At 47.6% G+C, this 72,089-nt stretch overlaps 2 protein-coding genes across 3 annotated transcripts; both read right to left on the minus strand.

Moving 5' to 3' along the window:
* Nucleotides 1-17,068: 17,068 nt before the first annotated feature.
* LOC133347802 (mucin-2-like) lies at nt 17,069-21,608 on the minus strand. Its single transcript, XM_061560424.1, has one exon. It carries the CDS (start codon nt 21,472-21,474, stop codon nt 18,793-18,795), a length of 2,682 nt encoding a protein of 893 aa, XP_061416408.1. The 5' UTR covers nt 21,475-21,608; the 3' UTR covers nt 17,069-18,792.
* Nucleotides 21,609-21,617: 9 nt separating this feature from the next.
* LOC133347803 (rho GTPase-activating protein gacN-like) lies at nt 21,618-55,818 on the minus strand. 2 transcript variants are annotated; one of them, XM_061560425.1, is made up of 13 exons: nt 55,571-55,818; nt 44,203-44,300; nt 43,177-43,279; nt 40,486-40,630; nt 39,125-39,207; nt 33,385-33,492; nt 29,357-29,502; nt 26,722-26,759; nt 25,778-26,130; nt 23,966-24,075; nt 23,540-23,614; nt 23,232-23,301; nt 21,618-22,364 (listed from the first exon to the last, which is right to left on the minus strand). In XM_061560425.1, the coding sequence occupies exons 2-13, from the start codon at nt 44,288-44,290 to the stop codon at nt 21,632-21,634; spliced, it is 2,052 nt and encodes a 683-aa protein (XP_061416409.1). In that variant the 5' UTR covers nt 44,291-44,300; nt 55,571-55,818; the 3' UTR covers nt 21,618-21,631. The 2 variants fall into 2 exon arrangements, with proteins under 2 accessions (XP_061416409.1, XP_061416410.1); XM_061560426.1 differs by lacking the exon at nt 55,571-55,818 and having other exon boundaries at nt 44,203-44,479.
* Nucleotides 55,819-72,089: the final 16,271 nt, after the last annotated feature.

A 72,089-nucleotide genomic window follows, 5' to 3' on the forward strand; every position in this document is an offset into this window, starting at 1 on the left:
GTTCTAAAATTAAAACATGTAAGTGACCTGCCATGTGCATCATCTCGCCAGTTCGTGTACGTAGACGACAAAGCACTTGCCGCACGCGGCACATACCTCGAGAACATTACGAATACTGCCAAAAGCCGACTTCATTGGAGGCCTATTTCTCTCGCTGGTGACTCCAACCAAATCCTTCCAAAATCACCACAAGTGCTTCCCATCCGAACAATCAAGCAGTAGATGCCACCTTTCATGTGTCCTTTTGAGGCAGCCCAATGCGTTATGACCCCACCCTAAGATATCTAAGGGGCTATAATGGACCGAATTCCGACCTTCAAGCCTCACATTAAAGAGATGTGTGAAAAGACCAAATGAGGGATCGCCCTGCTACAGAAACTTGCAGGAACGACCTGGGGTGCCTCAGCCGATGTGCTGCGAACTGCCACCCTCTCACTGCGTTCCAGCCTGGTCCGGGAGCTCGTACACAAAGCGGCTATATGCACAATTAAATAAACATAACTGCAACACTGAAGCTAACACCAATCCTGGCTCCCTGTTTTTGGCGAAAATTCTGCCACCAAATATCTGCTGAGTCATGCAAACTGCAAGGTAGTTTACACGTTTTCTTGCCAACGACAACCTACCCATCACCCAAGACTTCAACAATGTACCTCAATGCTGACACAAGTCCCGATCCTCCTTCTGGGTACCACACTGACACCATCCTACAATCTCACCCACATCCGGAAGAACGCTGCAAACGGAGAGGAACAACGCGGATATCCGGAATAAACACCTCACTCGAGGCCCAAACATCAGATCGCCTGGCTTTGGCATTAATCAAAGACATTTGTGTACCATCAAATTGTCGTCACGGATTTTGGCAGCGCAACTTGATGTCCTTGCTCTCGATGAGATCGATAAAAGCGCGAGGATCGTGATTTCTCTCTCAGCCACAACGCGTTCACATCCACTCACTCAGAATAAAGACAAAGGTCCCACGTGTATCCTTAACAGACGGTAGGGGCAAGTGCTGATAACGAGCCCCAATGAAGGACGGCACAGCGCACGCGGGGTGTGGGTGGAGAGGCCCAGGCCAGGTTCAAATATTTGCCACTGTTTTTGGTCGTGAGCGGGAATAGAAATCGGGTCGCCGGGTTCGTAGTGCAGTGGGCTAACCGCGAAACCACCTACCTATTTCTACCCACACACATTGATGTTTTTGTTTTGTTTGGTTTGTTGTGAAAATTGAATAATCTCGAAAATGTGTGCGGTGGAGAGAAAAGGTCTGAGAATCGCTGGGTGGGAGCATTGAGCCGGCACTGCTGAATTCCTGCATGTCACCTCGATTGACAGCCATCCGTGATGAAAGCAAGTTTTTAAGTGTAGCGAGTTGATGTTATTTGCCTGTTTTACAATGAAGAAGCAATCTGTCTTGATTTGAAGCTTTCGTGACTGCAGGAATACATACTCTTTGTTTTTTTTGGTAAAGTCACGTAGGTATAAAATAAAATAAATCACGACGTTTCGGGCGCAACACAAGCGTCCATCATTAGGTGGGAAAGCTGTGACGGTTCCACCTGAAGACGGAAGCTTGTGTTGCCTCCGAAACGTCGTGATTTTTATTTTATTTTTATTTTCCTTTTATTAATTAAAATTTTTTACCTACGTGACTTTACCGAAAAAACCTAAGAATCTGAGGCAAACAGTCTGCCTCAGCAGCAGACCAAGCTTTCCCACCTGATGATGGACGCTTGTGTTGCGCCCGAAACGTCGTGCTTTTTTAGTTATTTTATACCTACGCGACTTTACCGAAAAAACCAAAGAGTAAGTAATCTGTCCTTCATAACATGAAAAGGGAGAGCTCCCAGACCAATTGGAATAACCGTGGACATCAAGAAAGCAACGGGACCAGCTGTTGGCTCAAAATGAACTCTAACCCATAACGCCACGGGTGCACAGCACGGGATACTGAGCCTCATCGTGGAATGATGCTTCATTCGTTGTTTTATTCAAAAAGATCACGGGGAACTGAATAATGGACCTTTTTAGAAGTCGATCAACCACATGCGCAAGCTGTATATAGACAAGGTTTTTTTATTTGATTTTGTACATACCATTACGCACATCGTATCCAATACCTGGTCTTCATGGACGATGAAAAGGCATTTGATTCATCCGTCAAAACGGACGCCGTCATTTAAGCTGTCACAGATCAAGGTTGACATTTTTTTTATCATATGAAATAAATTCAGCCATTTTCAATAGACAAATGGAGTTTTGTTTAACTACACTTATCCACGCGGTTGTTAGCCTCGGCCGTGAATCGAACTCGGGTCACTGGTTTCAAACCATACCTCGATAAATTTCGATTTAAAGCTTTCGTGACTGCAGGGATTCATCTTCTTGGTTCTTTCGGTAAAGTCACGTAGAAGGGAAATAATAAAATAATAAAAATAACGTCGTGAGAATAATTTTATTATGTTTTATTTTTATTATTTTATTACTTCCCTTCTCCGTGATTTTACCGAAAGAACCAAGAAGACATACCTCGATAGCCACTGTACTAGCGCTCTACCCCAGGTAGAAATATGACCGAATATAATTATTAATAAGAAGAGTAATTAGAGAATGAGTCTCACCAAGGGCCTGTTCACAGCGACGGAAGATAAATAAATGAGTGAAAACATGTTTTGTGCATTTCCGATGTTTTTGTTTCATGGAGTCATTCTGACAGTCCAATGCAAATTAAGCACAGGGAATGCTACGTGAATGTGGATTTAACTTTAAGATTGGGACATTGCAATGCCCCAATAAGATTACCCCAATAAGATTGGGGGCATTACACCATGAGGGGTGGCAATAGCATGTGGAGGCCATCGTCAAACAATGGGTCGACCGTGGCTACTGATGATTAGTTTAAAGATAAGAGTAGAACAAATAATATTGACGCTATAAAGGAGACAAAAAACGAGACAAATGTGAACGAATTTTGAATAGAATCGTGATCGATATCGTGCCGTCTTAGAATCTTGAGCTGTGGTGGAGAGGGGGGGGCGTGAATCGTTCCAAGCGAACGCAGCGTCTTGCTTCGGTGACCTTCCACAACGACAACACACGTTCCCCAACCCGAATACTTCACGCCCAACACCGCCACCAGGTTATTCTGAATAGCGTATTTATTTCAAGACGGATCCAGTGATTGACGTCACGCACGCACACGCACACACGTGTATTTGAGGTGCTACAAACAAAAAAAAAGATTCGAAGCGTGCACGAAGCATTGCTGGAGCCCCCCCCCAACAGAGCAACCAGTGCGAGCTGGACACACCTGGGTGTGTGCGTGCGCGCGTGCGTCAACAACAGATCCGTTTCACCAGAGTGAGCACCTCCTGCCGCACGGCGCTGATGACATTGGGGTTGAGAGGACTGCTGGCTCTCGGCGCTATCGATACCCTTGTAACCCAAAACCCTGGGAACGTGCACGGGGGCCTTGCGTTATCATCATGGCCGTGAAATGTTGTGCCAGAAGAGCGAAATTAAGATTGGAGTCGGTGGCTTTTAAACTCAGTTTCATCGACAGGGAATGGAGGTAATGGGCACGTGGCTGAGGGCGATACTAATGAAGGCTTGATTACAGGTTCCAGGTTCTCAAGTGTTTAGAGCGATGGTCTTAGTGCGCTCACGAGTAACAACGACGCAAAAAGGACTAGTCTTGTAAAATTAGGTATTTTACTTAGTTTGGAATATTGTCATTTGACAAGTTGTGGCCCCATTGGTAAATGTTGAGTTGAGCGTATTACTGCAGGAGGGTCCTAGTGAGCTCGAAGGTTCTAAATGGGGCGAGTCCTGCGTTGACAGCAGATGTCACGTCAAGCAAACATAGTTTAAAATCTAAAAACACCCCAATGATTTGAGGCTCAGTATCAGGAGCCTGAGATTGGGATACAAGATCAATTAAAACAAGATGGCCAGATCTTCTCGAACCCAAAGAAGCTAAGCATAGTTGAACCTGGTTCGTTGGCATGCGACACAACATCCGTTGATGAAATGTCATTATGTAGGGTCACGATTCAATTTTGGAATGTTTATTTTTTATTTTTAGCGTCTTATCAGTATCGTTTCTAATTCGTTCTGTCTCGTTCGTACAGTTTTGCCGGCTCGTGAATTTATTATTCACAATTTATGCAAATTATCTGCGCATTTAAGGTGAGTTATTTTTGCTACACAATTGCCGAGCACAGGGCACAATGGCGCAAATACGTGAAGCGGCCAGCAACAAACGGTACTGCCAACGTTGTCATCGATAAGAGTTGACACATTCATGGGATTCAGCAGGGTAATGAGGGATTAGGAAAATAGACGATGGGAAGGAATTCCAAAGTTAAGCAGTGCGAAGAAAGAATCAGAAAGAAGTGGTTTGACCTGCAGCGTGGTGGATGAACACGGCGTGGTGGTGAAACACTGCATAGTGGGTGAACACGGCGTGGTGAACACTGTGTGGTGGATGAACACGGCGTGGTGGTGAAACACTGTGTGGTGGATGAACACGGCGTGGTGGTGAAACACTGTGTGGTGGGTGAACACGGCGTGGTGGTGAAACACTGTGTGGTGGATGAACACGGCGTGGTGGTGAAACACTGTGTAGTGGATGAACACGGCGTGGTGGTGAAACACTGTGTGGTGGGTGAACACGGCGTGGTGGTGAAACACTGTGTGGTGGATGAACACGGCGTGGTGGTGAAACACTGTGTGGTGGATGAACACGGCGTGGTGGTGAAACACTGTGTGGTGGATGAACACTGCGTGGTGGTGAAACACTGTGTGGTGGGTGAACACGGCGTGGTGGATGAACAAGGCGTGGTGGTGAAACACTGTGTGGTAGGTGAACACGGCGTGGTGGATAAACACGGCGTAGTGGGTGAACACGGCGTGGTGGTGAAACACTGTGTGGTGGGTGAACACGGCGTGGTGGTGAAACACTGCGTGGTGGGTGAACACGGCGTGGTGGTGAAACACTGCGTGGTGGATGAACACAACGTAGGTGCTCGAGACGAAATAGTCAGCTCATTAAACCCATTTCACAACGTGGTTGGAGGAATGAATGAGTGAATTTAACGGGGACTGTCGCCATTGTAGTAGCGATAGAAGAATGACGAGGGGTTGACCGACTGCTGGTGAGCGAGTTTAGGATCCTCGTTCACCTGGACTGCTTTACTCTGAAGTCGATCAGGCGCAGAGAGGTGGGAACTGCGTGTTCCACCCTAATTATGGCAGCAATGTGCCAACTTCGGTCGAATTTGTGCTTTACATAGTGGTAGTAATTAATGTGCGTTCCGAGTTAAAGAGCAATTGAGGATTAGTCGGTCGTAGCAAGATAAGAGTGAGTTATGTGTTTGTAATTAGTCCACAATTGGTGTTGTGACGTCAAACCTCGCTTGAAAACGTCATCAGGCAACACGATTGCGGTATTATTTACGACGATTGTAAAGGAAACAACCTGCGCAAATAGTCAACAAGCAGAGTGCACGTTTTAGGAAACTATGTCAAAAATGCGTCTCGTAATATATCCATCCGTTCACTTAAGCCGCACCTTGAATGTAAAATGCATGGAGGCACCGGAGACGGCCATGTGGGTCTGACATTTTACTTTAAACAAGGATCAGTGCTTTGAAGACCCTTCAAATACCAGAAACAACTACAGGAGGATTAGGTGTGCGCCTGTGCACGCGCGTGTGTCAGAATACCTGTGTGTGAGTGTGCGCGTGTGCGTCGTTATGGGGAGCGGTGGTGTAGCGGTTAGCGCACTGCGCTATGGCCAACACCGGTGACGATTATTTGAACCGGTCCTGGGCATCCCCTAGGTCGACTCGGCCTCAAATGAGTACCTGGTGCGGTGTGCAGTAAACATGGCCACTGAAGAGACAAAGGCGGCCGGGCGTGAATGATGCTGGCCATCATTCATGCCCGGCCTTCATAGGCGCTCGCTAACAGTCCTGCAACTTTAACAACACACAAACAGCATGAATTAGGCACAATTCCCATTGTCATGTCTAGCGTGCAAGGGACGTGATCACCACATTATTATGTACAATTCACTCGGCTTTGTCCGGATCACCAGAACGTGTGGCCACATTGTTTCGATGATATTTGAACCGAAAACGTCGGGGTTTTAGGTTAGATCGCGTAAATATAAATGCGTCGTTAAACCTGACACCACCCGACACAGGCACTTGGTAAGGTTTGTCATGTAAACAGAACATGCCAATTACGATGCTAGTTGTAATTATTGGCGAAACGTCGTACTCAGATTGTAAATGTTGTGGATTTGCCCTCCAACACACCGGTGTGTTGCTGTACTCGTAACGAATTGGCCACGTTCTGTTTACGTGAGAAACCTTACTAATTGGCTGTGTCGGGTGGTGGTGGGGTTAACTACACTTTATATATTTACGCGATCTAACCCAAAAAAAAAAACCTATATTATTGGTCGTGAAAGCCTGCGTGTTAAATTGACAATGAAAATGTAACAAGGGTTAAAAGAAAGTGTACAAAGAAGGGTGTTGGGATATCCATCTTGTCCAAGGTAAGGAATTGGACTAAACGACCAAATCCCTGACCCCCCTCCTGGCCCACTTCTTATCCACATATTTTAGAAACCAGATTAGCCCAAAACGCTTCTGGGGCAACTGTTGGGGCAAGTGCCGTTGTGATGAATATATTTTACTGTCGCTGAGGGAAAATGAATGTCATTGTTTTTGACAGATTGGTTTTCTTTGTGAAGCTCTGTGGCTTATAGATGGTCACAATGTTACTATTGAGGATTCGTGAATTTTGGTGGTGAGTCTTGTCAGATAGGGTGGAAATGTGGTATGGATACCACATTTTAATAATTCTGAATGCACTCCATGCAGGATAGCAGACACGAAAAATAAAATGGCAATCACATATACCAAATTAAATAAAAACATTCGAGCTAATTAGTCTTACGTCTCGACTTGAACAAGATCCAAGTCTCAACGGCACAAAGTTAAAGTGCACGAGAATTCGAGACACCATGAGCGGAAGCCGAGAAAGGAGCGAGCTCCCATCGAACGAACGTCCAGTCATTGGCTACCACATTCTGAAAAGCTCCCTCCCTCTCCTCCCCCTTAACTTGTATTTAAGAACTTGCATCTTGGAATCCCTGCCTCACTTGATGCAGCAAATCTGGCTGTGACGGTCCCACCTGATGATGTAGACTTGTGTTGCCTCCGAAACGTCGTGATTTTTTAAAATTAATTTTCATTTCATTTTTTTACCTACGTGACTTTACCGAAAAAAACTAAGAGTATGAAGGTCCAAGTGTGTGTGTGTGCCTCAGTGCGAAGGAGACGTGGCATTGCTGGAGAGGGGACATTGCACTGGGGAGTACAGCGAGAGGAGAAACGAGAGGCGGGCAAGGGGCAGAACGCGACGAATCTTTGTAACAATCACTGCAGTCTTGAAAAGAAGCCGAGGCTTGAAGTGAAGCATGTCTCGAGGGTGCAGTATAGAGGCGATGTTAATACATGTGTAGTGACTGACTCAGAGACACTAAGAGTAGGAGACACTCTGTTTGTTAACAGCCTTAACAGTTCACACAGAGTAACTACAGCTCCCAGTCAGGACAGCTGGCAGACTGCCTGACTCACGACGCCGAGATGGTGAAGACGGAGACGGCGCCGAAGACTCCAGCAGCAGCAAGACGGGATCCCACTCCACACGACAGCCCCGAGGTCCCCTCCCAGGGCTCCTCTTAAACTGCCAGCGTGGCCTGGCTCCGCCCCGGCCACGCCCCGTTTCTGGAACCTACCAGCGGGTTCTCGATGTGACCCTTCAGTCACCTTTCCCCATACATCCCTCTCTGGTCTATCACGTGACCTGCTGTCAGTCGGGGCTGCTGTGAGCTGCAGATCTCCTTCCCTGCCAGCAGCCAGCGCTGTGCTGCTAAGTGACCAATTCTATGTCACTACACGCCACCTCATGCCCCCTCCCAGTGTTTCATTAGTCACGATGCTTCGTCTCGTGTTTAACATCTCCTTCGTATATTTTATCTCGTTTTGCTGTCTCGTTTGTATGCACACATTTATCCATTCATTCGTTTAAAAGCAGCATTAGTATATACTTGGCATTCTCACAACACACACGCTTGGATACAACTCGCTGTGAATGTAGGAGTCAACTGCGATCGAGGGTTAACCTGAGATTACCAGAAGCTACATGGGAACGCGCATGTCACGAAGTTTACACAGATCACTCAGCACTCACATTCACTCAATCCGCACACACGGTGGCTCGCAGATGTTACCTACCTCGCCTGGTGTACAGGAGGTCGTGCGTTCGATCCCGACCCTGATGCCTGCTCTATATGTGGCGTTTGCATGTCTCTCCCTGTGGTTACGTGGAATTTTTCTCAGGGTCCTCCCCTCCACATTTAAAAACACGCGTTTAGAGTATTTGGATGCTATACATTTCCACACCAGAAGCCACTTCGTTGAGCTATCATTTGTGGACAGACCGCTTCTGAAAAAAGAGCAAACTAGCTTAGTGGGTCTTACCTGGTAAAATAAGCATTATAAATAGACTACACACACACACGCATACCTGTATATATGTAGTGACATCGCGGGAGGTCACTCTGAAGTGCTGGCCCTAGAGAGGCACGGCGTGCGGTGTAATGACATCGCGGACACCACGTGGTGTGCGGTGTAGTACCGGGAGGGGCTCGTGAGCGCTGGTTGATAGCGCTGGATGGCACCACGCTTGGCGTGCAGTCCCAGCCCTACAGGACAGGGTGGGGGATTGTCGGCCGTAGGAAAGGGGTTACTAAAGGCCATGGCACTCTAGTTAACCCGAGAGGACACGTGACCAGTTAAGTTTACAAAGGGGCCCCAAGTGGGGGCTAGGGGTGGTCACGTGGTCGGGGTCGAGATTTTGCTCGAGGGTTCTGGAAGGTGGGTGTGGCCAAGGGCGGGGCCAGCCACGCTGCAGAGGATATAAGCCGGGTCCCCTTGAGGGGCCGGCGTTGTTGTTCATCCTGAAGAAGCCTTCGTCTACGTCCTACCGAGTCTCCAACACGTGGACCTGGACCCGAGCTGTGGTCCCGGTCTGTAGTAGCAGTTACGTTGTATTAGTGTAGTTAGCCTGGTGGTCACCACCATAGGTTGTTATTCTGTTAAGGGGAAGTTTACCCCGTGTGTTGGAGTTAAATAAATGTGTGGCCTCCAAGTGTACGTCTGCGACTCAGTTGAACTCACTACATATATGAAAATATATATGCACACATACCTACGAATGTACTAACACAGGAAGATAACCATTCCCTGTAAAAGATAGAAATTTTAATAGACTCTTGGGGCAAATGATGTTAACGAGCAAACCTTGGAAGGCCGGCATGGTGCACGAGGGTGGCCAGCAACAACGCCCGGCCGCCTTTGTCTCTCGAGTGCCGACGTTGACACACCGCACTACTCATTTAAGGCTGAGCCAACCTATAGGGGAAACACAGGACCGGTTGAAGTATCAAAATATTCGCCACTCTTATTTGTCATGAGCGGGAACCGGACTCGGGTTCGTTGGGTTCGGAGCGCTAACCACTATGCTACCGCTGCTGCTCACACCCATACACATACGAAGACAAATATCCACCGTATAGCCTTAACAGACTGTAGGGGCAAGTGCTGTTAGCGAGCACCTATGAAGGCCGAAACGGTACACGAGGGGGTGGGTGGCCAGCACCACGCCCGACCACCTTTGTCTCCCCAGTGGAGATGTTTACTACACACCGTACCAGGTACTCATTTGAGGCTGAGTCGACCTAGGGGCGCCCCGGGACCGGTTCAGATAATTGTCACCGGTGTTGGCCGTGAGCGGGAATCGAACCCCGGTCGCCGGGTTCATTGCGCAGCGTGGCGCTAACCGCTACACCACCGCTCCCCACACACAGAGACACGCATTCACCCTCACACCCTTCAGTGCACGCACGCAATGTCCTCACACAGACCGCGTTGTATCTCCCGTGTTACGTCTGCATGGGTTTCGCCACATGACGTTGAAGTTGCACAAGCGGGGCACGTATCCGTCACCAGTCGTCACCTACCGCGTTAGCGGATACAGATCTCGCGCTGAGATGTCATGCGGTGCAGTCTTCCCTCGTCGATACGTGTGTTACATGAAACAAATGCAGTGTCCTCGTTTCTCAATATCGCTGGCGCTGCAACACACGCGAGCGGCAGATCTGCGACGTGCCGCTGCGTCTGAAACCACATTGAGATGTGTGCGGCACCCACTCGTCATGGGAGCACCAACGCCACTGTGGGTGACATCGTTTGACAGAAGCAGATGGTTGATGACAGATATAGAAAGGTGGCGTTGTATGCGAATGAGAATTATTCACCCGTTTGCAATAACACAGCGTGCAGAGGCAGGTTAAATCTAGGTTGAAAACTCCATACCTGTCCATCCGTCACGGTTTACCCCGTATTCTTGTACGGGGGAATTGATTTTTCGGGTCCATACGGCGTAGAGCTGTTTCAGTACGGGCAAAACAAGTATATATGTTTGTGTTTCTCCCCTGTGATGAGACTTTATAGGATGAACGTTGAGATTTATAAGGGCACGGGGTGACCAATAAGGTCTGAATTTGTCTGTAGTAAGGTAGAGCACTGATAAGGGGTTGACAGGTATGAAACTCATGTTGCTCGGTCAACGGCGGCGTGGTGTATTCCGCAAATATGCCCGACTGTGAGGGCGGGCACAAGCCGGCGTGAGTAGGTGAAACGTTGAGTTTTATAAGGGCACCACGGGGTGACCAGCCCCTCCCCACCCAACCCCACCGCTCCCACCCCCCACCCAGCCCCTCCCCACCCTCCCCACCCAGCCCCTCCCTGCACGACGGACACAATAACCCCCTGTGGGCTGGTGTAACCAGGAGATTCCTACCAGTATAACGCGTTGCCGTTTCACAAAGCTCTGCTCCTCGCCTGTCGCGGCGTCGCGCGCTTCTCCGGAGGACGTGACACAACGCAGTGCCTCGTCTACTCGTCGCCTCCGAACTTGAATCGTTTGAAATTGTTACGATGAACGGGAGGAGATGGACACGGCCGAGCGGACTGCGTGTACCATCAGTGCTCATGCCTGGAGCTGGCATCCGCTGGGGAAGCAGAGGGGTGCGCTCACGAGCTCTCGTCCAGACCCACGTCGTGCTGATGATGATGATGTTCGATGGCTAAACCTCACTTGTCATCAAGGTTTGCCGCGTAACAGTCCGTAGCTTCGTACAACTAAACTGCTGCTAAGGGGCATACGCAAGTGGGCCATTCCTGCCCCCACCCTCAACCATTATATATACGGAGTGGTATCTCTTGTAATCTCTCATTTACTTGATACAGCTGTCGGGCTGTGACGGTTCCACCTGAAGACGGAAGCTTGTGTTGCCTCCGAGACGTCGTGATTTTTATTTTATTTTACTTTTATTAATTTTATTTTTTTACCTACGTGACTTTACCGAAAAAACCTAAGAATATGAATAGGCATACACAAGCGCAGCAGTTGTAATTAGGCACGGTTCTTATCGTGCAACGGCTTCTGCGAAGGAACGCGCTGTGAGTCACATCGCCTGCCGTTGCCTCGCGGCAGGCGACGACGATTGCCACGCGTGATCCCATATTGCGTGTAATGTTTGCGCGTGGAACGTTCGCGAATTCGGCTCAAATGTGGACCACGAAGCCGGCACGCAATGCCTGCCCTACTCGCTTGGCGTGACGTCAGCGGGTCTGTATCGTCCACTGTGAAGCAGACGAGGCGTAATCCTGGATTTTAGAGCCGCAGCGATAACGAGGGCGGCCTGCCGGATTCAAACCACTGGGCCACGCCACCGAAGCGTTGCCGTTAGGCGCACACTTTCAAGGGCAAGCCCCTTGTACAATTGGCTTGTATTTGTCTGGTCACTTGCTGAAGCCGCGCTTAACAACTTTTGTAATATAAACGTAACAAACACTGCTGGTTCAGCAGTTCCACTGCTGGATTATATTTTTTTATTACTTTTATTTTCTACCTACGTGACTTTACCGAAAGAGCCGAAGAGAATAAATTCCTGCAGTAACGAAAGCTTCAAATCAAGATATTTTTTTTCCTACCTACGTGACTTTACCGAAAGAACCAAAGAGTAGACATACACTCAGTTATTGAGACTTTATTTGTCCCATCAGGCAGTGTTTATCAACACGAGTGGTGCGCCACCTGGCGGACGAGACCCAATATTACCACACACAATGCTAATACAGCACCACGGGCGCGTGGAGAGAGCGAAGCCTCGATGCGATGATGAGCTCAAACCAGCTGTCGGATCATTGTTGTTGGCAATCATCACCGGCTGGGCATGCGGCCTACATGACCCAGCCAATGCAACCCTGCCTACTGGAGGAGCTCATCGATGAGACCATGTCCAGATCTTTCAAGGATTTGTGAGCTCCTCACGCAATCCAGCCTGGTTAAACCCAGGGAAGATCATAAGCAGGCTAGCCTGAATGTTTATAACCGGCGAAGATGTTCCATTAGGGGGTGGGGGGCAATTTTCGTAGGCATAGAGAAATTGGGGCATGATTGTGGCCGAGGAGACCTGAAACTTCGTGTGGAGCTTCAGACCAGGTAGCTTCCACACAGTGTTACGCAGCCGATGAAAAGATAATACCGCTCGACTGGTTCGGAGCGAGACCTCTGCTGTCAAATTTGAGCTAGTCGTAAGCACATCGCCGAGGTATGGAAACCTCTCTCCACAACTGCTCATCACCAATGGGGAGCAGAGGGCGGTGAAGTGTCTGATGACACAACATACCCAGGCAGGTGCTTAGTTTTGGTGGGGCTGATGGTAAGGCCCCTCCTCTGAGTAGCACGCTCCATGTCCTGCAGCAGTGCCTCCAAATCGTTCTCTGAGTGAGCAGCAATGTAGATTTCATTTTATTATTCTCACAAAAAATAAAAGTGAAAGGCAAAGAGTGCAAATAATAAACAAACAAGGTAACAAGGTGTGCAGGTGAGATTGGAAACCCAAGAGGGCTTACATAAAATGACACCAAAATACAGAGCAAAACAGATTGTTCAATCAATAACACAAAGCATACATAACAGGGTTGATGCAGGGGAGCAGTGACACTTTGAATGCTGGAGTTGTCCTCCTAGCGAATGGATACCAGTGGTTACACGTCATGTTACAGATGCACAGTGACCCAGAATTTGTCAGTGCTGCCATCGGCAATGCTGTGCCGATAAATCCGACTTACCAACTTCACGTGTTTAGCTTGGTTATTTGTGAAAGTATTGCAATCTCAGCTCGTTACGATAACGAAATTTTATTATTTATTTCCAAATCTTACCGTTAAATTTCCATGTTTGACAGTATTTTAGAGTCCCAATCATATATAATGTACTACGAATTTATAATGATATATCGTATATACAAGTATACTGCCAGAAAACTACTCTTAACCACGCCGAAAAATGGGGCATGAACTTTGCGTATCAGAGTCGCAGGCTATCCACGTTTCTTGTTACTCCGCGTCTTCGTTAGAAAAATGTGGATGAAGAATGAAATTGCCACTCAACTGCAACTTGTCCACAAAAAATAAATCTCAACTAGGAGTAGAGTACTGACGTACGTTCTGGCACAGAATGTCAGGAAAAGAAAACACAATTCGGGTAAATGTTCTGCCACAACTCCTCGTATTCGTGAGCAAAATCTGGAAATTATTGAGACCACTCGATTTTGATGGAAAACTCGATTGAATCTCAACAGGCTTCACACGCGTTTTGAACAATGCGAGAGAGCGTGTCTTTATTGATCAACATTCCAGTAAAGTCCATACATTTCTGTGTAAAATATCCACGATCTATAGAGAAACATATATACTATAAATATGGCAAAAAAATGAAAAAAATTGAACACTTTCCATGCCCGTAGCGCATGGTTTATATCAGCCCCATGTCTTGAGTCCAGAATGGTGGCATCCACACGCCTCCAAGGGCATCTCGAGACAATGACGACATATAACTAGTTCAAGAGTCGTCAACACGAGACAGACCTAACTCACGCTCGGTGCAGAATATTCGGCCGCACGTCATGTCCACGATATGTTGCGTATATACGATATTTATCCATCATGATTGGGCCAGCTGATTCAAGTGCAAAAAGAAACGTATACATTCAAATGCTCGTGCAATATTCAGTCCTAGTCTTCAAACGCGTGCCAACTCGGTCTAAGCGTGGTCGCATGCCCGGTTTGGGACCGAGGATCTCAGCAATGCTGTCTCGGTGGCTCTGAAATGGACATCATGAACGCCTGGGCAAGCCCTACCGTATCGACTGCCTTGTAATCCGAATAAGCCGTATTCCTCTATCCCGTGTATCACAATGTCACTTTAAACTGCGCAACCTGCAATGCCATCATATACAGTATATCTTCATAATAATGTGTTTTTTTTTAACAAAGGAAATGTAACAACTGTGTTTATTTCTTCTTGGTTCTTTCGGTAAAGTCACGTAGAAGGGAAGTAATAAAATTATAAAAATAAAACATAATAAAATAATTCTCACGACGTTTCGGCTACAACGCAAGCAGCCGTCTTCAGGTGAAGAATGAGACACTGCCAAGCTTGGAGCTTATATATAAGCTGGGTTGGAGGTGGAAGAAGAGCGCCTTAACAAAATAATGTGCATATCAAGAGGAATTTAGCATATTCATGGGAAATGCGTAGGAGGTGGGCGGGGGGGTTTCAAAGTCATATTATGCGCATGCATTATGCAGGATTAGCAGCATCAAACGTCGTGAGAATTATTTTATTATGTTTTATTTTAATATTTCATTTCTTCCCTTCTACGTGACTTTACCGAAAGAACCAAGAAGATGAATCCCTGCAGTCACGAAAGCTTTAAATCGAAATTTAACTGTGTTTTTATATATAATATTGGTTCGAAGGCACTTAATTTGTACTCATCAGCTGTAACAAAGCCACTGTAAATAGAATGTGTATAAGATGAATGTTTGTACACTGTGTTTAATTACAACCGAGTGTGTATACTAATGTCAACAATCCACTGCTGAATGAAGATATTTCCAAGCCAAGACGGCCATGGGAGTTATTTGACCATACTTCACCACCAGTGGCGGCTCCTGCAAAATCTCTCAGGGGGGGCAAATGTCTGGATGATTGATAAGGATAAGGTCCACCCATGCAATGGATAAATTAACAGCTTAAGCATGTAAAGGCAACTTCACTTCTTTAATATTAATGAAAAATAAAGTGACTCTTACAATACATCTTGTTTGTTTCTCTACTCACTATTATTACAATCCACTCAGTTTATTTTATTAAAGATTCCACTAGGTGGCGACAAATAATATTGTTGACTGAAACGTGCTTACGTATGATGACGTAAGCACGTTAGTGCGAGCCCTCCCGGAAGCCATAGAGAATGCATTGCAGCGCCCGCCGTTCGAAAAAAATCATCTTTGAATGTGAGTCTATGGGAACACTCTGGGCGATTCTCAGCCAGAGTGAAATCGCCCAAAAAGAGGCGGTACTCCACAGAACGTGACATGACGCTGATTGGACTATATCCAGAGGCACAGTAACGGCTAGCGTAACTCTGTGGTTGAGATTGGTGGTGCGTCGCCCAATCGCCCTAATGAAGAAACCGCCCCTGTTCACCACCTTTGACAAATTCGGATTGGTGAAGGTTGGGGGGAAGGGAGGGGGCAGTTAACATACAAGTCACTTGCTACTGATGTTAGCCGCGGCCAGGAATCAAACTCTGTGCTACTTTTCCCCGTTATAAACAATCGGGAATAATATAATCATCCCACATGGTTCTAGATTTGAAGCTTTCGTGACTGCAAGGATTCATACTCTTAGGTTTTTTCGGTAAAGTCACGTAGGTAATAAATAAATAAACAACAAAAATAAATAATACAAATAATAGTAGAAATAGAAATAAAAAATAAAGACTTTACTTGATACAGCTATCGTGCTGTGACGGTTCCACCTGAAGATGGAAGCTTGTGTTGCCTCCGAAACGTCGTGATTTTTTAAAAATATTTATTTATTTTTTACCTACGTGACTTCACCGAAAAAACCTAAGAGTATGAATCCCACATGGTGTTGGGAGGCCTTCAACCAGCAGGGGATTAGAATTAACAATCGTCATCATTGTATAATATTCTAATAATAATCGTCAATTGCCACGCAGTATTTGCTCACTCTCGAGAAAAAGAACGACACAGGTGCGAGGAACTCGAGGCAAGCGGGAAGTCGGCAGCTGCCAGGCGGTGAGCCAATGCCAACAACGAGCCAATGCCAACAATGAGCAGTTATACATCTGGGAGGAAACTGGAGCACCCGGAGATAACCCACGTGGCGTGAGGAAGCAACACTCTACCCTGTAGAGATGTGACCATATGGAGATTAGTGCACACGTGCTGCCCTGCATTCTCCTGGAAAGCCAGGGTATGGCACCTCGATGCCAACGGAAGTTTCACAACATTTGTGCGGTGATCCCCCCAACCCTCGCCTTCACCGCCGTGCTGGAGGCAGCCCACCCCGAAACGAGGGTCTCTGTGTCAGTTGAGACAAGGGTTCTGTGTCAAACGAGGCCACGTGGTTGACAACAGCCGTTATGACGTTCTCAAGCCACAGAAAGCAATGCCGAATCAACGCATGTCTTGTGTGACGTTAACCAATCACGAATCGGGGCATGACTTCAACTCGCATTTATTGGTCAAATAGGAATGCATTACGTTGTTATATACTGCGCGGATTTATAATTATTTGCATTGATAATGCCGGCCTTGTTGTGGCACGTAACAATCAGATTGTGCAGTTTGAATCTGTTGAATCGAGGCGTTACGTCATCAAGCGCTGTGTGTCCGTGCACATGTTGAAACGAGTGTGTGTGTGCAACGTATTCTTAGGTTTTATCGGTAAAGTCACGTAGGTAAAAAATTAAAATTAATAAAAGTAAAATAAAAATATTTTTTTATTTTACTTTAATATTTTATTTTACTTCAATAAAAGTAAAATAAAATATTTTAAAATATTTTATTTTATTTTACTTTTATTAATTTAATTTTTTTACCTACGTGACTTTACCGAAAAAAAACCTAAGAATATGAATCCTTGCAGTCACGAAAGCTTCAAATCTAGAATGTGTGCAACGTGGCGTGGGTGTCTTGTGTGTGCGAGTGTGCAATATGGAAGTGATCATTTAACTGGGCGTATGTGGAAGGAAGTAGCAGCGTGCGTGCAGATGCGAGCAAATGAAAGTGTGTCATGCGTGCACAGAGCGTATGTGACTGCACGTGGATTTGTCTGTGGTATTCAGCAGCATTATTTCCTACACTGTAATTTAAATTGGTGTTAGAAAATGATTAACAATTTTGTCTTTTGTGTTATTCTGCCAAATTCAACACCAGTTTAGATTCTACAGTAGGAAATGATGCTTTGACTCAAAATGAACTGCTCTACTATTCACCCCACTAAGTTTATGAACCATGTAACTATTGTTTACCGAGAGTGGCCAGGCGGTGGTGGCTATGTACGCGAGGCAGCATCGAGGGTTGGGGTTGCACGGATGTTGTGAATCACCCCTTTTCCGTAGGCGTCGAGGTGGCATAACCCTGGCTTGCCAGGAGAGGGCTGTACAGCCAACGTGGGCATATCATCTGAGACTATCTGAATGAGAAAGAGTTTTGTCCCCTCGCACGCTTGAGTTCTCTGGCTTTTCCTCCAACATGGTTAACACTGATCGCTAACTGGATGGACACATCTCAACCGATGCGCCTCCGGGTTTGAGAATAGCGCAGCATTCTGTGAGATGCAATTGCATAAATGACTGCCGCTGCTATATAACAACGCAATGATATGACAACTCAATGGTAAAGCCAGCACTTCGGAAAAGGCACTTTTTTGGCTGCCTGAAAATGAACGAGTGTAAAATGAGCATATTTATATAAAAACAAAAAGCTAAAAAATTCTCAATCAAAAAACATTTCCTTCAGTACCGCAAGTATTGCAAACGACATGTAATATATAACGGACCGCCCTCTATACAAACAAACGCATGGGAATAACAGTCCCCGATTATCCAGCACAACTCTTCACCACTATAAAGAAAGTGCTGTTAGCAAGTGCTTACGATTTGAGCCGACGTGGTACACGTGCCGTGTACAAGCACTCGGTGTGCATTGTAACTGCGTGTCCGTGCATGTACATAATACATACACGCAGACATGGCGCTTGGTATATAATGCGCATCGCCACGCGACTACTGCATCTGGGTTGCGAGGCGATATTGCGAACCGCTGGACGTTGTTTGCGCTTGTGTTATATCTTGAATCCATAATCATGGATGTCACAAATTCACTTGAATGCAATTAGATGAAATGTCACAATCATGGTCGCAATTGGGTTTGATTATTAACACAATTTTTTTTACGGTTAATGTAGCGACCTATAGCGGCTCCAGGGGTCACGTGACCCCGTTGCATATGACATGTGTGTGAAAATCGTTGATTCCTACACGGGCGATCAACGTGCTACATGAGCTTAAGTACCACTGTTCACGAATCGATAAAATGTTCAGCGCTACTAATAATCCGACGAGTCACTCAATGCCCGAGAAACGTCACCCGCATGCAGGGGAAATCGCCCTCGCCCTGTGACCAAACACTCAATACCACAGCAGGCTCACGTGGTCTCCCATCATCCACACTTTCGTGAACGACACATTAAGCAAACTTATCTGCTGCCCAGTTGGCTGGTGAACTGTGGCTTCGAGCGGACCACTGGGAAAGCTTTACTGAGCCGAATCTCGACCCAGGTGCGAACCAGTTCTGTGTCTGCTGGCTGCAGGGCCACACCGTCCATCCCCAACGGCTCGGCGGATTCACAAGACACCTCCTCAAGGGGCCCTCCACTCTCCGGGCTGAATTGCCCATTACCCTTCAGTCCAGGAGTTCTGGGTTCCCCTGCGCACTTGTTCTTTGAGTCCATCGCCGAGCATTTTCTTCTCTGCTCCATTCCTCGTGCGCCCTCTTCCTGCAGAGCCAAATGCTTCAGAGCACAAGGTGGATCTGCGTCCACGCTGGACTCTGTGCGGTTGCTATCGAGATCCAGCGCTTGGCTATATTTGTGATAAAAAAATCCTTGTTGGATGGTTTTAGAAGGAGATCTTGGACTCACTTTGATCCCGTATCTGGGCAGTGGCCTTTGTCCACGGGATGCCATGTCTTCTGCTATCTTGACATCAATGGGAATGTCCAGTAAGATGTTTGTGGTTGTGGTTAAAAGTGCTTTATCAGTTTCGGAGAGTTCCAGATCTACTGCGGGATATCCAAAGTTCAATATTCTGGCCTCCTCAATATGTGAAGTGTCCGCATTTGCTACATTGGCCTCAACCTCATCTGCTGATGTTGGTAATTGATCTGCACACTGCTCATCTGCTGGCTTAAAGTGGTGTGCATTACGTTGTCGTGGGAACACTTTGGAGATGGTCATGGTCTCCGTTGACATGAACACATTTTGAACACTTTCACCAGCGACTGAGGTGTCTACAGTAGCTTCACTTGATGTGGACAAGTGCATGTCTGTGACAAAAGATGCGTGTTGAGGTGCTTCAGTAGGCATGTCAGAAGGTAATTCAGCAGATGCGTCTGAAGGTGCTTCAGTAGATGTATCTGAAGGTTTTCCAGCAGACGTGCCAGAAGGTGATTCAGCAGATGTGTTTGAAGGTACTTCAGATGTGTCAAAAGGTGCTTTAGCAGATGTGCCTGAAGCTTTTTGAGCAGATGTGTCTGTAGATGTTTCAGTAGATGTGTCTGTAGGAGCTTCAGTAGATGTGTCTCTAGGTGTTTCAGTAGATGTGTCTGTAGGCGTTTCAGCAGTTGTGCCTGTAGGTGTTTCAGCAGATGTGTCTGTAGATGCTTCAGCAGATGTGTCTGTAGATGTTTCAGCAGATGTTTCTGAAGATGCTGCAGGAGATTTGACTGTGTCTGTAGGTATTTCAGTAGATGTGTCTTTAGGTGTTTCAGCAGATGTGTTTGTAGAAGCCTCAGTAGATGTGTCTGTAGATGCTTCAGTAGATGTGTCTGTAGGTGTTTCAGTAGATGTGTCTGTAGGTGCTGCAGAAGATGTGTCTGTAGAAGTTTCAGCAGATGTGTCTGTAGAAGCTTCAGTAGATGTGTCTGAAGGTGCTGCAGAAGATTTGACTGTGTCTGTAGGTGTTTCAGTAGATGTGTCTGTAGATGCTTCAGTAGATGTCTCTGTAGGTGCTTCAGCAGATGTGTCTGTAGGTGCTGCAGAAGATGTGTCTGTAGATATTTCAGTAGATGTGCCTGTAGGTGTTTCAGTAGATGTGTCTGTAGATGCTTCAGTAGATGTGTCTGTAGGTGCTTCAGCAGATGTGTCTGTAGATGCTTCAGTAGATGTGTCTGTAGATGCTTCAGTAGATGTGTCTGTAGGTGCTTCAGCAGATGTGTCTGTAGGTGCTGCAGAAGATGTGTCTGTAGGTGTTTCAGTAGAAGCTTCAGTAGATGTGTCTGTAGAAGCCTCAGGAGATTTGACTGTAGGAGCTTGAGCAGATCTGTTTGTAGGAGCTTCAGTAGATGTGTCTGTAGCAGCTTCAGTAAATGTGTTTGTAGATGTTTCAGTAGATGTGTCTGTAGCAGCTTCAGTAGATGTGTCTGTAGCAGCTTCAGCAGATCTGTTTGTAGGAGCTTCAGTAGATGTGTCAGTAGATGTTTCAGTAGATGTGTCTGTAGCAGCTTCAGTAGATGTGTTTGAAGGTGCTGCAGAAGATGTTTCTCTAGGTGCCTCAGGATTTGTGTCTGTATATGCACCTGTAGATGTGCTGTTACATAACTCAGTAGGTACAGTTATGAGTGTGGACGCATCAAAAGGTAATGTGTCTATAATCACTTCAGAATAAGGTGACGGGTGTATGTCTGACTCGCAACATGCCACTGTCTCAATAGTTGTTTCAGCAGATGACATGTCTGCTCCATGAGGTGGTGACATACTTCTGCTTACTTCTTGAGATGGCAATGTGTCTACGGACATATCTGTGTTTGTTTCAGGAGAACCACGTGTGTCCTTTGTTTCTTTAGCCGACGCAGTAGCTGCAGATGCATCTCTAGATGACTCACGAGCTCTGGAAGCATTTGATAACTCTTCTGACGCAGACGAGTCTACGTTTACTATCCCAGTCTCAGGTTCATCGCAACGTGCTTCGGCGGAGATGCACGTTGTTGTTTCAGGTGTTGCCAACGCACCTGTAATCGTTTTAGGAGCCTGCGCCAGGTCTACGTCGTTTCGCGCCGTTAGAGATTCAGGCACACCACTATCTGTCTCCAAGTCACGGCTTTCATCCCCGCTGTCGTTCGTCGGTTCCTCATCGCTCGCCTCGGTACCGCTTGCGCTCATGCATCCCAGGGTGGCCGCTGGACTGCCGAGAGGTGCGGTGGAGCCTCCCTCTCGACTTCCTTGCGTGGCGGCGTCACCTTCCTCATGTGCGGTGTCACTGGATGCGGAGACGAGAGGCTCTTGTGACGAAAGTGCCGAGATTTCCGACGCGGTTGTGTCAGTGGAGGGCAGAATCTGAACCGAGGTTTTGGACCGTGGCCACGCACGTCACTTCACTGCTGCCCCTCTCAGGAGAGTCTGCTGACGTCGACGCGCGCATCACGTGATCACCTGTCCCTATCTGAACTGAGACCAACTCACAATGATCATCATCATCATCGTCACAAGCAGATGGATTCCTGGAAATGATGTTGCACCCATTTGGTTGATCAAACTCTGTTTTATTACCATCTGCATACACCCGTTGTTTTGAATCATTACTATTGGTTGTCCCTTTTATTGCAGCCTCTCCCACAATTTCCACATTGGCTACGGCTGTCTCTGTGGCGGCGCTGGCCAATAAGCTCGTGCCAGTTGCTGGTCTCTGCTCCCCGTTTACTACTGAGTTGTCCACGCAGGGCTCATCTTTGGGAACCTCCAACACCAGTGGTTCAGAGTCGCCCAAACTGAGGTCCTGCTCGGTAGGTTGAGTTGAAGTAATCGATGTTTTCATGCTCACGTCTTCACAGCAGGGGGCATCAGTGACGGCCTCGAGGGGAGGCTCTGACGGAGTTGCCTGTGTCTCGCTGGACTTCTCAGATGTCTGGCCTGGACCAGCGTCTCGGAGTGAAGAATGCAGGTTGGTGGACTCATCTTTGGGTCCATCCTTGACATTCTGTCGAGTAAAATTTGACTCTTTGACCTCTTCCAATTCTGCATCAACTTCTTTCAGGCTCTCAGTGACCGTGGACCTGTTGAACGAGAAGAATCGCCAGTGAGGAATGGATTCTCCTCTTCTTACCGCACAGGCACCTCCAGTGAGATCCATTTGCTCTTTTGTGAAGGAGAACTGGGAGACCGTAGCTGTACAATACAGTTGGAATGTATCAAGCATGTGAATGCGAGAGCGCCTCAAGACACTGTGCAACTCGGAATTGCGTGCCAATCTAGAGAGCATATTTACTGCATGGGATGATGGCTACGATTCATCAGTGCAGAGAGGGAATTAAGATGTAATCTACGGTAGAAGCATGCACGGTGAGATTTCATGAAGATCGCCATTGGGCAGAAGGGAAAGTAGAGTTGTTTTGGGTTAGATCGCGTAAACATAAATGTGTCGTTGAACTATCCACCACCCGACACAGCCAATTAATAAGGTTTGTCATGTAATAAGCTGTGTACTAATTGGCTGTGTCGGGTGGTGGCGGGTTTAATGACACATTGAGATTTACGCAATCTAACCCAAAAAACCTCTATCATGGATAATATTGATCGTGAAAGCCTACGTGTCACACAGAAGGGAAAGGGTTGAGTGCGGGCCATGAACAGAGAGGCTCTCAGCAGCGTGAATGGTTTGAAGAAGGAAATCTTAGACTATCGACGCAGCAGCAGAAGGCAGTGACCCCATTCCCAGTGAGCGAATGTTGATGAAAAGTTTTGACAAAAGGTCTTGCTCGCTTGAGTGAATATCACAGAATGGAGGCAATTATTTTGTTTACATTTCCACAACCAGCAGACAATGGCCTGAAGTAGCAAAGTAAACTTTGTTCAGCATTTCCTGCTTCTGGTGCTGTTGCGTTAATGCTGATGATGACAAATAACGAAGTGTCTGTGCTTACCCTGAATTGCTGAGGGTGCCAATGCTGTTGGATCTGGTCAGCCTGTGGCCAGCGTGATGCTGTGTTAGATCTGAGAGGACGAAACAAGTGGAAAGACGTCATGAAAACCGCACACTGCCATTGTTAATACCAGTCGTGAAGGTCAAGTATTGAGTCAGTCTTGGTGGATAGGGGTTCAGTAAGAGATGAGGAATTCAGTTCATTCATTCAGTTAGCCACTGTGAGTTTAGTCAGTGAATGAAGATTGAGTATAGCGATGGTTGTGACTCACTCTGGGCCTTTAGGAGGATGGCTCAGGGGTGACTCACCATGTGCCTCTAGGAGGTTAGCTGTGCTCTGTGATAGTCGATGCTGCTGCTTCGCCTCGCGTTCCCCGTGGTAGCCTGCCCACACCGATGCACACGAGCGTATGCGTCACGTTCACATGTGAGTGAATGTTTATTGTGTGTGTACATGTAGATATATGCATGCCATTTTTCAACTTTGGGTCTATGTAGGCTATACATGGGAACTCTGTGTTTGTGCGTGCGTGACAAGTTTGTGCGTGCTCGCGATGTGTGTAATCATGAAATGTGTGTTCCAGCGTGTCGTATGTGATGTATGTGAAAGCATGTTGAGGCTATACGGGAAATCTTTGTCTGTGTACGTGATTGTGATATATTTGTATGCGCGTGTGCGTGTCACATACACGTGGGTGTGCGTGCGTGCGTGATGTACACGTGCGCCGGTCGCACCTCGTAGCTGCACGGAGTCCGAGGCGTTGGAGTTCTTGCGTCTTCTTCGGCTACTCTGCGTGTAGCGGTTGAAGAAGGAGAGAAGCCCTCCCTTCTTACGCTTTGTCTCCCTGCCACGCAACACCACGTCGTACAAAGATGCACGGGGGAGACACGGTGACACGGGAGACACGGGAGAGACACAGGGATGGGAGACACGGTGACACGGGAGACACGGGAAAGACACAGGGATGGGAGACACGGTGACACGGGAGACACGGGAGAGACACAGGGATGGGAGACACGGTGACACGGTAGAGACAGGAGAGACACAGGGATATCGCATGGGAGACACGGTGACACGGGAGACACGGGAAAGACACAGGGATGGGAGACACGGTGACACGGGAGACACGGGAGAGACACAGGGATGGGAGACACGGTGACACGGGAGACACGGGAGAGACACAGGGATGGGAGACACGGTGACACGGTAGACACAGGAGAGACACAGGGATATCGATGGGAGACACGTGACACGGGAGACACGGGAAAGACAGGGATGGGAGACACGGTGACACGGGAGACACGGAGAGACACAGGGATGGGAGACACGGTGACACGGGAGACACGGGAGAGACACAGGGATGGGAGACACGGTGACACGGGAGACACGGGAGAGACACAGGGATATCGACATGGGAGACACAGTGACACGGGAGACACGGGAGAGACCCAGGGATGGGAGACACGGTGACACGGGAGACACGGGAAAGACACAGGGATGGGAGACACGGTGACACGGGAGACACGGGAGAGACACAGGGATATCGACATGAGAGATGCAGTGAAATGGGAGATATGGGAAAGACAGAGGGATACTGACATGGGAGACATGGTTATATGGGAGACAAAAATGCCATTGAAACAGGGAGACACGGGTACATGGGAGACACCTAACTCTATAACTGCCAGAGGTGCTGGTTGAGTAATAATATTGTGATTATTTAACACGTAAGTTATTGCCACTGATGTTACGATGCAGGATGGGATTTGGGTTAGATCTTGCAAGTATGAAGCCAAATGGCGTCCCATACCCTCCTTAATTCGCATAGCGCCTTGACTAAGGTGCTGAACAGTTAATTAACTATTTGTACGGCAGAATAGTGTGATGAGATACGTTGAGAAGGATGGTAGTACATATGGTGATGCGTGAAATAAACGATGATGAAAGTGATGAGTGGTGAATGTTGAGTGAGCGTGATGGATGGGTATGGAAGTTGGGAAGAGGGATGGAGTTAATGATGGGGAAGGGAGGGGGAAGGGGATTTTGGGTAAGCAAGGGGAAATAAGCGAGTTTTAAGGAACGTTTATTCCAGCCAATCAAACCAAGTTGTCACACGAACAAAACATGCCAACTCACGTTGTCTTCAGCAGACCGGTCTGTTGAAAGACAATTCTCAGAGCTGGAATACAGTCGAATTGTGTAAAATTCAACTATATACGATACTGATAATTGTTTTTTTACCCTTTTATCTGGCAACAAAACTGACACCTTTTTTACGAGGAGTATGTTTACATAGACCACAATACTTGCAGTCATAATACAAACAAAAAACATAACTCTGTCCTTGAAGTTGAAAAGGGTAAAAAACCAATTATCATATTTTTCTACTGGCAAATGAGGTTCCAATGGTATATACGATACGATTCTGTGCAGTCATTGGTAACCGGCCTCAGACCATAATAAACTCGTTAACTGGAACCCCAGTTCATTCCCAGGCCACCTCTGCCGCCACCGTGAGGCCCTTCCTGAAGCTCAGACTCGCTTACTTGTCGAGCTGGTAGTCATCACCGACACACACCATTCTCGAGCCCACCGAGTCCGCCCGCGGATGGATATTAAGGCGATGGAGATGGTGGTGGTCATTCTCTGCTTGGTCCTGCTGCGGACGATGATCCTGATGCTGCTGTTCCTGCTCTTGGCTTTCCTGGTGGTGGTGCTGGTGGTGCTGGTGGTGCTGCTGGTGGTGGTGGAGCTTGCGCCTGAGTGTTGGCGGAGTCCGCAGGTCCTCGGGGAGGGCTCCGTGGGAGCGTGACGCCGCTCGCTGCGCTTCCTCCAGCGACACGAGGCGCAGGGCGGAACGCGACGCCACCTCTCCCTCCAACGGAGGAGGCAGCGCGGTCTGGAGCGACGTTACCCACACAAATAGGACGCCATTCGCATCGGCGCTCATGATGACCATGCCGGGGCACTGGGACATGACCTCGAAGGCCCTGAGATGAACTCCCAAAACTGTCTCCACCATCCCCAGGGTTCATTGTGGCCATCTGGGGAAGCGTGGCGCTGAACAGGTGGGTGTGACTTGGGATCATCATTCTCTCGACCCACATTTTCTCCAGCCAGTGGTCCATGTAGCCGATGTAGGTGACACACAAAGAACCCCCTTACAGCTTAAACAGACTCTTCGTGCAAGTGCTGCTAGCAAGCACCTTTGAAGCCTGGCACAGCACACGAAGGGGTGGGTGGCCTACACCATGCCTGGACGCATTTGTCTCCCTAGTGGCGATGTTTGGACATGGCACCAGGTACTCATTTGAGGCTGAGTCGACCTAGAGGACGCCCAGGACCAGTTCAGATAATCGTCACTATTATTGGTCGTGAGTGGGAATCGAACTCAGGTTCCTGGGTTCATAGCGCATCCCGTTAACCGCTTGCACCACCGCTCTCCACACACACACAAACACACCAACTCTCCACACACATTAACAAATACCTCTTCAGCTGCAGAGCTGTTCTGGGTGGAAAGTCCATCTGGAAAACAATGGCGGACACTCTTCTCATTATTGTCATCATCGTGGGAATGCGGCTACACAGATGTGGCATGGTGCTTGGTAGTTGGTGCCAGGAGTACTAAGTTATTCACGATTTTATTTCTCCCCTCCCCCCTCCGGCCCCACCAGATTCAATGGAATTGTCAGGATTTTGGGGCCATGATTCAAAACTGGAATAGATTATTCACTTTTATTTTGTCGTACTATACAGTTGATGGATATATTTTTTAATATCTTGCATACATCCTTGCTTTCATACCGCTTTGTTCCATTAGCCGGACTATAACAACCAAAGTCTAAGTGATTTCCTGCTCTCATGAGCCTTGTGACCCCCACCCCCACGCGGGGGAATTGTGTCTCCCACCACCCCCCACCACCCCCCACCACCCCCCACCACCCCCACCACCCCCACCACCCCCCACCACCCCCCACCACCCCCCACCACCCCCCACCACCCCCCACCACGTGGCCGGCTCTTTATCTTATATAGATTTAAAAAGCACCTTGTTCCAAGGCGCTTTACACCAATTGTACATCCGACGATAGTAGTTGAAATAAAGAGTGGGGTTATTAAGAGTGGTGGTGTAGTTATGGTGGCACGAGGAGAGGTGGGAGTGGTTGAGGATGGATTGGGGTAGTGATAGGGGTTGCGGTAGACTTGGTCGTAGCTGGGGGCGGGGAGCTATCGGTAGCAGGATGGAGCGAGGGAGACGAGATGGAGGTTGTTTTAAGGGAGGAACGTAAGCAAGTTGGTGAAGGTGATTGTTTCATGTGCAGCAGTGGAGGGGAGCAAGAAGGGAAAATGAATGCAAGCGAGACTGGGCGCTAGGGCAAGGGGATTACAGAGAGGGACAGAATAGATTGGGAGCGTAGAGGATGCACTGGGAGAGAGGAGCACAATATGAGAGATGCAAGATATGGTGGGGCAAGACCGTGGAGGGATTTATAGACTGGAGTGTGAAATTTAAACAGACAGCGATAGGAGACTGGGAGCCAGTGGAGTTGGGAAAGTAGAGAAGAAGTGTGGGAATTGTGGGGGAGGTTAAGAATGATCTGGGTTGAGGCATTTTGTATATGTTGGAGAGGAGCAAAGGGGTAAGTAGGAAGGCTGAGACAAAGAATCAAGGGGAGGGAAAATGAGGGAGTGAATCAGCAGCAGATAGTCAGATGAGGGGATGGATTGTACGAGGGAGGAGCTGAAGATGACTCAAAGGTTGCGAGCAGAGGAGACAGGAGTGAGGGAGAAGAGAGGGAATGAGAGGACAGGGTGGAGGGGAATGGGGAGAAGGGAAGGAAATCAATTCAGTTGTGGAAGGGTTGATGGAAAGGTAGTGGCGTGACATCGAGGATTGGACAGTGAGTCTGAAATGCGAGAGGCAAGGTCAGGGTCAAAGGAGGAAAAGGAAAAGAAAATCTGGGTGTCGTCGGCAAAGAAATGATGGGGAAAGTGAGGTGAGATAAAAATGGTTCTAGGACAGACCATGGAGTGGCTGAAAGAAAGCAAGGAAGTGCATGAAGAGAGATAAGACTGGAGCCAGGAAAGGGGTGTGCTGGAGATACTGAAACTGGAGAGGGTGCAAAGAAGTGTAGGGAAGACTGAGGAAAGATCCAGAAGAATGAGGATTGAGGAGAGGTCAGAACAAGAATTGGCAGAGTTTGTTTTGATGATTCCATACAGCGAGGAGGGCAGTGTCAGTGGAATGGAAGGGGCGGAATCCAGATTGGAACTGAGGGTAAATGATAATATAATTAGATGAGATATAGCGAGCAAGGCGGGAGTGGACAAGACGTTCAAGAACCTTCGAGAAGTAATGGAGGACAGAGATTGGCCGGTAATTTGCAGGACTAAAAATGTCAATGGGGTGTCTTTTTAAATCCTTTATATTAAGTTCGCATGCTTGCTTGCTTGCTTGCGTGCTTGCTTGCTTACGACCGTGCAAATCTTTCGGTCGTTTTTTAACCCACTTCCTGTGATCCAATCGAGCTGACATTTTCCACACAGACTCGTTGTGCCAGACAATTAATGTTCGTGAAAAAAAATTCCCAAAATTTTACACTTTTTAGGCAAAAAATTAATATTTTACATATATTCAAAAGAACTCATTCTTGGCTTTGGCTGAACATCACAGTATAAGAGCCCAGAGCGTAACTCCTCCACAGGCCGTGGCGGAGTAGCGCAGTTGGTAGCGCCCTCGCTTCCCATGCCAAAGGTCGCGGGATCGATCCCCGCGTCCTCCACAGGCGAATATATTTTTAAATCCTTTATATTAAGTTTGCTGCCACGCATATTAAGGATTTATAGTGAAAAACTTTGTTTTTACGTGACACTTTTATTTACAAGGTGGATTATGACAGCCGACTTGGAGGTGAGAGGAAAAACACCAGAAGTGAGGGAGGAGTTTAAGAGGGAGACTAGGTATGGGAGGGTAAGAGTGAAAATCGGAGGTAAAAGGGATGGTGGAGGGATTGTATCTCTTGTGTCTTCACAACCCCCTCCCCCACCCCCATGTTTGTCTCTCACCCCCCCTCCCACCCCCATGTTTGTCTCCCCCCCCCACCCCCATGTTTGTCTCCCACCACTGTGCGGCCGAGAGGCGCTGGGCTGGAAGACGCTGCAGAAGAGGCGTTGCCGGTGGCTGAGCAGCGTCTCCACGACCACGGACTGAACCCGCACCTCCAGGAAAGCGGCACCCCCAACCGGTGCCCCCTCCGTGCCACGTGAGCTGTCCAAGCAACCACAATCATCGCCACCACGACCACCGAGCATCATCACCCAACTTCACGGTCCATCACCATCACCCATACATTAGATCCGCAGTCCAACATCATTACCCAGCATTACCCAACAACGCCAACTAGCTCCGTCACCTATTATCATCATTATCATGAAAAAGCATCATCATCCAGCATTATCACTCACCACCACCACCACCGATCCAAGACCCACCACCACCCATTGCCCACCATTGGTGTCCTTATAGCAATGGTGGTGATTTTAATGGTGGTGTTGATTTTGCGGTGATGTTGATGGTTGTGATGCTGATTGGTAGTGATGGGGGCGATGTTGATGGTGGTGTTGGCGTTGATGGCATCAGTGGCGTTGTTGGTGGTGGTGTCGATGGCGCGACGTTGGTGGCATCAGTGGCGTTGGTGGTGGTGTCGATGGCGCGACATTGGTGGCATCAGTGGCGTTGGTGGTGGTGTCGATGGAGCGACGTTGGTGGCATCAGTGGCGTTGGTGGTGGTGTCGATGGCGCGACGTTGGTGGCATCAGTAGCGTTGGTGGTGTTGTCGATGGAGCGACGTTGGTGGCATCAGTGGCGTTGTTGGTGTTGTCGATGGAGCGACGTTGGTGGCATCAGTGACGTTGTTGGTGGTGTCGATGGCGCGACGTTGGTGGCATCAGTGGCGTTGTTGGTGGTGGTGTCGATGGCGCGACGTTGGTGGCATCAGTGGCGTTAGTGGTGGTGTTGATGGCGCGACGTTGGTGGCATCAGTGGCGTTGGTGGTGGTGTCGATGGAGTGACGTTGGTGGCATCATTGGCGTTGGTGGTGGTGTCGATGGAGCGATGTTGGTGGCATCAGTGGCGTTGGTGGTGGTGTTGATGGCGCGACGTTAGTGGCATCAGTGGCGTTGTTGGTGTTGTCGATGGAGCGACGTTGGTGGCATCAGTGGCGTTGTTGGTGTTGTCGATGGAGCGACGTTGGTGGCATCAGTGACGTTGTTGGTGGTGTCGATGGCGCGACGTTGGTGGCATCAGTGGCGTTGGTAGTGGTGTCGATGGAGCGACGTTGGTGGCATCAGTGGCGTTGTTGGTGGTGTTGATGGAGCGATGTTGGTGGCATCAGTGGCGTTGGTGGTGGTGTCGATGGAGCGACGTTGGTGGCATCAGTGGCGTTGGTGGTGGTGTCGATGGAGCGACGTTGGTGGCATCAGTGGCGTTGGTGGTGGTGTCGATGGAGCGACGTTGGTGGCATCAGTGGCGTTGGTGGTGGTGTCGATGGAGCGACGTTGGTGGCATCAGTGGCGTTGTTGGTGGTGTTGATGGAGCGATGTTGGTGGGATCAGTGGCGTTGGTAGTGGTGTCGATGGAGCGACGTTGGTGGCATCAGTGGCGTTGTTGGTGGTGTCGATGGAGCGATGTTGGTGGCATCAGTGGCGTTGTTGGTGGTGTCGATGGAGCGATGTTGGTGGGATCAGTGGCGTTGGTGGTGTTGTCGATGGAGCGATGTTGGTGGGATCAGTGGCGTTGGTGGTGGTGTCGATGGCGCGATGTTGGTGGCATCAGTGGCGTTGTTGGTGGTGTCGATGGAGCGATGTTGGTGGGATCAGTGGCGTTGGTGGTGTTGTCGATGGAGCGATGTTGGTGGGATCAGTGGCGTTGGTGGTGGTGTTGATGGAGCGATGTTGGTGGCATCAGTGGCGTTGGTGGTGTTGTCGATGGAGCGACGTTGGTGGCATCAGTGGCGTTGGTGGTGGTGTCGATGGAGCGACGTTGGTGGCATCAGTGGCGTTGGTGGTGGTGTCGATGGAGCGACGTTGGTGGCATCAGTGGCATTGGTGGTGGTTTTGATGGAGCGACGTTGGTGGCATCAGTGGCGTTGGTGGTGGTGTTGATGGCGCGACGTTGGTGGCATCAGTGGCGTTGGTGGTGGTGTCGATGGAGCGATGTTGGTGGGATCAGTGGCGTTGTTGGTGTTGTCGATGGAGCGACGTTGGTGGCATCAGTGGCGTTGGTGGTGGTGTCGATGGAGCGACGTTGGTGGCATCAGTGGCGTTGGTGGTGGTGTTGATGGCGCGACGTTGGTGGCATCAGTGGCGTTGGTGGTGGTGTCGATGGAGCGACGTTGGTGGGATCAGTGGCGTTGGTGGTGGTGTTGATGGCGCGACGTTGGTGGCATCAGTGACGTTGGTGGTGGTGTTGATGGCGCGACGTTGGTGGCATCAGTGGCGTTGGTGGTGGTGTTGATGGAGCGACGTTGGTGGCATCAGTGGCGTTGGTGGTGGTGTCGATGGAGCGACGTTGGTGGCATCAGTGGCGTTGGTGGTGGTGTTGATGGCGCGACGTTGGTGGCATCAGTGGCGTTGGTGGTGGTGTCGATGGAGCGACGTTGGTGGCATCAGTGGCGTTGGTGGTGGTGTTGATGGCGCGACGTTGGTGGCATCAGTGGCGTTGGTGGTGGTGTTGATGGCGCGACGTTGGTGGCATCAGTGACGTTGGTGGTGGTGTTGATGGCGCGACGTTGGTGGCATCAGTGGCGTTGTTGGTGGTGTTGATGGAGCGATGTTGGTGGGATCAGTGGCGTTGGTGGTGGTGTTGATGGCGCGACGTTGGTGGCATCAGTGACGTTGTGGTGGTGTTGATGGCGCGACGTTGGTGGCATCAGTGGCGTTGGTGGTGGTGTTGATGGCGCGACGTTGGTGGCATCAGTGACGTTGGTGGTGGTGTTGATGGCGCGATGTTGGTGGCATCAGTGGCGTTGGTGGTGGTGTCGATGGAGCGACGTTGGTGGCATCAGTGGCGTTGGTGGTGGTGGTGTCGATGGCGCGACGTTGGTGACATCAGTGGCGTTGGTGGTGGTGTCGATGGCACGACGTTGGTGGCATCAGTGGCGTTGGTGGTGGTGTTGATGGAGCGACGTTGGTGGCATCAGTGACGTTGTTGGTGGTGTTGATGGCGCGACATTGGTGGCATCAGTGACGTTGGTGGTGGTGTTGATGGCGCGACGTTGGTGGCATCAGTGGCGTTGTTGGTGGTGTTGATGGCGCGACGTTGGTGGCATCAGTGGCGTTGGTGGTGGTGTTGATGGCGCGACGTTGGTGGCATCAGTGGCGTTGGTGGTGGTGTTGATGGCGCGACGTTGGTGGCATCAGTGACGTTGGTGGTGGTGTTGATGGCGCGACGTTGGTGGCATCAGTGGCGTTGGTGGTGGTGGTGTCGATGGAGCGACGTTGGTGGCATCAGTGGCGTTCGTGGTGGTGTTGATGGAGCGACGTTGGTGGCATCAGTGGCGTTGGTGGTGGTGTTGATGGCGCGACGTTGGTGGCATCAGTGGCGTTGGTGGTGGTGTCGATGGCGCGACTTTGGTGGCATCAGTGACGTTGGTGGTGGTGTCGATGGAGCGACGTTGGTGGCATCAGTGACGTTGGTGGTGGTGTCGATGGCGCGACTTTGGTGGCATCAGTGGCGTTGGTGGTGGTGTCGATGGAGCGACGTTGGTGGCATCAGTGACGTTGGTGGTGGTGTCGATGGCGCGACTTTGGTGGCATCAGTGGCGTTGGTGGTGGTGTCGATGGAGCGACGTTGGTGGCATCAGTGGCGTTGGTGGTGGTGTCGATGGCGCGACGTTGGTGGCATCAGTGGCGTTGGTGGTGGTGTCGATGGAGCGACGTTGGTGGCATCAGTGGCGTTGGTGGTGGTGTCGATGGAGCGACGATGGTGGGATCAGTGACGTTGGTGGTGGTGTCGATGGTGCGACGTTAGTGGCATCAGTGGCGTTGGTGGTGGTGTCGATGGAGCGACGTTGGTGGCATCAGTGGCGTTGGTGGTGGTGTCGATGGAGCGATGTTGGTGGTGGTGTCGATGGCGTGACGTTGTGCTCACCGCAGGAGGTTGGGGGCCCACACGATGGCAAGGTTCTGCGCGTGCATGTTGGTCTGTGCGCTGTGAGACGCCATGTGACTCAGGTGGCTGATGAGGAACTCCAGCGTGCTATCACAGCAACAGCAGCAACAACAGCAGCAGCAACAGCATAAAATCGATCAATGTTTATGTAGAGGCCTGTATCAATCCACTGTTGGATGAGCCCCCCCCCTCCCCCCGCCCATTGCCGGATGACACACCGCCCCCCCCGCCACCCACCATCACGCCGTGAGGGTCATGAGAATTGGTTGATCATACTCCACCGCGTTCGTCAGAGTGGCTTAGATTTTGGAGCACAGTACATCTACACCATTGGAACCTCATTTTCCAGAAGAAAAAATATGATAATTGTTTTTTTTACCCTTTTATCTGGCAACAAAACTGACACAGTTTTTACAAGGAGTCATGTTTGCATAGAACACAATACCTGCAGTCGTAATGCAAACAAAAAACATAACTCTGATAATGACGGTGGTGTTGGCGTTGATGGCATCAGTGGCGTTGTTGGTGGTGGTGTCGATGGCGCGACGTTGGTGGGATCAGTGGCGTTGGTGGTGGTGTTGATGGCGCGACGTTGGTGGCATCAGTGGCGTTGGTGGTGGTGTCGATGGAGCGATGTTGGTGGGATCAGTGGCGTTGGTGGTGGTGTTGATGGCGCGACGTTAGTGGCATCAGTGGCGTTGTTGGTGGTGTCGATGGAGCGACGTTGGTGGCATCAGTGGCGTTGGTGGTGGTCCTTGAAGTTGATTGGTCCACACCCGAGACAACTTTCCTTAGAGCCTAGTCTCACGTGGTGTTGGACCAGATGACGCCAAAAAGGCGCACGTAAAAAAGGGTAAAAATAAAAGGGTAAAAAAACCAATTATCACAGTACATCTGTCTATCTGGTTTCATCTCCCCCTCACTCCGTTTGCCCCCCTCTCACCCCCATCATTTAATAACACAGCATGGCCATCGTAACTAGTGCATGATTGTGCTGATGGCGATGGTGATGATTGTGCTGATGGCGATGGTGATGATGGTGATGATTGTGCTGATGGCGATGGTGACGATGGTGATGATTGTGCTGATGGCGATGGTGACGATGGTGATGATTGTGCTGATGGCGATGGTGATGATGGTGATGATTGTGCTGATGGTGATGGTGATGATGGTGATGATTGTGCTGATGGTGATGGTGATGATGGTGATGATTGTGCTGATGGCGATGGTGACGATGGTGATGGTTGTGCTGATGGCGATGGTGATGATTGTGCTGATGGCGATGGTGTTTACTTGTAGTGAGGTAGTGATAGCTGGTGGATGGCGTGATGATGGTGATGATTGTGCTGATGGCGATGGTGATGATGGTGATGATTGTGCTGATGGCGATGGTGACAATGGTGATGATTGTGCTGATGGCGATGGTGACGATGGTGATGATTGTGCTGATGGCGATGGTGATGATGGTGATGATTGTGCTGATGGCGATGGTGATGATGGTGATGATTGTGCTGATGGTGATGGTGATGATGGTGATGATTGTGCTGATGGCGATGGTGACGATGGTGATGGTTGTGCTGATGGCGATGGTGATGATGGTGATGATTGTGCTGATGGCGATGGTGATGATGGTTGTGCTGATAGCGATGGTGACGATGGTGATGGTTGTGCTGATGGCGATGATGATGATGGTGATGATTGTGCTGATGGCGATGGTGACGATGGTGATGATTGTGCTGATGGCGATGGTGACGATGGTGATGGTTGTGCTGATGGCGATGGTGATGATGGTGATGATTGTGCTGATGGTGATGGTGATGATGGTGATGGTTGTGCTGATGGTGATGGTGATGATGGTGATGATTGTGCTGATGGTGATGGTGACGATGGTGATGGTTGTGCTGATGGCGATGGTGATGATGGTGATGATTGTGCTGATGGCGATGGTGATGATGGTTGTGCTGATGGCGATGGTGACGATGGTGATGGTTGTGCTGATGGCGATGATGATGATGGTGATGATTGTGCTGATGGCGATGGTGACGATGGTGATGATTGTGCTGATGGCGATGGTGACGATGGTGATGGTTGTGCTGATGGCGATGGTGATGATGGTGATGATTGTGCTGATGGTGATGATGGTGATGGTTGTGCTGATGGTGATGGTGATGATGGTGATGATTGTGCTGATGGTGATGGTGACGATGGTGATGATTGTGCTGATGGTGATGGTGACGATGGTGATGGTTGTGCTGATGGCGATGGTGATGATGGTGATGATTGTGCTGATGGCGATGGTGATGATGGTGATTATTGTGCTGATGGTGATGGTGATGATGGTGATGGTTGTGCTGATGGCGATGGTGATGATGGTGATGATTGTGCTGATGGCGATGGTGACGATGGTGATGATTGTGCTGATGGTGATGGTGACGATGGTGATGGTTGTGCTGATGGCGATGGTGATGATGGTGATGATTGTGCTGATGGTGATGGTGACGATGGTGATGGTTGTGCTGATGGCGATGGTGATGATGGTGATGATTGTGCTGATGGTGATGGTGATGATGGTGATGGTTGTGCTGATGGCGATGGTGATGATGGTGATGATTGTGCTGATGGCGATGGTGACGATGGTGATGATTGTGCTGATGGTGATGGTGACGATGGTGATGGTTGTGCTGATGGCGATGGTGATGATGGTGATGATTGTGCTGATGGTGATGGTGATGATGGTGATGGTTGTGCTGATGGTGATGGTGATGATGGTGATGATTGTGCTGATGGTGATGGTGATGATGGTGATGGTTGTGCTGATGGCGATGGTGATGATGGTGATGGTTGTGCTGATGGCGATGGTGACGATGGTGATGATTGTGCTGATGGTGATGGTGATGATGGTGATGGTTGTGCTGATGGCGATGGTGATGATGGTGATGGTTGTGCTGATGGCGATGGTGACGATGGTGATGATTGTGCTGATGGCGATGGTGATGATGGTGATGATTGTGCTGATGGCGATGGTGATGATGGTGATGATTGTGCTGATGGCGATGGTGACGATGGTGATGATTGTGCTGATGGCGATGGTGATGATGGTGCTGATTGTGCTGATGGCGATGGTGATGATGGTGATGATTGTGCTGATGGCGATGGTGACGATGGTGATGATTGTGCTGATGGCGATGGTGACGATGGTGATGATGATGGTGACGATGGTGACGATGGTGATGATGGTGATGATTGTGCTGATGGCGATGGTGACGATGGTGATGATTGTGCTGATGGCGATGGTGATGATTGTGATGATTGTGCTGATGGTGATGGTGATGATGGTAATGATTGTGCTGATGGCGATGGTGATGATGGTGATGGTTGTGCTGATGGCGATGGTGATGATGGTGATGATTGTGCTGATGGCGATGATGGTGATGATGGTGATGATTGTGCTGATGGTGATGATGGTGATGATGGTGATGATTGTGCTGATGGCGATGGTGATGATGGTGATGATTGTGCTGATGGCGATGGTGATGATGGTGATGATTGTGCTGATGGCGATGGTGATGATGGTGATGATTGTGCTGATGGCGATGGTGATGATGGTGATGATTGTGCTGATGGTGATGGTGATGATGGTGATGATTGTGCTGATGGTGATGGTGATGATGGTGATGATTGTGCTGATGGCGATGGTGATGATGGTGATGGTTGTGCTGATGGCGATGGTGATGATGGTGATGATTGTGCTGATGGTGATGATGGTGATGATTGTGCTGATGGCGATGGTGATGATGGTGATGATTGTGCTGATGGTGATGATGGTGATGATTGTGCTGATGGTGATGATGGTGATGATTGTGCTGATGGCGATGGTGATGATGGTGATGATTGTGCTGATGGCGATGGTGATGATGGTGATGATTGTGCTGATGGTGATGGTGATGATGGTGATGATTGTGCTGATGGTGATGGTGACGATGGTGATGATGGTGATGATTGTGCTGATGGTGACGATGGTGATGATGATGATGGTTGTGCTGATGGTGATGATGGTGATGATTGTGCTGATGGCGATGGTGATGATGGTGATGATTGTGCTGATGGTGATGGTGACGATGATAATGATTGTGCTGATGGTGATGATGGTGATGATTGTGCTGATGACGATGGTGATGATGGTGATGGTTGTGCTGATGGTGATGGTGACGATGGTGATGATGGTGATGATTGTGCTGATGGCGATGGTGACGATGGTGATGATTGTGCTGATGGTGATGATGGTGATGATTGTGCTGATGGTGATGGTGACGATGGTGATGATGGTGATGATTGTGCTGATGGCGATGGTGACGATGGTGATGATTGTGATGATTGTGATGATGGCGATGGTGACGATGGTGATGATTGTGCTGATGGTGATGGTGACGATGGTGATGATGGTGATGATTGTGCTGATGGCGATGGTGATGATGGTGATGATTGTGCTGATGGCGATGGTGATGATGGTGATGGTTGTGCTGATGGCGATGGTGATGATGGTGATGATTATGCTGATGGTGATGGTGACGATGGTGATGATTGTGCTGATGGCGATGGTGATGATGGTGATGATTATGCTGATGGTGATGGTGACGATGGTGATGATTGTGCTGATGGCGATGGTGATGATGGTGATGATTATGCTGATGGCGATGGTGATGATGGTGATGATTATGCTGATGGTGATGGTGACGATGGTGATGATTGTGCTGATGGCGATGGTGATGATGGTGATGATTGTGCTGATGGCGATGGTGATGATGGTGATGATTGTGATGATGGCTATGGTGACGATGGTGATGATTGTGCTGATGGTGATGATGGTGATGATGGTGATGATTATGCTGATGGCGATGGTGACGATGGTGATGATGGTGATGATGGTGATGATTGTGCTGATGGCGATGGTGACGATGGTGATGATTGTGCTGATGGCGATGGTGACGATGGTGATGATTGTGCTGATGGTGATGGTGATCATGGTGATGATTGTGCTGATGGCGATGGTGACGATGGTGATGATTGTGCTGATGGCGATGGTGATGATGGTGATGATTGTGCTGATGGCGATGGTGATGATGGTGATGATTGTGCTGATGGCGATGGTGACGATGATGATGATTGTGCTGATGGCGATGGTGACGATGATGATGGTGATGGTGACGATGGTGATGATGGTGATGGTGACGATGGTGATGATGGTGATGATTGTGCTGATGGCGATGGTGATGATGGTGATGATTGTGCTGATGGCGATGGTGACGATGGTGATGATTGTGCTGATGGCGATGTTGACGATGGTGATGATTGTGCTGATGGCGATGGTGATGATGGTGATGATTGTGCTGATGGCGATGGTGATGATGGTGATGATTATGCTGATGGCGATGGTGACGATGGTGATGATTGTGCTGATGGCGATGGTGATGATGGTGATGATTGTGCTGATGGCGATGGTGATGATGGTGATGATTGTGCTGATGGCGATGGTGATGATGGTGATGATTGTGCTGATGGCGATGGTGATGATGGTGATGATTGTGCTGATGGCGATGGTGACGATGGTGATGATTGTGCTGATGGCGATGGTGATGATGGTGATGATTGTGCTGATGGCGATGGTGATGATGGTGATGATTGTGCTGATGGCGATGGTGATGATGGTGATGGTGATTACTTGTAGTGAGGTAGCGGTAGCTGGTGGATGGCGTGATGGATCTTCTGGAGCCTCTCCTCAACTGAGGGAGCACGAACAGCCTCCTGGGACCAGGGCACACACAGTCGGTTATTACATCGTTCATCTATTTTGACCAAATAAATACATCGGTTCGTCTGAAGTCACCCAAGGCAGTATTGATTGCTGCTGATGATCATGTACCCGTGTGGGTGATTGGCAAAGATGAGGACATACGAAAGTGAGAGGACACTGGATTTTTGGCACTTAGAGTTTGGTTTTTCAAACTCCATTGATTGCAGTCACATTTATTTTAAATAGAGTCACATGGAACTAAAAACAAAAGTGTTGAGCTTGGACAAGTGCAGGAAGTTTATAGCATGGATGGCTGCTGGAAAGGAGTTTGCAACCTATGAAATTGAACGTTTCACTTAAATAATCCCTTGAGATGGAACATCTCATTTTCAATTATGACAATGGGGGCAGAGATTCTGCAGGGGTGATGAACATGACAACGAAAGCCCAGGATCGATTTCAACTCCGAGGATTCACACACTCGGTGCGATGCCAGAATTTAGGACGGGCACCTAACAGTGGACTCCTTTACCGACGGGGAGCACTTCTGCTTTCGCAACACGTTTCTGGAGGAAGTTACAACGAATCCGGCATGAGACGCGAAGGTGGACAGGGAGATTGCGTTCCTGGAGGCAATGGCGATGTTCAGCTGGGTCTCCTGCCGCAGCACAGATATTAACAATGGAAAAGATTTTTCCAGGAGATGCATTACGAAGATCAGGGGGCGAGAGTGGAGCCTTGTGGGGGGCACCATAGCTAGCACAGGGGCTTCTGGGAAGAAGATGGTCCTTGTGCAAAATCGTAGAACAAGCAGTTTGAAAAATGAAGGCAGAAGTTGGAGAGAAGTGTACTGGAGATGCCCACATGGTTATACGGGATGGAAAGGTCTTTGGTGTCAAAATCAGCAGAGAGATCTCGGACGACGAGGAGTGAGAGGGATCCACGATCTGGAGGGAGAGGAAGGTCACTCACAGGAGGTAGGGTCGGTACAATTGTCCTCGGAGAACCCAAATTGTGCTGGATCCCCGAGACCAAGGGGAAGAGGTGATGGAGAGGGGAAGAGGTGATGGAGAGGGGAAGAGGTGATCGAGAGGTAAACCTCGGGCCTTTTTCAAGAAAATGAAGATTTGAGATCGGATGGAAGTTGGCAGGGGTCTTCTAGAAACTGCAGAGGTCACGTGACCCAGATAACAAGCAATACATCTGAAGACGCGTGATGCGATGAAGACATGCGCTGTTGCATACCAGACGTTTACTACTACTATGGGCACACACGCGCACATACGTACATCGAAGAGGTGGAAGAGGTGGTAGGTGAGCAGGGGCTCGGGGAGGTCGCGGAAGAACTGCTTACAGAGGGAGCTCACGCAGTGCACATCGCGCATGTACACGCTCCGGGTCAGGTCGGGCACGCGGCCCGCATCAAACTCCTCCCTGCATCACCACCGCCGCCATGATCAACATAAACACACTGCTCAACCACACGTGAGACAAGGACAATTAAGCAGGCTTTCTCTGTCGTAGGCCAACTCAGTGTCAATGACAATGCATACATGATCAAAACATGTTTTACCACATGCAATAGGTGTATATTTGGCGTGGAAACATCTTAACACTTGCTGTATCCTATGTGAACCTCATTTGCCAGTAAAAATATGATAATTGGTTTTTTTACCCTTCTATCTGCCAACAAAACTGACACCTTTTTTTTTACAAGGAGTCATGTTTGCAGAGACCGCAATACCTGCAGTCATAATACAAACAAAAGACATAACTCTGATAATGTGCATTGTCCTTGAAGTTGATTGGTCCACACCCGAGACAGCTTTCCTTAGAGCCTAGTCTCACATGGGTTGGACCAGATGACGCCAAAAGGCGTTATGTCTTTTGTTTGTATTATGACTGCAGGTATTGCGGTCTATGCAAACATGACTCCTTGTAAAAAAAGTTGTCAGTTTTGTTGCCAGATAGAAGGGTAAAAAAACCAATTAACACTTGCTGTATCGTTGCCAGGAAAGGGTAAGACCTTTTATTTTTTCATCATCTTGATACCGGCAAAACGGGTCCTCGTTCACCATTCTGCTGCTAGCCGAGCTTGCTGTAGCCTCGCAGCTCCATCCCCTAGCTGAGCGCACTGCTATTCTGTCATCCCACCATTTTCTCAACTCACTCAAACGAGTCCTGAGGTCTCACTCGCCCCAAAAGCTTTCATTCCTCAAGGACCACCGCTCCTCTTTGTGTGCAGGTTCTTCACGGACTTCGATCCTTCCCAGCCCAGCCAATCACCTGCTGTTGCTACCCAGCCTCGACCCTGATGCGATGGGGGCTTCCTCTCAGCGCTGTTCTGTCTGCCCAGAGCCCCCTCCTTAAATAAAGTCATGGAACGTTCATTCCACATGCTCTCCGTTATTATTTAAAGCCATTCCTCTCTGTGGGGCCATTACAATGCTTACTCATTCCTGGTATAAAATTTAAATCATACGCTCAGTTCTGCAAGGCGCGCGGTGGGCCAATTACAGTAATGCATTGCTACAAGCGTTCGCTCTGCAGAACTGGTTTAGCTGCAGGTGTTACACTTTCAATTTTATTGCTCACGCACTCTGATAATAAGCAGCATCACCATGTCCTCCAGTGTCCTTCCCTTTATTAGAAATACATATATCTAAAAGTTCCCTTACACTTGATCATATGAGTAGATTTTCCAGCTTACCCCAAATTCCAGCTTACTCGAGTCCAACTGCAAGGGGGTTGAATATTTATAAATGACATAAACTATTCAGAAAGGTGATTAAGAAATAAATGTTGAACATTTTAGAGGTCGACTAACAACCATGTGAGTGAGAAAAACGGTTAACATAAATGTTTGTTTCATCATGGGACCTCCTTTGCCAGTACCAAAATATACTAATAGGGTTTTCCCCTTTTGTTTCAGGCCATCTGGTCGAACATCATATGAGACTAGGCTCTAAAGAAAGCTGTCTCTGGTGTGGACCAATCCGTTTCAAGGACAATGCACACATTATCAGAGTATTGTTTTTGTTTGCATTTGACTGCAAGTATTGTGGTTAATGTAAGCAGGATTCCTTGCAAAAGGTGTCAGTTTTGTTGCCAGAAAAAAAGGGGGAAAACCCTATTAGTATAAATGTTTGTTTTTACTTCTACCATTGACCACATAGCCACCGCACATACTATCAACCGTATTCCATAAAAATTAACCCGTAAAAACAAAGTTTTTCACTATAAATCCTTTATATGCGTGTTCAATTGGCCACAACCCAGCCCACATTGGTCTTTGAAACGGGCGGCTAGAGTCCTCTCGTCCTCTGGCTTGAGATGGCTGCCACCTATGGGTCAGATGATTGTCTGCCACCATTAAGCAATTGGTAATTAAATATATATATTTTCCTAAAAGGTGTAAAGTTTTGGAAATTTTTTTCTCACGAAAATACATTGTCACGCACAACGAGTTTGTGTGCAAAATGTCAACTCGATTGGATCACGGGAAGTAGGTTAAAAAACGACCGAAAGATTTGCATGGTCGTAAGCAAGCAAGTGAAGTTAATATAAAGGATTAAAAAATGAACCCGTAAAAATAAAGTTTTTCACTATAAATCCTTTATATGCGTGGCATCGGGGCGGCTAGAGTCCTCTCGTCCTCTGGCTTGAGATGGCTGCTACCTATGGGTCAGATGATTGTCTGGCAGCATTAAACAATTGGTAATTCAATATTTAATTTTTTTCCCATAAACAGTGTAAAATTTGGAAAAAAAATTTTCACGAAAATGCATTGTCACGCACAACGAGTCTGTGTGCAAAATGTCAGCTCGATATGATCACGGGAAGTGGGTTAAAAAACGACCGAAAGATTTGCACGGTCCTAAGCAAGCAAGCAAGTGAACTTAATATAAAGGATTTAAAAAGACACCTGAGTATGAAATCGCATCGAGAGCTGCGTTTCGTCGAGGCCCGCCGCAGCTCACCTGAGACGCTTGGTGTTGCTGGCAACGCCCGACAGGCGGTAGATTCCATCCACGAGCCCATGCCTCTCCACAAACGCCGTGCACATGCGGACCACCTGCGGCGCTGTGAGGGGGTCGGAGTAGGGGTCAACTTTGGTTTTGGTGCCCCAAAGGTCATCATGTGCTCGGGGAAAATATCATTATAACAAATGTGAAATTATTCTTTGGTTCTTTCGGTTAAGTCACGTCTAAAGATAAAATAATAAATTAAATAATAGCATATTACGACGTTTCGATTGCAACACAAGCGATCATCATCAGGCATTAAAGAAATAGCAACAAAAATCTAACTAGAAAACTATAGACAGACATACAAGCAGAGAGACATGTGGTAACTGCCAGCAGGCACTTTTTCCACCGTTGGTGTTTTGGGTTGTGGTTGGGTTGTTGGTGTTGTTGGCTGAGTTATTGGTTGTGGTTGGTGTTTGCGTTTGAGTTCTTGTCGGCGTTGGTTGGGCTGTTGGTTGTAAGTGAGATGCTAGATTTGAAGCTTTCGTGACTGCAAGTATTCATATTCTTAGGTTTTCGGTAAAGTCACGTAGGTAAAAATATTAAAATTAATAAAAATAAAATAAAAATCACGACGTTTCGGAGGCAACACAAGCTTCCGTCTTCAGGTGGAACCGTCACAGCACGATTGATGTATCAAGTAAATGAGAGATTCCAAGAGCTACTACCCCATATGTATACAGTATATATACGGGGTAGTATCTCTTGTAATCTCTCATTTAATTGTTTATTTTATTTTACTTATTATTAATTATTTTTTTTACCTACGTGACTTTACCGAAAACCTAAGAATAAGTAAGATGCTGGCCATGCTGCTGTTATTGGTGGTGGTTGAGTTGTTGGTTGTGGTTGGTGTTTGCGTTTGAGTTCTTGTTGGTGTTAGTTGGGCTGTTGGTTGTAAGTAAGATGCTGGCCATGCTGCTGTTATTGGTGGTGGTTGAGTTGTTGGTTGCCGCAGTGTTGTTGTCGTCATCTCACCCTGATCTTCCCCGGACTGCAGCAGGGAGACCAACTCCACCCCGAAGACCCGTGCGGCTGTGTGCCGCCGGGAGAGGCGGGCCTTCATCCCACAGGGCCTTCACGCGACCACCAAAGACAAAGATCCCCTGTGTAGCCTTAGCAGACTAAAGGGACAAGTGCTGTTAGCTAGCACCAATGAAGGCCGGCACGGTACACGAAAGGTCTTTTTCTCCCTAGTGGCGATATTTACACAATCACTTGAGGTTCAGGCGACCCAGGGAGGCCCACAACTGGGTCAGATAATCATTCCCGGTATTGGCGGTGAGCGGTAATTAATTGAACTCGGGTTGCAACACAGCACGTTCACCGCTACACTATCACCACCAACATTAGTATCCCCACTGTTACGACAATCGCAACGTACGGTGCGAAAAAATTTCACCAATATAAACATCACCAACATCATCATCATCTCCGGCACTACCACCATTTCCAAATTTAGCCCAACTATCACATCATCATCACCATCCAAAATATAAAAATGCTATTTTTAAAAAGAAATATCAGGGATCACCGATGTCATAATGATTATCATTATTAACGATGCTATTGTCATTATCGTCAGCATCATCGTTACAAACATCATCGCTATCACCATGACTAACCGTATTGTCATACTCTTTGGTTCTTTCGGTAAAGTCACGTAGGTAGAAAAAGAATAAAACAAAATAAAACAAAAAATAATAAATCACGACATATCTATCGCAACACAAAAAAATAATCCAGCAGTTCCACTGCTGGATTATTTTTTCGTGATATATTATTTTTGTATTTTATTAGATTATTTTTCTACCTACATGACTTTACCGGAAGAACCAAAGAGTATGGATTCCTGCAGTCACGAAAGCTTCACATCATATTGTCATAAATGCAATTATCATGTTTTACTCCATCATCAACGTCAAACATCGTTTTCATCAACATCATCACTATCATCAACAATATCATCATCGATGCAAATAGCGTTGTCTCCAATAACTCCACCAACACCGTCATCAATTCTCAACCCACCACTTGCTGGCCGTCTTGACGCGCCGATACATTTTCCCATTTAGGAGGTCGTCTGAATTAAAAATTAATGGTAATTGCTATCATTTATGGAAACGTTAAAGATGAGCATTTGTCCATTAAGGTCTAAATATGTTCAACATATGCAGTTGTGAATGCACTCTTAGCACATTAAAGCCCTTCACCGGGACTTTGCGATTGGACTCCAGGTACTGCCACTCAGTGATTCATTATTGAGCAGGAGGTTTGTGGAACAAAGCATCTTAGTTTGCTGCTTGTGGACATTAAACACCCCGTTCTGCTTGTGGCTGGCTATGAAAGTACCAGCGTTTGAATCTGGGTTTCAGGCACCACTCATTAAGGTTATTATTTTGTCACCGTACATTTCAACTGTAATAGTGTACATGGAAATGTCACGGACGGTGATTTGTGCTACACCTATAATTTGCTTAATACAAAACAATAGTTGTCCTATATTATTTGAAGAACGACGTTTTTCTGCCTGGCTGGTGCGTGTAGGCCTCGGCAAGGTAAGGTAAATTACCTTTTTTACCGGGTAAAAGGGTAAAGGTCAAGAGTAAAGGTGTCGACATGCCAAGGGGTAAGGTAAAGGGTAGGGTAAAGGTAGCTCAGAAGAATTGCCCGGTAGAGTTAAGGTAGCGCGAATAATTACCCGGTAAATACGGTGCCTTGTTTACCTCTAAAAGTTTCGTGGCGCAGTCCGTGGCCTCTATTTTAAATTGCGATACTTGATGTCGGACCAGATGGAGACGGTCCACGTCCTTGAGGTAGAGGTACTAGCGGACGAGGTCGAGGATGCCAGCAACGGCATTTTTGGGGTCGCTGCGAACAGCAATCGTTCCCATAGGAGCACACGCACCATTGGATGGAGGGTGATCCCCATGTACAGCAAGGGAAGCGGCAGCGCGTGCACTGCCGCAAGTGGTTTTTCACCCACACGAACGCGTCGGGGTGGAAAGTCCACCTCAAGAAGCACAACGCGCTCGCCCCCCAGGCAGCGAGGTCGGGACGTCGGCGTCGGCTGCCTGAAGACTTCCGTCTAACTGGGCCGGAGCGGCGCAGGGTCTTATTGCCTGTCGTTCGTCCGAGGACGATGGCAATGACGGACTTGATCAGGTTGTTGATGAGATCGCCATCGACCAAGACGACTGGGACGAGGAGGTTATGGAGGGCGGTGTCGTCGACAGCCTCAACGCCCGATTCGAGAGTATTCTATATGATAGCATTTATCGTTATAAACCTTTTTCATGTGTTGTACCCCAGTAATTTCCCTGTAATCGGGTAATTTGTATGGGTTAAGGGTAAAAGGTAGGGTAAAGGTAGGCTCGTTGCTTTTGACCTTTTACCTTACCTGCTAAAGGGTAAAAGGTAGGGTAGAGCGATGGTATTGTGGTCAGGTAAAAGGTAGGGTAAAGGTAGTCTTGTTTTTTACTGTTTAACTTTAACCTTACCTTGCCGAGGGCGAGGTGCGTGGGCAGCCAAACACACGGTGTTGACGTCACTCCACTCATCTGTTGTGCATCTTTATATCAGCTACATCGCTGGCGCATTATCAAATTCTATGTACACTGAACTTCTTTTGCACCACACGTAGGCAACCGCGCTAATCGGAGGTGCGGGGGAAGGACAACAAACTAAACACAAAAAGCAGCTGTACAGAAATGGGTTTTCAATCTATATTTAAAAGTCCATATAGCTCCAGTGGCTTCCTAATATCGGAAGGAAGAGCGTTCCAGATGGCTGCAGAAGCGCATCTGAAAGCGCGCCGATGCAGAGAACGTTTTTGTTCGACGGTGAGCCAAACGCCACTGCGAGGTTAAAAACGACAACTGGCTGTGACGCTCCTCGCTTCTTCAACTCGTGCCGCAATCTACTCAGAAGCCGTCCTCTTTGCTTTCAAACACAGTCGTCGCCTTGTTGGTTCAGTCCCTACCTCTGATCTGTGTCGAGAAATGTTCACATCTTAGAAACATGTCCTTGAAGTTGATTGGTCCACACCCGAGACAGCTTTCCTTCGAGCCTAGTCTCATAAGAGTTATGTTCTTTTGTTTGTATTATGACTGCAGGTATTGCGGTCTATGCAAACATGACTCCTTGCAAAAAGGTGTCAGTTTTGTTGCCAGATAGAAGGGTAAAGAACCAATTATCATATTTTTACTGGCAAATGAGGTCCCCATAGTGTAGATGCTTGCCCCGAGCTCTCATACTCTGATGGTGCATTGTCCTTGAGTTGTGCGCCTTTTGGCGTCATCTGGTCCAACCCATATGAGACTAGGCTCGAAGGAAAGCTGTCTCGGGTGTGGACCAATCAACTTCAAGGACAGTGCACATTATCAGAGTTATGTTCTTTTGTTTGTATTATGACTGCAGGTATTGCGGTCTATGCAAACATGACTCCTTGCAAAAAGGTGTCAGTTTTGTTGCCAGATAGAAGGGTAAAGAACCAATTATCATGCTTTAGATTCTTTAGATTACACTGGGTCAACAAACAAAAAAAAAATCATTTTTTCTGGCCTGGACTTTTGCAGCTGTTCTAGACTAATTTCAGGGTGCTGATTCCAAATCTGATCTCATATTTGCTCTATCACATCTCATTTTTATGCTATCGGCATACCCCATTTTCATTGATGTTACCCGAATTTAACTCTCTCACTTATGATTGCAAGTTGTTGCGAGTCCGTGACTGCTTTAGTGTTAAAATATGGTGCTGTATTTTTAGGATAGTGTGTTTATAATATCATTTTATGTAGATATCCACATTTATTTAATATTTTTCTTCTGCAGTTTTTTTATTGAAAATGCAATATTTGATATCTCAAAAACCTGATGTGATAGACAAAAACTGATGCCAAATTTGGAATCAGCACCCCAAAATTACATTAAAACCGTTTGAATACCTTATGCCAGAAAAAGTGTGTTGACAGGTGTTATTTGGCTGCTATAAATTCCCACGTGATAAGCCACTTCGTTGAGCTATCATTTGGGGTCAGGTCGCTTAGAAAAAGAAGCTAAACGCTCAGTGAGCTTTGCCTGGTTAAAATAAAATAGTTTAGTTTTATTTGTATGTTTTAGTGACTTGCTTACCTTCCCTATACTTTGCAGACCTATCGTGTGTTTGTGTATTGTTTGTTGTTGTAATGTTCTGACGCGTCCCTACTGGACATCTGTGAAAAAGAGCTTTATAGATCATCGGATTCCTCCTGCAGTGTAAAAAGTTTTCTGATTCTCATATTTCAACCATAACAACACCACCGAGTACTCTCACCCCACAACACGCTACCATGGAAACACCATGCGGTACTCCTACTCCACAACTCTACTAAAATGTTAACATCCTCCGATACTCTCACTCGCCCACACCATTGTACCGTTACATACTCCCCATCTGCTTCCCCTCAACAAACATGTCCACTACTCCAAGCTTCCAACCTTATTCCCCATATGAACCACCATCGCAAGGCGCCTCACTGGCCCCAAGGCATCAACAATGCCTCACCACAAAGCCTTCCACTGCAGATACAGCGTCCACTTCACGCTCAATTCTCACTGCAAAACATCCACTCGGTGCAAGGTCACATCGCATCCACAATGTCCTACATTAGGGCACTAGTGACATCCTCTGTCTCACCGAGACTTGACACACATTCCCTGAAATGTATTCACTCTTTGACGATGTAATCCTCTGGCTGCCACCTCTAGAAGCTCGCTCCTCTTTCTGGCTGGGTTGGTTGATTGATCCACATCTTCTTGGTTCTTTCGGTAAAGTCACGTAGAAGGGAAATAATAAAATAATAAAAATAAAACATTATCAAATAATTCTCACGACGTTTTGGCCACAACGCAAGCAGCCGTCCTCAGGTGAAGACCAGGTCTGTCGGGGGGACAGCCTTTGAATGAAACACCACCACGCTTGGAGCGTATATTTAAGCTGGGTTGGAAGGGGAAGAGCGCCTTGACAAAATAATCCGCATATCAAGAGGAATTTAGCAAATTTATAGGAAATGCAGATATGTGATTAGTACTACTTGTGAAATGCGTAGGAAGTGGGCGGGGGGTTTCAAAGTCACATTATGCCCGTGCATTATGCAGAATTAGCAGCATCAAAGGGAGGGGATAGGGGTAGCATTAATAAAGGGAAGGAACGTTAATAGTATGTAGTTGCAGTAACTAAACAATCACGTAAAAAACTAAAGTATAAACTACATAGTATCATCAGTATACTAAGTATACTAAATATTCTCTCCAATAAGCTGAGCTACTAACAGTGATCAACATCTGTAAGTGGCAAGAAACCCCTTCGAATCGGAAAGACGAGTGCAGGCCAGTAAATCAAACAGTTTCAACGACAACAGAAAAACGTGAACTGTACACAAGTTCTGGACCTTGTAATAGAATTGCTGCCATCTCTGCAAATCTGACTTTAAATTCTCGACCAAAAATAAATAATCTTCGGGAGCATCTCTCTCTTCACTTGCCACCACTCTATAACCTCAACATTTCGACTACCATCCATCAATGCCAAACCCAAACTTTGACGTCAAGTCTCTCCCCTCCACTCATCGTTACTGATGATTGCATAATCCATGTTGGTGATCAATACAATCTCATCATTTCACAGTCACTCTTGGAATCAATGGATCTATCCCAACTAATATTATCTCCCACTGGAACCCAATAATCCCAACCTTGTGAAATCCAACACCAAATCCATCACCACCATTTCACTGTCGCTCTCGGAGATCACATCACACATTTCTCCTCTCCACCTCTTTTTCTCGTATCCTCTGCTCTAATCGCAAATGACGCTGGAAACCAATAAAACACTTTTCAGCGTTGCAATCTACCTCCTGCATCTCCAAAACTCGACTTCCTCCACTGCTCCTTCACAGTTGCCAAGTGTGAGCAAGTGAGAAAAGGTCAATGAAATCAGTGTAATATACTATGCAATAAAAAAGTTTCTTTCTGGCTGGCTGCCTGACTGGTTAACAGGAGGCAAGGCCTGATGGATGAACGGATGGACCGTCACGTCCTAAAGGACATGCGCGTTCCTATCTATAAAGCAAATATTCAAGTCAATGGCATGAAGTAATCCAGTGGCCCCTCTGAGTACCCCCCCATCGTCATCGAGTCACGCGCCGTGTGGGTGAAGGCGGAAGAGTTGTCCACGAGGGCTGTGGGTTCCATGCGGTGAGGCACGGAGAAGACCGAGAGCGTGGGATGCCACTCATTCCTTACCAGCCTCTCACACACACACACAGCTGTCACAAACATCATGCCCTCACGCGGCCTGGGGCGTGCTGTTAGTAGCGTGCGTACGTACGTTAATGCAGCACTCACATATAATCTATATGTGCAAAACTGGCTGGCTGCTAGCCTTTTTTAAAAATAAAATAATTGTTGTGCTCATGAAACTTTTTCAGGGATAGAAATGGCTCGATTTGGTTTGTAGTTATGAACTTAAATCTGTTGGATCAACGTTTTACCTCTAAATCTGGGGGCAGGCGGGAGCGGTCCACGTTCGATACAACGTTTTGATTCAGTCCTTCTGAAAGGCGCTTATAATTTAGTTGACGGACAAACGAAACGTTGCTCTTTTATAAATGATTCTCACGCCGTACACTATTCTGTATCGTGTGTGCCAGCCTGATACTTGACATTTTTTCACCTACATTTCACATGTGACGTGAATGTACGTGCATTCAATCAATGTTTGTTTGTAGTTGTGTTTTATTGTTGTAAATAAACGCGTTATATCTGTGCGCGGTTTGCCCCTGCCATTTAATGTCAAGGCCAACATACATTGTCAAGTTTCCGCTTCTGTAAATGTACACGTAAAATAACCGAGAAATGTTGTTGTTGAAAATCTTTCACGAAGAGGTAAGAAACATCTTAACGATTTGGCCAGCCGGACTTCGGAAAATATTGTGGTTTCCAGAGAGAGAGGAAACATCGGGTTAGACGGACCGAGGCGAAATGAGTAATCAGATTTAAAAAAATGTAACGCGTAAATTCTAGATTTGAAGCTTTTGTGACTGCAAGGATTCATATTCTTCAGTTTTTTCGGTAAAGTCACGTAGGTAAATTTACTTGATACAGCAAGCGAGCTGTGACGGTTCCACCTGAATACGGAAGCTTGTGTTGCCTCCGAAACGTCGTGATTTTCATTTTATTTTTTATTTTATTTTACTTTTATTTTTTTATTTAATTTTTTACCTACGTGACTTTACCGAAAAAACCGAAGAATATGTAACGCGTAGCTGACGGGATTTTCCAAACTCCTCCAGTCGGCGCCACACAATTTTCTCCCATTCAAATACGAATTAAGTCCTTCCACGCTGCACGCGCCAGATAATTGTTAAACAGGTCCCACGTGACGAGCTAATCAATTAACACTGCGAAAATTGCCGATTCGAATGAAGCTCGTGACAAGGTAGCGATGCAGGCAATTTCTCCTTCACAAAGAAAGTTTTTTTTTTTACAAAACCCGCCGCATTACATCCTGGCCAGAGGTCGCAAACGGGTTTTGATTCCTTACCCGTACCCGTACCCGGCCGCACCAGGGTCGCAAATGGGTACCCGTATCCGGCCGGTTACGGGTACCCATACCCTACCCGTACCCGTACCCTACCCGAAATGAGTGACAAACGGTTACTCACCAGTGACTCACGGACTACCCGTACCCGTACCCGGCCGCACCAGGGTCGCAAACGGGTACCCGTACCCGTACCTGGCCGGTTACGGGTAGCCGGGTCATCGGGTAGGGTACGGGTATCGGGTACCCGGTTGCGACCTCTGATCCTGGAGTGCATCATTTTAACGGCATTCATTCAATGTACGCAAACTCTGGACCCGTTTTAACAGTCTCACCAGCAGCGTCTGGCTTGCTTGAGCCATTGCTGGAACAGTCAGATGTTATGGGCAAGAACCCTCTATTTGAGATATGGGTAGTAATGTAAAATTACGGTCATGTAAAAGTTGGCAATAGTGTCATCATCTGAGTCGTAGCCCGAATCACACACAAAACAATCCCGCAAATATAAGGTTCCTGTAGAGTACTGCCCTTAACTATTAACACAGGAAAGTCCCACCACAGAGTCTCAACAAGGCTGTTTTGGCCGATTCCATTCATGGGGGTTTGCCACGTGGGAGGAAAGTGAAATAGCAAGAGAAACCGCACACAATACTGTACCGTACGACAGCGTAACACTCAACACTCCACACGGATAGATTCAAGAATCCACTGTTATATTGCCGTATCCTGGCCACCTCGTAGTCCAGGCCTACAACGTTTGATATTCCAAGGCAGTGTCACATTCAAGTACTAGCCAGGCGCAGGCCTGCTTGGCTTCCGAGACTGACGGGTTGGCTGCATTCCGACTGATTTGTTCACGGACTTTGCTGGCCAAACCAGCCAGGGGCGCAGCGCCTCGCAACCGGAGCAGACAATCATCGTCACTGATTCACGATGCAGGTTTTTGGTTTCAGATAAATGTTGCGTGGAAGTGAAAGAAGTGAATTATTTTGCCCTTTGAAAAACGTGACACATTTTTTATTTATTATTTGACCCTGTCGGGTGGTGGAGGGTAACAACACATTTAGAAATAACGCGATCTGACCCAACAACCTTGATTATGAATAATATTGGTCGCGAAAGCCGACGTGTTAAATCGTCACTGATGTTGACCGTGAACGGGAATCGAACTTCGGGACGCCGGGTTGGTAGCGCAACGCTTTAACCACTGCAATACTGCTCCCCTTTACCAATGAAACACAAAGATCCCCCGTATAGCCTTAACAGACTGCAGGGGCATGTGCTGTTAGCGAGCACCTATGATGGCCGGGACGGTACACGAGGGGGTGGGTGGCCAGTACCACGCCCGACAGCCTTTGTCTCCCCAGTGGCGATGTTTACACACCGCACCGGGTACTCATTTAAGGCTGAGTCGACCTAGGGGAGGCCCAGGACCGGTTCAGATAATCGTCACTGGTGTTGGCCGTGAGCGGGAATCGAACCCGGGTCGCCAGGTTCATAGCGCAGCGCGCTAACCGCTACACTACCGCTCCCCACACACACACACACTGACTTGACTGACACACGCAACACACTCCCCCCCCCCCCCCTCTTAGTTAATTGGCTGAGCCGGGTGCCCCCCATCCTGGATGGGTAATAAACTCGAGGCTCACGCGTCCGCGGCTCTAATTGAGCCGCCGTGACCTGGGGGAGGCCGTGGCGGGCTAGGGGGGTGGGGGGGGGGTCCACAGGCGGTGATCGAGGACTGTGGAAATTACACATTCTCATGACGGCACCGAGTCCGTCCGTCCGTCCGCGGCGGCGGCGGCGAACAACTCCCATCAGCCAAAAATCAAGCGACTGCTGCTGGCTGAAGGGCACAAGGCAAAGCTCCAGAGTGTGGCATGGCATTTGGAAGAGGGTTGCTGAGAGATGGGCCAGTTGTTGGTAGCGCCGATAGCGGGTGAATTCCCGATTGTGTGGTTCCCAGCGCCTCGGGATCATTCCCTCTGACAGTGGAGGGAAACTATGCGTAGCAAATGACGTCCTTCTAAGTCTGTAGTGTTGAACGTATAGAGCAGCGGTCGGGAACCTATGGCTCGCGAGCCATATATGGCTCTTCCGGGGACGGCATATATATGGCTCCCAGACAATTTTAAGTTGAAAATAAATAATAATAAAAAATACAAATAAAATCAGTTTGGAACTGATTTTAAAATACTTGTGATATTGCTTAATATTACTGTGTCATTTTAAAGTAAACAGAAATTAGTTTTGAAGATAAAATTTCTCGGGTCACGGGTCCCGTGACCAGAAGTCGCATTAAAAGTAAGACATTTAATTTATTATACGTTAAAAATACTATATGGCTCTCATTAAAATATATTTAGAAATATTTGGCTTTTATGGCTCTCCCAGTCAAAAAGGTTCCCGACCCCTGGTATAGAGGTTATACTGTGGATAGTAACCATATTTTCGAGAAAATCGATTATGTTGGGTTTCTAACGGTGATTAAATAAATGGCAGTCATCGATTGCTTACCAATGGTACAAATCAATCACGACACGGGAGGCACTAGCATCATCATCATCACGTTCTCGACTACAGTATAAATCTCATGCTTAATTATACCGTAATCGTCACATCAACATCGATTATTCAACCATCGCCTTACTGCGTATAAAACCGTAGTTGGATCGAAATATCGATAATAATCATCGTATACCCAAATCACTCGGGATTATCCAGATCTCTTCAGGTTTCGCAAGCTAAGCAGGGCAGCAGAGAGCAGACAGAACGATCCGTTGTATTGTATTTCTATGGCCCCACGCCCAAGCCCAATTGCTCTTCTAACTCACGCTGACCACGGTGGTGATGTATGGTGAAAAAAACAACCCCCAAACGACCGCTACGGCGCGAGGAAACTCATCCAGCAGTGGAATGAGACTGTGCACGTGCAATACTCATGGCAGATACACCGACTCTTTATACAACTAGGCAGGAGTTATGTCTCCTTGGGGAAACAAGGGTTCTGTGCTATTCTTTTTGAACCTATCTGACGTGAAAGACCCAAAGAAGAAATGGTTCTGTGTCAGAAAAGAGATGAGCCAAGGCCTCTGAATTGCACAAGACAAGCGTTCCGAATCAGATGAGACACGCGCTCCCTATCGCGTGGAACGAGGCTTCTGATTTAGACACGGATTCCGCATCAAATGACACGAGACGATCCAATTATTTTGAGCTGTCGATAAGCCGAGGGTTCTGTATGAGACTTGGGTTCCATATCAGATGAAGCGTGGATTATGTCTAGGATTAGACGACGGTTCTGAACTAGATGGAACGAGAGTGCTTTCTGTGTCAGACGAAACAATAGTTTTAATTTAGACACGCATTCTGTACAGGATGAGACGGAATAATACGAGGAATTTGAATTGGATAACTAGCGCGTGTGCTGCATCAGATGGAACAAGGGGTTTTGAATCAGAGGAGACGGGGGTTGTACATCGAATGGAAACACAATTCCAGGAATAATCCGAATCTCTCACCGAGGGAGATAAGGCCTCGCCGAACGAACAGAGATCAACGCAGCTTCAACACCGACACACAAATTAAAGGAGTATGACAAAAATTAAAATACGCTGATACTGTCAAACACAAAAAACGGGTCCCGTATTGTAGATTAAAGGATCACTGTACTCACAACTGTCCGAGGGCCGTCGTCGAAACGGGTTCACATGCGTCCACAAAACGCATTATTTAAGTCGCGACATGTCACACGGCACATACCTACACGCCAGTAAGGCTTTGATTCCACACAGCGCGAGTTCCAGTGGGATGATGAGCCTGTGTGTGTGTGTACTTTGTGTGTTGTGTGTGTACTTTGTGTTTGTGTGTGTCGTGGGGGTGGGGGGGTTTAAATTTTAAAGTCGTCGGTGTCTCTGCGCGTGTTGTTTACTCGCACCGTTGGCATTTCACGCCGTGTTTCATGTAAAAGCTTCGTTGGAGCTCACGGCCAGCGAGATTAAGGAAAGGGAGTCCGCGTGCCTTCGGGCGGTGATGGAAGGGGAGGAGGGAGGGCGTGGGGGGGGGGTTGGAGTTTGCGCGTGTGAGCGTAAGTAGCGGCTGTGTGTATGTTGATGCGAGCGAGAGTAAATGAAAGAGGATGTGATGGAGAGTGTGAAAGAACGAGTGGTGTGTGTGTGTTGTGCAAGTAGTGTGTGTGAGAGAGTGTGAGTGTGCGGTGCTGTGGAGGGTGTGATCGGGTGTGCGGGTGTGTGTGAATCATCGAAGATGCGACAGGGGGTGTCAGTGTGTGTGTGTGTTGTGTGTGTGTCAGTGTGTGTGTGAGTGTTGTGTGTATGTCAGTGTGTGTTGTGTGTATGTCAGTGTGTGTGAGAGAGTGTTGTGTGTGTGTTAGTGTGTGTGTGAGAGAGAGAGTGTGTTGTGTGTATGTCATTGTGTGAGAGTGTGAGTGTTGTGTGTATGTCAGTGTGTGTGTGTTGAGTGTATGTCAGTGTGTGTGAGTGTTGTGTGTATGTCAGTGTGTGTGAGTGTGTGAGTGTTGTGTGTATGTCAGTGTGAGTGACAGAGGTTTGTAATAGGAAGTGTTTGTGAGAGGGGGATGTATGAGAGAGGGTGCTTGTTCGTATGAGAGTGTGTATGTGTGTTAGTACGAGTGTGTGGGTAGTGTTAGTACGAGTGTGTGGGGAGTGTTAGTATGAGAGTGTGGGGAGCGGTGGTGTAGTGGTTAGCGCTACGAACCCGGCGAGACCCGAGTTCGATTCCCGCTCACGGCCGACACCGGTGACGATTATCAGAAAAGGTCCTGGGAATCCCCTAGGTTGACTTAACCTCAAATGAGTACCTGGTGCGTTGTGTAAACATCGCCACTGGGGAGACAAAGGCGGCCGGGCGTGGTGGCTGGTCACCCACCCCCTCGCGTATACCACCCATGAACATAAAACTACAAGATGACTTGTCACCTATTAAGGGCCGGAAGGGCAGACGAATGAGACGAGAAGGGCTCGAAGTCTGACGGATGAGAGGAATGTCGTAGAGTCTTTGCTTAACAACCATCAACGTGCAACCCCCCCACAAAATTTGATAAATTGAGTCCCCAAATTACAACTCGGGAGGTTGATTGGCGCGCCTGATATGGGACAGGCTCAAGGCTTGAGACATACGTTGCTAAGTCTCGAGCACAGCACTCAACGCGTTGCATATTCCGACCTTTGATTTATCTGTGAACCAAAGCAATTGGCCTCCTGTGCAGCGTGAGGCCGCCAATGCGGTGTGTGTAGAAGGCGAGCTGTGTGGCCCCACACATCTCAACGTCGCTCCCCTACAGTCGACGCCAGGCAGGGTGCAACCACAGCACGTGGTCATCCAGAGATGCAGCCAATGCCGGATTATCCCCAGCAGCAAACACACACACACAGCACACACACACAGCACACACACACAGCACACACACACAGCACACACACACAGCACACACACACAGCACACACACACACAGCACACACACACAGCACACACACACACGCACACACACACAGCACACACACAGTACACACACACAGCACACACACACAGCACACACACAGCATACACACACAGTACACACACACACAGTACACACACAGCACACACACACAGTACACACATACACAGTACACACACACACACAGTACACACACACACAGCACACACACAGCACACACACACAGTACACACATACACAGTACACACACACACAGCACACACACACAGCACACACATACACAGTACACACATACACAGTACACACATACACAGTACACACACACACAGCACACACACACAGTACACACATACACAGTACACACACACAGTACACACACACACAGCACACACACAGCACACACACAGCACACACACACAGTACACACACACACAGCAGACACACACACAGCACACACACAGTACACACACACACAACACACAGTACACACACACAGTACACACACACACAGCACACACACAGTACACACACACACAGCACACATACACAGTACACACACACACACAGTACACACACAGTACACATACACACATACACAGTACACACACACAGTACACACACACACACAGCACACACACAGCACACACACACAGTACACACATACACAGTACACACACACACAGCACACACACACAGCACACACACACACAGTACACACACACACAGTACACACAGCACACACACACAGTACACACACACAGTACACACACACACACAGCACACACACAGCACACACACACACAGTCCACACACACAGTACACACACACAGCACACACACAGCACACACACACAGTACACACACACAGCACACACAGTACACACACACACAGCACACACACACAGCACACACACACACACAGTACACACACACACACAGTACACACACACAGCACACACAGTACACACACACAGCACACACACAGCACACACACACAGTACACACACAGTACACATACACACATACACAGTACACACACACACAGTACACACACACACACAGTACACACACACAGCGCTCAGGAAGTCGTGGGACGCGGCGGTTGAGACGCCGCAGAGGAAGCGAGGCTGCTGCAACGTGCGCGCTGCTGATAACGACGCCGCCTCCTCCTCCGCCACCTCGCCGCGTTCATCAGCAGCTCGGAGCCGCTCTCGGCCGCTCACTGCAGCTGATGTGAACACAACAAGACAAAGACACCCACCCCCCCGTATACATTTCGGGGCAATTGCTGTTTGCGAGCGCCTATTAAGGCTCGCACGGCGGTACGCGGAAAGGGTGGGTGGCCAGCACCACGCCCGGCCGTCTTTGTCCCCCCTGTGCTGATGTTTAAACACCCGCACCAAAGTTACTAAATTAAGCCTGAGTCGACGATAGTGGGGGAGATGGGAGGGGGGAGGTTCAGATAATTGCCAGCAGCGCTGCCGTTCTTAAGCCATCAGCAGCCACTTGCACACACTCACTACGGCTGCTATGAATACACTCACTCACTACGGCTGATGTGAATACACTCACTCACTACGGCTGATATGATTACACACACTCACTACGGCTGATGTGAATACACACACTCACTACGGCTGATGTGAATACACTCACTCACTACGGCTGATATGATTACACACTCACTACAGCTGATATGATTACACACACTCACTACAGCTGATATGAACACACACTCACTACGGCTGATATGAATACACACACTCACTACGGCTGATGTGAATACACTCACTCACTACGGCTGATATGATTACACACACTCACTACAGCTGATATGAATACACACACTCACTACAGCTGATATGAATACACTCACTCACTACGGCTGCTATGAATACACACACTCACTACGGCTGCTATGAATACACACACTCACTACGGCTGATATGATTACACACACTCACTACAGCTGATATGATTACACACACTCACTACAGCTGATATGATTACACACACTCACTGCAGCTGATATGAATACACACACTCACTACGCCTGATATGATTACACACACTCACTACAGCTGATATGAATACACACACTCACTACAGCTGATATGAATACACACACTCACTACAGCTGATATGAATTCACTCACTACAGCTGATATGAATACACTCACTCACTACAGCTGATATGATTACACACACTCACTACAGCTGATATGATTACACACACTCACTACAGCTGATATGATTACACACACTCACTGCAGCTGATATGAATACACACACTCACTACGCCTGATATGAATACACACACTCACTACGGCTGATATGATTACACACACTCACTACAGCTGATATGATTACACACACTCACTATAGCTGATATGATTACACACACTCACTACGGCTGATATGAACACACACTCACTATAGCTGATATGAATACACACACTCACTACGCCTGATATGAACACACACTCACTACAGCTGATATGATTACACACACTCACTACGGCTGATATGATTACACACTCACTACAGCTGATATGAATACACACTCACTACGGCTGATATGAATACACACACTCACTACAGCTGATATGATTACACACTCACTACAGCTGATATGAATACACACTCACTACGGCTGATATGAATACACACACTCACTACAGCTGATATGAACACACACACTCACTACGGCTGATATGAATACACACACTCACTACGGCTGATATGATTACACACTCACTACAGCTGATATGATTACACACACTCACTACAGCTGATATGAACACACACACTCACTACAGCTGATATGAACACACACACTCACTACGGCTGATATGAATACACACACTCACTACAGCTGATATGATTACACACACTCACTACAGCTGATATGATTACACACACTCACTACAGCTGATATGATTACACACACTCACTGCAGCTGATATGAATACACACACTCACTACGCCTGATATGAATACACACACTCACTACGGCTGATATGATTACACACACTCACTACAGCTGATATGATTACACACACTCACTACGTCTGATATGAATACACACACTCACTACAGCTGATATGATTACACACACTCACTACGGCTGATATGAATACACACACTCAGTACAGCTGATATGATTACACACACTCACTACGGCTGATATGAATACACACACTCACTACAGCTGATATGATTACACACACTCACTACGGCTGATATGATTACACACACTCACTACAGCTGATATGAACACACACACTCACTACAGCTGATATGAACACACACACTCACTACGGCTGATATGAATACACACACTCACTACAGCTGATATGATTACACACACTCACTACAGCTGATATGATTACACACACTCACTACAGCTGATATGATTACACACACTCACTGCAGCTGATATGAATACACACACTCACTACGCCTGATATGAATACACACACTCACTACGGCTGATATGATTACACACACTCACTACAGCTGATATGATTACACACACTCACTACGGCTGATATGAATACACACACTCACTACAGCTGATATGATTACACACACTCACTACGGCTGATATGAATACACACACTCACTACAGCTGATATGATTACACACACTCACTACGGCTGATATGAATACACACACTCACTACAGCTGATATGATTACACACACTCACTACGGCTGATATGATTACACACACTCACTGCAGCTGATATGAATACACACACTCACTACGCCTGATATGAATACACACACTCACTACGGCTGATATGATTACACACACTCACTACAGCTGATATGATTACACACACTCACTACGGCTGGTATGAACACACACACTCACTACGGCTGATATGAATACACACACTCACTACAGCTGATATGATTACACACACTCACTACGGCTGATATGAATACACACACTCACTACAGCTGATATGATTACACACACTCACTACGGCTGATATGATTACACACACTCACTACGGCTGGTATGAACACACACACTCACTACAGCTGATATGATTACACACACTCACTACAGCTGATATGAATACACACTCACTACAGCTGATATGAATACACACACTCACTACAGCTGATATGAATACACACACTCACTACAGCTGATATGAATACACACACTCACTACAGCTGATATGATTACACACACTCACTACAGCTGATATGAATACACACACTCACTACAGCTGATATGAATACACACACTCACTACAGCTGATATGAATACACACACTCACTACAGCTGATATGAACACACACACTCACTACGGCTGATATGATTACACACATTCACTACGGCTGATATGAACACACACACTCACTACGGTTGATATGATTACACACACTCACTACAGCTGATATGATTACACTCACTCACTACGGCTGATATGAACACACACTCACTACAGCTGATATGAATACACACACTCACTACGCCTGATATGATTACACTCACTCACTACGGCTGATATGAACACACACTCACTACAGCTGATATGATTACACACACTCACTACGGCTGCTATGATTACACACACTCACTACAGCTGATATGATTACACACACTCACTACAGCTGATATGAATACACACACTCACTACGGCTGATATGATTACACACACTAACTACGGCTGATATGAACACACACACTCACTACAGCTGATATGATTACACACATTCACTACGGCTGATATGAACACACACACTCACTACAGCTGATATGATTACACACACTAACTACGGCTGATATGAATACACACACTCACTACGGCTGATATGAGTACACACACTCACTACAGCTGATATGATTACACACATTCACTACGGCTGATATGAACACACACACTCACTACAGCTGATATGATTACACACACTCACTACAGCTGATATGAATACACACACTCACTACAGCTGATATGAATACACACACTCACTACGGCTGCTATGAATACACACACTCACTACAGCTGATATGAATACACACACTCACTACAGCTGATATGAATACACACTCACTACAGCTGATATGAATACACACACTCACTACAGCTGATATGAATACACACACTCACTACGGCTGCTATGAATACACACACTCACTACAGCTGATATGAATACACACACTCACTACGGCTGCTATGAATACACACACTCACTACAGCTGATATGAATACACACACTCACTACGGCTGCTATGAATACACACACTCACTACAGCTGATATGAATACACACACTCACTACGGCTGCTATGAATACACACACTCACTACGGCTGATATGATTACACACACTCACTACAGCTGATATGATTACACACACTCACTACAGCTGGTATGAATATAACTTGCTTTTGCAGTGTAATTTGTCAGGGCTGGGTCTTTCGTGACGTCTGTAGGCGCATCGTTAAACCACCAAAGTCAATCTCGAAACTCTTTCACTGTGACCTCTGTGTGTGTCCGTGCTGCAAATACGCTCACTGTAGATAACGGATACGCATTTCAATTCCCCGCAGACCTATCGATCATCTGTGAAACTGATCGGGTGTAACTGCGCGAGGGGTATGTACGTGTATTCGTGTGTCCCCGATCCTCTGAGATTGAGTAGTGTGCTCCGTCCTGGGGGGGGGGGGGGGGTAGAGGTCGACTCAGCCTCAAATGAGTACCTGGTGCGATGTGTAAGCATCGCCACTAGGGAGACAAAGGCGGCCGGGCGTGGTGCTGGGCCACCCACCCCACTGGTGTGCCGTGCCGACCTTTATAGGTGCTCGCTCACAGCACTTGCCCCAAGAGTCGTTTGAGGCTATCCGGGGGACCTTTGACTTAGCAGCAGGTATATAACGATTTCGATTTAAAGCTTTCGTGACTGCATGGATTCATCTTCTTGGTTCTTTCGGTAAAGTCACGTAGAAGGGAAGTACCAAAATAATAAAAATAAAACATAATAAAATAATTCTCACGACGTTTCGGCCACAACGCAAGCAGCCGTCCTCAGGTGAAACCAGGTCTGTCGAGGCGACAGCGTCTGAATGCGTTGTGGCCGAAACGTCGTGAGAATTATTTTATTATGTTTTATTTTTATTATTTTATTACTTCCCTTCTACGTGACTTTACCGAAAGAACCAAGAAGAGGTGTATAACGAGGCGTGTTACTTACTGATTAATATTGCGTATTTAAGCGCCACGAGTCAGCACGTTTAAAAAATAATAATTTGACGTTGACCCTGGAAGGGCCCTCTCCATTAATGTTCGAATGAAGGGAAATCTGGAATCGCGAAAATGCATCGAATCTGCAGCGTTGATCGGGAGGTGGGCGGGGGGGCTGGTGAACTCTTGTACTCGGAGTATGTGTTGAGTATGCGTCAGTATAGTATTCGGCAAAACCGATCGAGACAAATGGAGAAAAAAGGGACTTTGCAAATATGCAAACTCTTTTCCCCTGGCAGCGTATTGCTGATTTAAGAATTCCGAGGACAATGATATGTTGATTCAAAATTATTATTATTAAAAGGCTTATTCATAAAGATATTTTTTACGTTGGACTTCTTTCGCACCGCACGTAGCCAACCCTGCGAATTGGAGGCTGCGGTTCAGTTGCGTGCACGTGCGTGCACATACAGTGTGTAAAAAGTTCAGTGTGTCCGTATGACACACAGTGTACGGGTGATTGTGCACGAGTGTGTAAATGGGTCAGTGTGTGTGGGAGCCGTGTCACAGTTGTTCCTCGGCGATAAGCCCCGTAGGCAGGCGATCCAGGTTCGATTGCTGGCCCAGAGCGCGTACTACTCGCGACAATCACAATTCGCACCTGCCGCTCTGGAGCGCTCCGGTTGTCGAACGCGCCGAGAATGAAAACGTTACTGAAATAGATCGAGTGCGTCCATCATCAGTTGCTGAAGAGACAACACCACCACCACCACCACGCACCCATCTGTGGTGTGCGCACAATTCACAGGCGCTCACGTGTGCAGCGAGCGCTTCGTCTAACCGTGGTATTGCTGTCTACTACAGCTGATATGAATACACTCACTCGCTGTCTATGTCTGTGTTGGCCTTCATGGGTGCTTGCTAACAGCACTTGCCCCGACAGTGTGTTAAAGGCCGTACAGGGAACTTTGTCTCTGTAACGCTATTTACTCATACATCCAGGAGCGGATTTCTGCTCTCAAACTCGCGCTTACAGCGGCACGCTCTAAGGAAGGCGAACTACTTGGTTGGTTCACTGATGATGATGATGATTTATCATCTTTACGGCCTCGGCACAGATTCGTTGTCCTGTTTTTTCTTGGTGTGTCTCGCTCGGTGTGTGCGTCTGCATGTGCGTCTGCCTGTGTTGTTTCCGTGTCTGTGTTTTATCATTCATTCTTACCTGATGATGGCTGCTTTTGTTGCAACCGAAACGTCGTATTCTATTATTATTTGATTTTATTTTATACGTGACTTTACCGAAAGAACCAAAGAGTAATTTATAATCTTATGAACGCTTTTACAACCAAAGTTTGACCACGTTTATGGATGATTATCTCTGTCCGTCCGTGATAATGTTGGGACGTTTATCGTAATGATGAGTGAAAAACGGCAAAACCGATCGAGACAAATGGAGAAAAAAGGGACTTTGCAAATATGCAAACTCTTTTCCCCTGGCAGCGTATTGCTGATTTAAGAATTCCGAGGACAATGATATGTTGATTCAAAATTATTATTATTAAAAGGCTTATTCATAAAGATATTTTTTACTTCCATATTTTAGAGAACTGGGGTTTATACATTTTTTTTATTGAGGACACATTTCAGGAAGAACACTCATTAGTGGGAAAACGCACTTTATATGGAGTACAGTATACTAGACAAGCATCGTGAATGTTTTTTTTTTATAATTGGTGCTCACAGTAGTGACACGATCATTGGCAAAATGTATCTCACTGTGATTGATGTGATCTTTGGATAAAGTTACTTTTTTTCCGGATCGATCTTATCATTTGTCATTGGAGGCTGTTTCAACGGGTTCCGTCACAAGAGTTGATTGATGCTCTCCTGCTCATTACTTGACTCCCTTTGTCAATGCTTCCCAACTCAAATTGAGAGTCGTGATGCAATGAGCTCTGCCGTCTGTCTGTCCGCCCGGTAAACATGGGACGTTTATACTCGTAGTTCTTTCGGTAAAGTCACGTAGGTAAAACATTTAATTATATAAGGTACATATATTTTGCTGTGACGGTTTCACCTGAAGACGGAAGCTTGTGTTGCCTCCGAAACGTCGTGATTTTTATTGTTTTATTTTTATTAATTTTAATTTCATTCTTTACCCACGTGACTTTACCGAACGAACTAAGAGTATGAATCCTTGCAGTCACGAAAGCTTCAAATCTAGAATGGGACGTTTAGGCCAATCTTAGGCCGACAGACGGTGTCGTACTCATAGACGCATTGACACACATGTCACATCATTAGCGTCGACTTGTGCGGTACTGGTTACCACACACCCCGCCTACCACCATTCCCTCCCCCCCTTCACAATGCCTCCCCACCCTTTATTTTCGTAGAAATATTCGTATTTCGCGTGTTTTACCCAGGGGCCACAATCTGGGTGTAATCACCAGTAGCGTGCGATTACTTCCCCACGTCGCTCCGACGGGCAGATTTAACCCGTTGCAGTCAGCGTACCCGAAGCTCCACAGCACTGAGACGGCTCTACGAGAGATCGCTTATAACCTCTCCAAGCTCATGGATGACATGTGCGCCGCAGCGTTGGTTGGCCTCAATCTCTCAGCTCCCTTTTACACCATTGACCATGAGATATTCATCGGGTGGCTAAGGTCAAAGTTCGGTGTATTGGGCATGGCACTCGGGTGCATTGAGTCGTACCTAAATGGTCGATCACAGTTCGTGAAGCTGGGCGACGAACATTCACGATGTTCCATAGGCGTCCGTCCTCGGGCCCTTTCGATTTCCGACAGACGTTTCTCCGATCGCCGATGTCATCCCATCGCAGAACAATCAACCGCCATCGATATGCTGATGATGCACAATTGTACACCGCAGTGAAGTCTCACGCTAGATATGGAGAGCATCGGTAACCTCGAACATTGCACACGAGCAGGCTCAGGCGAAATAATGTGTGGGATTGATCAGATGTGGCAGTCGCGCACTCCAGGATGAAGTGTTCTACTTATCTGAAGAGTCTCAGCATCATACTCGACCAGAATATGTCGTTTTAGTCACCACATGCAAAATGTAGTCAAGTACTACAGTTTTCATATCAGGGCTCTAAGACACACACGGCGGCGTGCAGCATCGTATCGGCAATGCTCGATTATGGCATCTCACGACAGGACGTCTACATTACTAAGCTGCAGCATGCACAACACTTGCTGGCACGTGTCGTGACCTAATCATGTCCATCCAGTGCTCGCCGAGCTCCATTGGTTTCCGGTTGCCGATTACATTAGCCCCTCGGTTAACAGTGGCATTGGTCAACGGGGTTTTTGGCTAATGTTTCGCCTCCCATAGGACCCCGTGGTTTCGACTAACGTTAACAGTTTCTGGTCGAACACCGTTTGAAACGAGGCTTGAAAGAAAGCTGTCTCTGGTGTGGACCAATCCGTTTCAAAGACAATGCATAAATGATCAGAGTATGTTTTTTTGTTTGCATTCTGACCACAAGTATTGTGGTTAATGCAGATATGATTCCTTGTTAAAGATTTCAGTTTCGTGTTTTAACATCTTAACACAGCTGTTTTGTTGCCAGAAAAAAAGGGGAGAACCTTGCTGATCTCGTCACAGAGCGAACTCCGGTCATCCTCGCAGCGGCTTTTAGCTGGCCATCGAACAAAGACGGTCACCGCATCGCGTGCTTTCAGATGCGCTTCTGCGGCCGTCTGGAACGCTCTTCCTTCCGATACTAGGAAGCCACTGGAGCTATGCACTTTTTAAATTAAAATTGAAAACTCATTTCTGTAGAATTGCTTTTTGTGCTTAGTTTGTTGTCCTGCCCCGCACATCCGATCAGCACGCTTGGCCATGTACAGTAAGAAAGAAGTTCAACATACATTAGATATGTGGAACTGGAATGCCGGGCTTCCCCATTGGTTCTTCCTCCTATGTGGTTGCTGCAGGAGGTGGTCGGAGCGTAACTCCACGAGGATTCATATTCTTAGGTTTTTTCGGTAAAGTCACGTAGGTAAAAAAAATCTAAATTAATAAAAGTAAAATAAAATAAAAATCACGACGTTTCGGAGGCAACACAAGCTTCCGTCTTCAGGTGGAACCGTCACAGCCACGACAGCTGTATCAAGTAAATGAGAGATTGCAGGAGCTACCACTCCGTTTATATAATGGTTGGAGAAGGGGGGGGGGTAAGGGCCAAATACAGCACACTTTTGGCCCTTACCCCCACTTCTCCAACCATTATATAAACGGAGTGGTAGCTCCTGCAATCTCTCATTTACTTGATACAGCTGTCGTGGCTGTGACGGTTCCACCTGAAGACGGAAGCTTGTGTTGCCTCCGAAACGTCGTGATTTTTATTTTATTTTACTTTTATTAATTTTAATGTTTTACCTACGTGACTTTACCGAAAAAACCTAAGAATATGAATCCTTGCAGTCAAGAAAGCTTAAAATCTAGAATCCACTAGGATTGACCGCAGTAGAGCCCCAAGTGGTGGACCCTGGTACACAAACCTGAATTACGACCTCACAACGACTCACACGGGCCCCCTTCTGACTTCCACTCATGCATCGGAAGGGAATGCAAAATTAAAGACAAGCCACAGGCGTGTGATTGTGGCCACGCAAGCGAAACTATGGACCGTATAGACACTCGTAGAGATACACACAGACCCAGTGAAATACAGAGACACACCGATATCCACACAGGCTCATTGAGGCACATGAGGCCCAATGAGACAGAGATACTGTAATTGGTGGCCATGCAACCAAAATTATGACCACATCGTAAACATTCAATTGAGAAATGTAAAAACTACAGGAACTCCTGAAGCCCTCCCGTCGCTGGCAGACTTCCACATGGGCATTAAGCGCCTGAACCATATGTCCACTATCCGCAAGAATAGATCGGAACCTGCCTCGCTATAAATTATCTTAACATTCCGTAGCGCGAATTCCTTTACTCCTGGAATTACAAGTCAGAAGGACATTGCTGCATGTTGACAAGAGGCGCACCGATATAGCATCTGCGCAGTGAACCCACTTCCACTGATGCAGAAACAACGTTTGGCTGAGCAAAGTGTCCCAGCCACACGCGTCTCGAACGAACGTGCGAGTGACGATGTCAATAACCCACACTCGAATCACATTTGACCCCAAGTTTCTATACATCGACCCCCATTATGTCATTCTGTTTCCCTCTTGGGCTGCGTGCTGGCAAGCACTCTATGCACTCATGAACGTGTAGCTATGCAGCCAAATCGTGTCATTGCCATACATGTCAACCCATACGGTTTAGCCGTATTCTTGTAGGGGGAAATGTAGTTTTCAGGTCTATACGGCGTACATCACCTCCCCCCTGTCGTCGTCACACTGCGTCACAAGTGTCTGACCCCCCCCCCCTAGGTGCGTGACGTCATTTATGGACGGCCCCTGATCCCGACTTAGAATAGGCGTGGTGACGTTATCGGCCCAGCCAAGCCGAGGAAACGGAAGTGAAATGTTCCTGTGATAATATTACAAAATAATTAACAAACTTGAGCACGATTAGATAATATGTTGTTAACCACTGGAATTTAAGTATGTTGCAAAGCCTTTTAAGAATGTCCGAGTACTTTTTCATACGAGGTTATCATTGGTTCAGCCAGCCATACATATACAGCAGATAAAGCCCCCACCAATAACACGGCAACAGAAATATCTATTCATAATCAACGTTTTTGGGTTTAGATCGCGTTATTTATAAATGTGTCGTAACCCTCCACCACCCGACACGGCCAATCAGTAAAAAAGTGTCACGTTGACAAAATACAAATAGTTCACTGCTTTAGCCCACCGGTGTGTTGAAGCGTGAAGCCACAACATTTACAATTTGAGTACGACGTTTCGCTGGTAATTGCATCCAGCATCATCGGGCAATTCGCCAGAATGGTGGGCTAAAGCAGTGAACTATTTGTCTTTTGTCAACGTGACACTTTTTTACTGATTGGCCGTGTCGGGTGGTGGAGGGTTACGACACATTTATAAATAACGCGATCTAAACCCAAAAACGTTGATTATGAATAACATTGGTCGCGAAAGCCTACGTGTTCAACAGAAATATCTACTTCTTAAATCTTCACACATTTACCAGCGAAGGTAACAGGGGGTAACTGAAACTCGACACGTACCCACACGAAACCGCGACCCTTGCAGATGACTACAAACATATTCCTTGCCCACATATACGAGAACACCGTCACTTCAATACTCTGATACCCTATATCTGATACCCCCCTCCCGATGCGTTCTACGTGGCACTTCGTGCCGTCTTTGAGCCCCGCCCCCCTCCCCCCGATACGTTTCCATTCATTGGCTACCACATTCTGATGAGCTCCCCCCCCCCCCTCTCCTCCCCCCTCAACTCGCTTTTAAGGGATTACATCTTGAATCATTGCCTCACTTGATGCAGCAAATCTGGCTGTGACGGTCCCACCTGATGACGGAGACTTGTGTTGCCTCCGAAACGTCGTGATTTTTATTTTTATTTTTTATTTTTATTATTTTACTTTTATTAATTTTAATGTTTTTACCTACGTGACTTTACCGAAAACACCTAAGAATATGAATCCTTGCAGTCACGAAAGCTTGAAATCTAGAACTCTGATACCCTCTGCTGGCTCAACGTCCACATTCACATCAACAGCAATAATTCTCAATCGCCATCTGCGAGGTCACCCGGTAGACTTCACTCGACTCATCTTCACACTCTCCGTTCCAGCAATCAATGTTGCCTGGAAAACTTCGCCCCCCCTCCACCCCCCAGTCAACCTTCGTTCGGGATGCTCATGTCTTCTGCTACAAACTTCAAACGCGAGTTGAGAAGAGATGGAGCAAAATATGTAGGGGTGACAGCTACAGTGAAAACGGAGAGCCTCCCAGCAGATGACTCGAGGATCCAACCTCCTCTTGGCTTCGCAGCAGAACATTACACACAGAACATTACACACATGACATTACACACAGAACATTACACGCATGACATTACACACAGGACATTACACGCATGACATTACACGCATGACATTACACGCATGACATTACACACAGAACATTACACACATGGCATTACACACAGAACATTACACGCATGACATTACACACAGGACATTACACGCATGACATTACACGCATGACATTACACGCATGACATTATACGCATGACATTACACACAGAATATTACACGCAGGACATTACACGCAGGACATTACACGCGGGACATTACACGCGGGACATTACGCGCGGGACATTACGCGCGGGACATTACACGCGGGACATTACACGCGGGACATTACGCGCGGGACATTACGCGCGGGACATTACACGCAGGACATTACGCGCGGGACATTACACGCGGGACATTACACGCAGGACATTACGCGCGGGACATTACGCGCGGGACATTACGCGCGGGACATTACGCGCAGGACATTACACGCAGGACATTACACGCATGACATTACACGCATGACATTACACGCATGACATTACACACAGAATATTACACGCAGGACATTACACGCAGGACATTACGCGCGGGACATTACGCGCGGGACATTACGCGCGGGACATTACGCGCAGGACATTACACGCGGGACATTACACGCGGGACATTACACGCGGGACATCACACGCGGGACATTACACGCAGGACATTACACACAGGACATTACACGCGGGACATTACACGCGGGACATCACACGCGGGACATTACACGCAGGACATTACACGCGGGACATTACACGCAGGACATCACACGCGGGACATCACACGCGGGACATTACACGCAGGACATTACACGCAGGACATCACACGCAGGACATCACACGCAGGACATTACACGCAGGACATTACACGCATGACATTACACACAGGACATTACACACAGGACATTACACACATGACATTACACGCAGGACATTGCGGCTCAGTTACGCACACAGGGAGAGGCTCCAGGGCGCTCCGCAGGGCGAAGATGGTGAGCAACTTGAAACGACAGGAGTTGCGAGTGAACGCCTCTGTCCACTGGAACTACAATTCCTTGGAAAAATCTCCCGAAGCTCTCGAACCGGGTATCACAATTCGACGTCACACTATAACACATCCATGCTGCGGAGGGAGCTGCTGGTAGGAACGTTGGTGGGTTGCTCGGTCAATGGCCTGCAGGGTCAACGGCGGCGTGGTGTATTCCGCAAATATGCCCGACTGTGAGGGCGGGCACAAGCCGGCGTGAGTGGGTTAAACGTTGAGTTTTATAAGGGCACCACGGGGTGACCAGCCCCTCCCCACCCAGTCCCACCCCTTCCACCCCCCACCCAGCCCCACCCAGCCTCACCTAGCCCCTCCCCACCCAGCCCCTTCCTCTCCACCCAGCCCCTCCCTGCACGACGGACGGACGGACACAATAATCTCCTGTGGGCTGGTGTAACCTGGCGGTTCCTACCAGTAAAATGCTCCTGTTCCACGAGACATCATCAGCACCACCTCCCTCCCTTTCTCTCCCGCACCAATTATCTCCCTCCATCGAATTCCCTCTCCCA

This window comes from Lethenteron reissneri, chromosome 26, assembly GCF_015708825.2.
Source record: "Lethenteron reissneri isolate LAM-NWPU_2019-01 chromosome 26, ASM1570882v1, whole genome shotgun sequence".
In the NCBI taxonomy this organism is placed as follows: domain Eukaryota; kingdom Metazoa; phylum Chordata; class Hyperoartia; order Petromyzontiformes; family Petromyzontidae; genus Lethenteron; species Lethenteron reissneri.

Excerpts from the sequence above, each read along its gene's own strand:
- LOC133347802 (XM_061560424.1), bottom strand. The coding sequence starts at position 21,474 with ATGAGCGCAAGCGGTACCGAGGCGAGCGATGAGGAACCGACGAACGAC.
- LOC133347803 (XM_061560425.1), bottom strand. The coding sequence starts at position 44,290 with ATGAAGGCCCGCCTCTCCCGGCGGCACACAGCCGCACGGGTCTTCGGG. Across the intron at positions 26,760-29,356 it reads CGCCTCTCGGCCGCACAGTG|ATGGACTTTCCACCCAGAAC; the intron begins GTGGGAGACAAA and ends ATTGTTTTCCAG. Across the intron at positions 23,302-23,539 it reads TAACCTCCTAGAGGCACATG|ATCTAACACAGCATCACGCT; the intron begins GTGAGTCACCCC and ends TCGTCCTCTCAG.